This window comes from Aegilops tauschii, chromosome 4, assembly GCF_002575655.3.
Source record: "Aegilops tauschii subsp. strangulata cultivar AL8/78 chromosome 4, Aet v6.0, whole genome shotgun sequence".
Classification (NCBI taxonomy): domain Eukaryota; kingdom Viridiplantae; phylum Streptophyta; class Magnoliopsida; order Poales; family Poaceae; genus Aegilops; species Aegilops tauschii.
Genome location: NC_053038.3, coordinates 401,997,545 through 402,069,633, shown reverse-complemented (window position 1 = coordinate 402,069,633; position 72,089 = coordinate 401,997,545). Strand labels below are relative to the sequence as shown.

The following is a 72,089-nucleotide window of genomic DNA, read 5'->3' as shown; positions in this document are numbered from 1 at the left end:
TTCTTACTAGAAACCTATAGCAACCACGTAAAAATTTGCAACAACAATTAGAGGACGTCTAACTTGTTCTTGCAGCATGTGTCGTGTGATGTGATATGGCCAAAGGATGTGATGAATGAAATATATGTGATGTATGAGATTGATCATGTTCTTGTAATAGGAATCACGACTTGCATGTCGATGAGTATGACAACCGGCAGGAGCCATAGGAGTTGTCTTAATTTATTGTATGACCTGCGTGTCATTGAATAACGCCATGTAATTACTTTACTTTATTGCTAAACCGTTAGCCATAGTAGTAGAAGTAATAGTTGGCGAGACAACTTCATGAAGACATGATGATGGAGATCATGATGATGGAGATCATGGTGTCATGCCGGTGACGATGATGATCATGGCGCCCCGAAGATGGAGATCAAAAGGAGCAAAATGATATTGGCCATATCATGTCACTATTTGATTGCATGTGATGTTTATCATGTTTTTACATCTTATTTGCTTAGAACGACGGTAGCATAAATAAGATGATCCCTCGCTAAAATTTCAAGAAAGTGTTCCCCCTAACTGTGCACCGTTGCGAAGGTTCGTTGTTCCGAAGCACCATGTGATGATCGGGTGTGATAGGTTCTAACGTTCGCATACAACGGGTGTAAGCCAGATTTACACACGCAATACACTTAGGTTGACTTGACGAGCCTAGCATGTACAAACATGGCCTCGGAACACGGGAGACCGAAAGGTCGAACATGAGTCGTATAGAAGATACGATCAACATGAAGATGTTCACCGATGATGACTAGTCCGTCTCACGTGATGATCGGACACGGCCTAGTTGACTCGGATCATGTATCACTTAGATGACTAGAGGGATGTCTATCTGAGTGGGAGTTCATTAAATAATTAGATGAACTTAATTATCATGAACATAGTCAAAAGGTCTTTGCAAATTATGTCGTAGCTTACGCTTTAGTTCTACTGTTTAAGATATGTTCCTAGAGAAAATTTAGTTGAAAGTTGATAGTAGCAATTATGCGGACTGGGTCCGTAAACTGAGGATTGTCCTCATTGCTGCACAGAAGGCTTATGTCCTTAATGCACCGCTCCGTGTGCTGAACCTCGAGCGTCGTTTGTGGATGTTGCGAACATCTAACATACACGTTTTGATGACTACGTGATAGTTCAGTGCGTAATGTTAAAACGGTATAGAATTGAGGCACCGAAGACGTTTTGAAACATCGCGGAACATATGAGATGTTTCAAGGGCTGAAATTGGGATTTCAGGCTCGTGCCCACGTCTAGGGGTGTGACACCTCCGGCAAGTTTCTTAAGCCTACAAACTAAGGGAGAAAAGCTCAATCGTTGAGCATGTGCTCAGATTGTCTGAGTAGTACAATCACTTGAATCAAGTGGGAGTTGTCTTCCAGATGAGATAGTGATGGTTCTCCAAAGTCGCTGCCACCAAGCTACTAGAGCTTCGTGATGAACTATAACATATCAGGGATAGATATGATGATCCTTGAGCTATTCGCGATGTTTGACACCGCGAAAGTAGAAATCAAGTAGGAGCATCAATTGTTGATGGTTAGTAAAACCACTAGTTTCAAGAAGGGCAAGGGCAAGGAGGGATACTTCATGAAACGACAAATCAGTTGCTGCTCTAGTGAAGAAACCCAAGGTTGAACCCAAACCCGAGACTAAGTGCTTCTGAAATAAGGGGAACGGTCACTGAAGCAGAACTACCCTAGATACTTCATAGATGAGAAGGCTGGCAAGGTCGACAGAAGTATATTGGATATACATTATATTAATGTGTACTTTACTAGTACTCCTAGTAGCACCAGGGTATTAGATACCGGTTCGGTTGCTAAGTGTTAGTAACTCGAAATAAAAGTTGCGGAATAAACGGAGACTAGCTAAAGGTGAGATGACGATATGTGTTGGAAGTGTTTCCAAGGTTGATGTGATATAAGGTAGTAATGATAGTACCACATACTTGTGGCACTGCCATTTGAGTCATATTGGTATAAAACGCATGAAGAAGCTCCATGTTGATGGATCTTTGGACTCACTCGTTTTTGAAAAGATTGAGACATGCGAACCATGTCTATTGGTAGATATGCATGAAGAAACTCCATACAGATGGATCGTTTGGACTCACTTGATTTTGAATCACTTGAGACATGCAAATCATACCACATGGGCAAGATGACTAAAAGGCCTCGTTTTCAATGAGATGGAACAAGAGAGCAACTCGTTGGAAGTAATACATTTTGATGTGTGCAATCCAATGAGTGCTGAGGCACGCAGTGGATATCGTTGTGTTCTTACTTCACAGATGATTTGAGTAGATGCTAAGTATATTTACTTGATTAAACACAAGTCTGAATTATTGAAAGGTTCAAGTAATTTCAGAGTGAAGTTGAAGATCGTCGTGACAAGAGGTAAAATGTCTATAGAGATGAATATCTGAGTTACGAGTTTGGCGCACAATTAAGACATTGTGGAAATTGTTTCACAACTAATACCGCCTGGAACACCATAGTGTGATGGTGTGTCCAAACATCATAACTGCACCCTATTGGATATGGTGCATACCATGATGTCTCTTATCGAATTGCCACTACCGTTTATGGGTTAGGCATTAGAGACAACTGCATTCACTTTAAATAGGGCACCACGCAATTCCGTTGAGACGACACCGTATGAACTATGGTTTAGAGAAACCTAAGTTGTCGTTTCTTAAAAGTTTGGGGCTGCGACGCTTATGCGAAAAAGTTTCAGGCTGATAAGCTCGTACCCAAAGAGGATAAATGCATCTTCATAGAATACCCAAAACAGTTGGGTATACCTCCTATTTCAGATCCGGAAGCAAAAGTGATTGTTTCTAGAAACGGGTCCTTTCTCGAGGAAAAGTTTCTCTCGAAAGAATTGAGTGGGAGGATGGTGGAGACTTGATGAGGTTATTGAACCGTCACTTCAACTAGTGTGCAGCAGGGCACAGGAAGTTGTTCCTGTGGAGCCTGCACCAATTGAAGTGGAACTTGATCATGAAACTTCAGATCAAGTCACTACCAAACCTCGTAGGTTGACAAGGATGCGTACTACGTCATAGTGGTACGGTAATCATGTCTTGGAAATCATGTTGCTAGACAACAATGAACCTACGAACTATGGAGAAGCGATGGTGGGCCCGGATTCCGACGAATGGCTCGAGGCTATAAAATCCGAGAGAGGATCCATGTATAAAAACAAAGTATAGACTTTGGAAGAACTACTTGATGGTCGTAAGGCTGTTGGGTGCAGATGGATTTTAAAAGGAAGACGGACAATGATGGTAAGTGTCACCATTAAGAAAGCTCGACTTGTCGTTAAGATGTTTTCCGACAAGTTCAAGGAGTTGACTACAATGAGACTTTCTCACTCGTAGCGATGCTAAGAGTCTGTTGGAATTATATTAGCAGTTACTGCATTATTTATGAAATCTTGCAGATAGGATGTCAAAACATTGTTTCCTCGAAGATTTTCTTGAGGAAAGGTTGTATGTGATACAACCAGAAGGTTTTGTCAATCCTGAAAGATGCTAACAAGTACGCAAAGCTCCAGCAATCCTTCTAAGGACTGGAGTAAGCATCTCGGAGTTGAAATGTACGCTTTGATGAGATGATCAAAGATTTTGGGTTTATACAAAGTTTATGAGAAACTTGTATTTCCAAAGAAGTGAGTGGGAGCACTATAGAATTTTTTGATGAGTATATGTTGTTAACATATTGTTGATCAGAAATGATGTAGAATTTCTGGAAAGCATACAGGGTTATTTGAAAAGTGTTTTCAATGGAAAACCTAGATTAAGCTACTTGAACATTGAGCATCAAGATCTATAAGGATAGATAAAAACGCTTAATATTACTTTCAAATGAATACATACCGTGACAAGTTCTTGAAGGAGTTCAAAATAGATCGGCAAAGAAGGAGTTCTTGGCTGTGTTATAAGGTGTGAGTATTGAGTAAGACTCAATACCTGACCACGGCAGAAGAGAGAGAAAGGACGAAGGTCGTCTCCTATGCTTTAGACGTAGGATCTACAGTATGCTATGATGTGTACCACACCTGAAGTGTGCCTTGCCATGAGTCAGTCAAGGGGTACAAGAGTGATCCAGGAATGGATCACAAGAGAGCGGTCAAAGTTGCCCTTAGTAACTAGTGGACTAAGGAATTTTCTCGATTATGGAGGTGGTAAAAGAGTTCGTCGTAAAAGGTTACGTCGATGCAAACTTTGACACTAATCTGGATGACTCTGAGTAGTAAACCGGATTCATATAGTAGAGCAGTTATTTGGAATAGTTCCAAATAGCGCGTGGTAGCTGCATCTAGGAGATGACATAGAGATTTGTAAAGCACACACGGATCTGAAAAGATTCAGACCCGTTGACTAATAACCTCTCTCACAAGCGAGATATGATCAAACCCAATGGGTGTTGGATTCATTACAATCACATAGTGATGTGAACTAGATTATTGACTCTAGTGCAAGTGGGAGATTGTTGGAAATATGCCCTAGAGGCAATAATAAAATGGTTATTATTATATTTCCTTGTTCATGATAATTGTCTATTGTTCATGCTATAATTCTATTGACCGGAAACCGTAATACATGTGTGAATGCATAGACCACAACATGTCCCTAGTGAGCCTCTAGTTGACTAGCTCGTTGATCAATAGATGGTTATGGTTTCCTGACCATGGACATTGGATGTCATTGATAACGGGATCACATCATTAGGAGAATGATGTGATGAACAAGACCCAATCCTAAGCATAGCACAAGATCGTGTAGTTCGTTTGCTAAAGCTTTTCTAATGTCAAGTATCATTTCCTTAGACCATGAGATTGTGCAATTCCCGGATGCCGTAGGAATGCTTTGGGTGTGCCAAATGTCACAACGTAGCTGGGTGGCTATAAAGGCACACTACAGGTATCTCCGAAAGTGTCTGTTGGGTTGGCATGAATCGAGACTGGGATTTGTCACTCCGTATGACGGAGAGGTATCTTTGGGCCCACTCGGTAATGCATCATCATAATGAGCTCAATGTGACTAAGTAGTTATTCACGGGATCATGCATTACGGAACGAGTAAAGTGACTTGCCGGTAACGAGATTGAACGAGGTATTGGGATACCGACGATCGAATCTCGGGCAAGTAACATACCGATTGACAAAGGGAATTGTATACGGGATTGATTGAATCCCCGATATCGTGGTTCATCCGATGAGATCATCGTGGAACATGTGGGAGCCAACATGGGTATCCAGATCCCACTGTTGGTTATTGGCCGGAGAGATGTCTCGGTCATGTCTGCATGATTCCCGAACCCATAGGGTCTACACACTTAAGGTTCGATGACGCTAGGGTTATAGGGAATAGATGTACGTGGTTACCGAATGTTGTTCGGAGTCCCGGATGAGATCCAGGACATCACGAGGAGTTCCGGAATGGTCCGGAGGTAAAGATTCATATATGGGAAGTCCCGTTTTGGACACCAGAAGTGTTCTGGGCATTATCGGTAACGTACCGGGACCACCTGAAGGGTTCGGGGTCCACCGGGAGGGGCCACCAACCCCGGAGGCCTGTGTGGGCCAAGTGTGGGAAGGGACCAGCCCCTAGGTGGGCTGGTGCGCCTCCCACAAGAGGCCCAAGGCGCAGGGAAGGGGGAAGGGGGAAAACCCTAGGCTCAGATGGGCCTAAGGCCCACCTAGGGTGCGCCCCCCTTCTCTCCCCCTCTGGCCGCCCCCCAGATGCATCTAGGGCTGGACGCCACCCCTAAGGTGGGAACCCTAGATGGGGGCGCAGCCCCTCCCCTTCCCCTATAAATAGTGGGAGTTTTGGGGCTGCAGAAGACACGAGTCTCCCTCTCTTTTGGCGCAGCCCTACCCCTCTCCCTCCTCGTCTATCGCAGTGCTTGGCGAAGCCCTGCTGGAGTGACATGCTCCTCCATCACCACCATGCCGTTGTGCTGCTGCTGGACGGAGTCTTCCCCAACCTCTCCCTCTCTCCTTGCTGGATCAAGGCACGGGAGACGTCACCAGGCTGCATGTTTGTTGAACGCGGAGGCACCGTTGTTCGGTGCTTAGATCGGATTCGGCCGCGATCTGAATCGCTTTATGTACGACTCCACCGACCGCGTTCTTGCAACGCTTCCGCATCACGATCTTCAAGGGTATGAAGATGCACTCCCCTCTCTCTCGTTGCTAGTTATTCCATAGATTGATCTTGGTGATGCGTAGAAAATTTTGAATTTCTGCTACGTTCCCCAACAATACAATAGGTCTGGTACATAGCATAGCATAATTTATAGAACCTATGACTGCTGCATAGGGAATGACTTTTCATTCTCTTTCTATTTTCTGTCGTGGTCGGGTTTTGAGTCTTTACTCAACTTCACACCTTGCAACACAGGCAAGAACTCCTTCTTTGACTGTTCCATTTCGAACTACTTCAAAAACTTGTCAAGGTATGTACTCATTGAAAAATTTGTCAAGCGACTTGATCTATCTCTATAGATCTTGATGCCCAATATGTAAGCATCTTTACTGAGGTCTTTTATTGAAAAATGCTTATTCAAGTATCTTTTTATGCTATCTAGAAATTCAGTATCATTTCCGATCAACAATATTTCATCCAATATAATATCAGAAATGCTATAGAGCTCCCACTCACTTTCTTGTAAATATAGGCTTCTCCAAAAGTCTGTATAAAACAATATGCTTTGATCAACTCATCAAAGCGTATATTCCAACTCCAAGATGCTTGCACCAGTCCATAGATGGATCGCTGGAGCTTGCACACTCTGTTAGCACCTTTAGGATTGACAAAACCTTATGGTTGCATCATATACAACTCTTTTTTAATAAATCCATTAAGGAATGTAGTTTTGAAATCCATTTGCCAGATTTCATAAAATGCGACAACTGTTAACATGATTCGAACAGACTTTTAAGCATCGATACGAGTGAGAAAATCTCATCGTAGTCAACATCTTGAACTTGTCGAAAACCTTTTGCGACAATTCGAGCTTTGTAGATAGTAACACTACTATCAGCGTCCATCTACCTCTTGAAGATCCATTTATTCTGAATGGCTCACCGATCATCAGGCAAGTGAATCAAAGTCCATACTTTGTTCTCACACATGGATCCCATCTCAGATTTCATGGCCTTAAGCCATTTCGCGGAATCTGGGCTCATCATCGCTTCCTCATAGTTCATAGGTTCATCATGGTCTAGTAACATGACTTCCAGAACAGGATTATCGTACCACTTCGGTGCGGATCGTACTCTGGTTGACCTACGAGGTTCGATAGTAACTTGATCTGAAGTTTCATGATCATCAGCATTAGCTTCCTCACTAATTGGTGTAGGCATCACCTGAACTGATTTCTGTGATGAACTACTTTCCAACTAGAGAGAAGGTACAATTACCTCATCAAGTTCTAGTTTCCTCCCACTCACTTCTTTCGAGAGAAACTCCTTCTCTAGAAAGGATCCGTTCTTAGCAACGACTATCTTGCCTTTGGATCTGTGATAGAAGGTGTACCCAACAGTCTCCTTTGGGTATCCTATGAAGACGCATTTCTCCGATTCGGGTTTGAGCTTATCAGGTTGAAACTTTTTAACATAAGTGCTACCTCTTGAGCACTGCGTTGGTTTTCCCTTGAAGAGGAAAGGGTGATGCAGCAAAGTAGCGTAAGTATTTCCCTCCGTTTTTGAGAACCAAGGTATCAATCCAGTAGGAGGCTACGCGCGAGTCCCTCGCACCTACACAAACAAATAAATCCTCGCAACCAACGCGATAAGGGGTTGTCAATCCCTACACGGTCACTTACGAGAGTGAGATCTGATAGATATGATAAGATAATATTTTTGGTATTTTTATGATAAAGACGCAAAGTAAAATAAAAGCAAAATAAAAAGCAACAGAAATAACCAAGTGTTGGAAGATTAATATGATGGAAGATAGACCCGGGGGCCATAGGTTTCACTAGTGGCTTCTCTCGAGAGCATAAGTATTTTATGGTGGGTGAACAAATTACTATTGAGCAATTGACAGAATTGAGCATAGTTATGAGAATATCTAGGTATGATCATGTATATAGGCATCACGCCCGAGACAAGTAGACCGACTCCTGCCTGCATCTACTACTATTACTCCACACATCAACCACTATCCAGCATGCATCTAGAGTATTAAGTTCATAAGAACAGAGTAACGCTTTAAGCAAGATGACATGATGTAGAGGGATAAATTCATGCAATATGATAAAAACCCCATCTTGTTATCCTCGATGGCAACAATACAATACGTGCCTTGCTTCCCCTACTGTCACTGGGAAAGGACACCGCAAGATTGAACCCAAAGCTAAGCACTTCTCCCATTGCAAGAAAGATCAATCTAGTAGGCCAAACCAAACTGATAATTCGGAGAGACTTGCAAAGATAACCAATCATACATAAAAGAATTCAGAAGATTCAAATATTATTCATAGATAAACTTGATCATAAACCCACAATTCATCAGTCTCAACAAACACACCGCAAAAGAAGATTACATCGAATAGATCTCCACGAGAGAGGGGAGAACATTGTATTGAGATCCAAAAAGAGAGAAGAAGCCATCTAGCTAATAACTATGGACCCGATGGTCTGAGGTAAACTACTCACACTTCATCGGGAGGCTATGGTGTTGATGTAGAAGCCCTCCATGATCAATGCCCCTTCCGGCGGAGCTCCAGAACAGGCCCCAAGATGGGATCTCATGGGTACAAAAGGTTGCGGCGGTGGAATTAGGTTTTTTGCTCCGTATCTGATAGTTTGGGGGTACGTAGGTATATATAGGAGGAAGGAGTACGTCAGTGGAGCAACGTGGGGCCCACGAGGGTGGAGGGCGCGTCCAGGGGGTAGGCGCGCCCACTACCTCGTGGCTTCCTGGTAGCTTTCTTGATGTAGGGTCCAAGTCCTCTGGATCATGTTCGTTCCGAAAATCACGTTCCCGAAGGTTTCATTCCGTTTGGACTCCGTTTGATATTCTTTTTCTGCGAAACTCTGAAATAGGCAAAAAACAGCAATTCTGGGCTGGGCCTCCGGTTAATAGGTTAGTCCCAAAAATAATATAGAAGTGAATAATAAAGCCCAATAATGTCCAAAACAGAAGATAAGATAGCATGGAGCAATCAAAAATTATAGATACGTTGGAGACGTATCAAGCATCCCCAAGCTTAATTCCTGCTCGTCCTCGAGTAGGTAAATGAGAAAAACAGAATTTTTGATATGGAATGCTACTTGGCATAATTTCAATGTAATTCTTCTTATTGTGGCATGAATGTTCAGATTTGATATGATTCAAGATAAAAGTTTAATGTTGACATAAAAACAATAATATTTCAAGCATACTAGCTAAGCAATTATGTCTTATCAAAATAACATAGCCAAAGCAAGTTATCCCTACAAAATCATATAATCTGGTTATGCTCCATCTTCCCCACACAAAATATTCATATCATGTACGACCCCGGTTTTAGCCAAGCAATTGGTTCATACTTTTAATGCGCTTCAGCCTTTTCAACTCTTACGCAATACATGAGCGCAAGCCATGGATATAGCACTATGGTGGAATAAGGTATAATGGTAGGGGTTATGTGGGAAGACAAAAAAAGGAGAAAGTCTCACATCAACGAGGCTAATCAACGGGCTATGGAGATGCCCATCAATTGATGTTAATGCGAGGAGTAGGGATTGCCATGCAACGGATGCACTAGAGCTATAAGTGTATGAAAGCTCAAAAATAAACTAAGTGGGTGTGCATCCAACTTGCTTGCTCACGAAGACCTCGGGCATTTGAGGAAGCCCATCATTGGAATATACAAGCCAAGTTCTATAAAGAAATTTCCCACTAGTTGTAACATCCCAAATTTTCAATTTGGAATGTTATACATAGATCATTCTTGCATGACATATTTTATTGCATTTTGTTTTGCGATCCTAGAAATTCTATGCAACTCAAGGACCCACGGAGAGAGTTGGGGATTTCATTATTTTCATATTTGGGTTTTCTCAAATTTTGAAAAAAATAGGATCAATTGTTTTAATTATTTTTCTCTCCGAAAATATTTCATATCAAAATATATGAGAGGGGATAAAATGACTTCTCCACAAACAATGAAATATTGGAGGAAAAATATTAAAAACAAATATTTGATTTTATTTGGATTTTTATTTGATTTTATTTGAATTAGGAAAAATACGTGTTTTTCAAAATTGCATGTTAGGCCCAAATAAATGTTCATCTTGTCCGGCTTATTTTTACAGGACAGGGAAAATTTATTTTGGGATTTTTGGAGTCTGTTTAGTATTTCTTTTCTTACTTTTTCTGCACGTCCGAATTATTAAAAAAAATCAACCGACTCCAGGCCGTATCCGAGCGGGACTCCTCGGGCCGGCCTTTATAAGCCGCGACCCCGGCGCCCCAGCCCACCCGAGCCGCCCCGCAAAACCCTAGCCCCGCCCCAATCCGCGCCGCCGCCGCCGCCCCTCGCCGGACCTCGCCGCCGCCCGTAGCCGCCGTCGCCGGAGTCCCGCCGCCCCTCGCCGCCGCCGGAGGTAGCCGCCCGCGCCGCCGCCGGTTTTCTTCGGTAAAACCGTGTTTTTTTAGGAAACCGCGATTTTTTTATAGATCGGTTTAGTTTTTTTCTGGTTTATTTATTTTGCGGACGTTCGTCCGTATGTTTGTTTTAACGAACGGTTTTCGCCCGATAGTTACAGACAACGAACGTTCGTTCGTTAGCCTGTTCGTCAGTTTTTCTTTTTCTCAAATTTTCCACGATTATTTTCGATCGTGATTTCCGATCTGTTTTTCGTTTCAGTATAACTTTTCGCTCGTTTATCGGAATCAGGCGATTCAAGCGCCTAGAATTTCATCTCGAAACCCTCTTTCTGTTTAACCAACTTGAACAAGATTTTGGTACTGTAAAATTTGACTTAGGTCTAGATTAGTAAATGAAGCTTGTTTCGTTCGCCGTTTGAGTTTCGTTGCTTCGTTCGATTTGATTCGTTTTGCAAACCGGAGTTCTTAAGTTGAACTTTCTTGTTAGATCTCTTATTTTGAGTTTCATCCATGCACCCTTGATTGATTGCTTATGTATGTATTGTTTGTTTGCGATAGAGTACCCGGAGTGCGAAGCGTGCTAGTACGAGTCTCTAGGTTTCACGGATCATCAGCAAGGCAAGTAACACTTTGATCATACCTCTTTACCACCCAGTTTTATTGCATTAGATCAATCCTCAAACTATTGCATGATTAGGATATGATTAAAATGTGGGTTTTGGGAAGTAGATGAGGTAGTACCTATTGCCCTGTTTACTATCAAACCTTTGGGAGTTACATCTACGTTTGCTTATATTGCTATGCTATGCTCGTAGACGTGGATTGGGTTTGAGAGTTTTCCATGCCAGATGTGAGACTATTAATTAATGGTTCAACTTAAGGTGGCTACTTTAATTTACATCTGGGTGGATTGAGGCACCTGGAGAATCCAGTGTTGCCTGTATTTTTGGATATCCCGGAGTACCCGTGTGACCATCCTATGGACCGCCACCCAGACTCAAAGGGGTCTTGAGATTATTCAAGCTAGAAACTTCCGTGTGCAGCCACAAGCTATTATGGGCTCTAGCATAGTTGAGTAGGTTACATGACCTCTTGAAGAGGTGGGCTAGCAGATGTAGGGGAAAGTAGGTGTAACTGTCCACCCGGAGTAAAGAGTATTGTTTCTGAAAGATTGTGTCTCGGTCATCCGTTTCTCAAACACAGTGTAGTGCGAGAAATCAAGCGAAGGCGATCGAGTCTTGTGGGGAAAAGTGCGCAAACCTCTGCAGAGTGTACAATCTAATCATGGTTAGCCGTGTCCCCGGTTATGGACATCTTGAGTATCTAGTTCTTGGATTATCATGTGAATCTCATCATCATGTTACTTAATTTAATTTGATTGGGTTAATCACGTTCTTAATTGGGATTGAGTTGGAGGTACCTTCTCAATGTTTAACAACCACCATGATAGTTAAATGAAATTTATTCCTTTGTGGTAGGGAAAAATTGGCTTTTCGCAAAACTGTAACCATAGAGCTTTCCACCAGCCAAATATGCATGTAGTGATAGCATTATTCTATTCATTACTCTCTATGTGTTACATTGCCAGCATATTCCATGTGCTAACCCGTTTTTGGGCTGCAACATATCATGTTGCAGACTTTTCAGACAACGAGTAGGGAGCCTTAGGTCGTGGTCTTGTACTCAGTGATGCCGTTGGAGTTGATGGACTCACTTTATCTTCCAAGCCTTCCGCTGTTATCGTATTTAGATGGCCTTAAGCCATATTTATTGTAGTGAGTTCTCTCTTGAACTATTTGATGTAATAAGTGTGTGATTGCTACTCTGTTATAAATCCTTCAAGTACTGTGCGTGTCAGCATTACCGATCCAGGGATGACACTGATGCACAGAGACTAGACTGTTTGAGGTCTGGTCGCTACAAAGATGGTATCAGAGCACACGCTGACTGTATGACATGACCACTAAGCTAAAGCCCTAGATCACTACTCTCTTCTCATTTCTGACTCCTCTCCTTCTCTTCCACTCTTTTAGGATGGCGGATGCAAGGAACAAGTTCACGCAACCGGATGAGGATACACCTTTTGGACGACACTTCAAGGAAGTCACTAGGTACCTGAACATCGGAATACCAAGCTTCACCGGAACCTACAACACCACACTACCAGAAGAGGAGCGCTGGATGATTCAAGTTCAAGTTCCAGGAAGGACGTTCATGCCAGTCACTGAGCCCATAGAGTTTTCCTTTGATGCACCAACCTGGAGTCTAGGAAAGAGCATGGCAGCCCACATCACCATGGGACGCATTGGAGAAGTGTACCACAATGATCTCAAGGATACTATCTATCAGATTTGTGGGCGCCGAGACGAGCAATGGGAGATGATCAGCACCAGGAAGGATAGATCTATTGCAACTTTCATTCAGGAGTTAAACCAGCACATTCGTCGCCAGGAGAACCAGATGTGCGCAGACATGATAGAACTGAAGAAGGCAAAGACAAGGATCATGGAACTGGAGGAAGAACTCAAGGCTACACGCGATGGATATGAGGAGGAAATCGCAACATTGTTGGAGAAGAATGACGACCTGACAAAGAAGCTAGGAGTTTTCATGGGAGACCCAGCACCAGGAGGAGATGATGACGATTCTACTTGCCCGGAGAACTACATCATCATCAACGACACTGACTCGGACCCCAGTGATGATAATTGGGAGGATGAAGCTGGAGCAGATATTATGGAGTCTTCGACTGAGCAATTTTTCTAGTAGACCACCAAAATTAGTAGTAGTATTCCACCATGTATATAGTATAGTCCAAGCACTTTGTAACGATAGTTAGATCGATCGTATGCCTTGTTTGAATTGATTGGAGTGATATGATTGTGATTGTCTCATGTGCATATGGGTAGTGTTTTCCCTCTAGACCTCATTCTATCCTATTTTCTCATCTTTTCTAAACCCATCAGATGCCTCCGAGACGCGACACCGGATTTGTTTTCCCACCGGAGATCACTCAGTTGATGCAAGCGCTAGTTCAGAACCAAGGCAACAACAACAACCCACCACCACCACCACCTGTTGATCACTTAGCCCGTTTTCTTAGACTGAATCCGGCGGTGTTCTCCAGTAGCACCGAGCCGATTGTGGCAGATGATTGGCTCCGCAAGGTTGGAAGGGAGCTGACCACTGCAGGATGCATAGATGTGGAGAGAGTGTGTTTTGCCGCACATCAACTTGATGGACCCGCAGCATCATGGTGGGAGAATTACACAGCCACTCACCCCATTGACACTGTCACATGGGACCAGTTTCAGCAAGCTTTCCGTACTGCCCACGTTTCAGCAGGAGCTATGGCCATGAAGAAGTGTGAGTTTTGCAACTTACGCCAAGGAGGACGTATCGTTGGCCAGTACGTGGAGGATTTCAGTAAGTTAGCACGTTATGCCCCAGATGACGTTGCTACGGATGCAGCTAAGCAGGAGAAGTTTCTGGAAGGACTGAATGATGAGCTGAGCATGCAGTTGATGGTGGCAACTTTTAACAACTACCAGGAGTTGGTAGATAGAGCTCTCATGATTGAAGGGAAGCAGCAGTAGATTGAGAGCCGTAAGAGGAAGTATGGACAAGGAAAATACAGTACAGGAGCTCACCAGAAGCCTCGTTTTACCCCGAACTTGGGAGGACACCTTCAGCATAACCATGGAGGTCACAATCACAATGGAGGGAGCTCGCACAATCATAGCGGCCCCAAGAATGGCAATGGGAACGGAGGAAGCAACGGACAGAATCGTACCAACCCATCAACCCCAGCCAAGAGGGATCTAAGCCACGTTACTTGTTTCAAGTGCCAGAAGACTGGACATTATGCAACTGAATGTCCGGAAGCTAAGAATGGAAATGGCAATGGAAGCTCGGGGAAGAAGCCGAACCCTTTCAACAGGGGACAGGTGAACCACGTTAATGTGGAGGAGGTTGAAGCACAGCCTGATGCAGTAATAGGTAAGTTTTTGGTTAAGTCATTTACTGCAATCGTTCTTTTTGATACTGGTGCATCACATTCATACATATCAAGGGGATTTGTGGATAAGTTTAAGTTTCCCACCAAAGTTCTTAGAACACCTATGTTAGTAACCTCGCCAGGAGCAGAGTATATGGCAAGCCAAGGATGTTTTCAGATGCCATTGGCCATAGGTAGGCATGTTTTCCCCTTAGACCTAATAGTTTTGGAGTCGCAAGGTTTGGATGTGATTTTGGGAATGGATTGGCTATCGATGTATGGAGGAAACATCGATTGCGCCAGTAAGACGATTTTGCTTACTACCCCAGAAGGAAGAAGGATTAAGTATGTATCCCGACATGTGCCGAAGAGGACTCAAGTGAATTCCTTATCAGGAGTTGTACAGGAGGAAGTGCCAGTGGTGAAGGATTTCCCTGACGTATTTCGAGAGGAGTTGCCAGGCATGCCACCGGATAGAGACATCGAGTTTTTGATTGAGCTTTTGCCAGGCACTGGGCCAATATCTAAGAGACCGTACAGGATGCCCGCTAAGGATTTGGAAGAAATTAAGAAGCAGATTAAGGAGTTACTGTATGAAGGATATATTCGCCAAAGTTCGTCACCTTGGGGATCACCCGTACTTCTAGTGGAGAAGAAAGATGGGTCGTTGAGGATGGTTGTTGATTATCGTGGATTGAATGAAGTAACAATCAAGAACAAGTACCCACTGCCGATGATAAATGATCTGTTTGACCGACTACAAGGAGCTAAAGTATTTTCCAAGATTGATTTGCGATCAGGATACCACCAGTTGAAGATTCGAGAGCAGGATATACCCAAGACAGCTTTTACCACAAGGTATGGGCTATATGAGTACACCGTTATGTCATTTGGCCTGACTAACGCACCCGCCTATTTCATGAACATGATGAACAAAGTTTTTATGGAGTTTTTGGATAAGTTCGTCGTAGTGTTCATTGATGATATTCTGGTCTATTCAAAGAATGAAGAAGAGCATAAGGAGCATTTGCGTTTGGTACTTGGAAAGCTCAGAGAACATCAGTTATATGCCAAGTTCAGCAAGTGCGAGTTTTGGTTGAAGGAAGTTGGATTCCTTGGACATGTTATATCCGGAGAAGGAATAGCAGTAGATCCCACCAAGGTTAACACTGTGACAAATTGGGAGTCACCCACGACAGTTGGAGAAATCCGGAGTTTTCTGGGACTCGCAGGATATTACCGGAGATTCATCGAGAATTTCTCGAAGATTGCAAAGCCCACGACGGAGTTGTTGAAGAAGGACACCAAATTCAATTGGACTGAGGAATGTGAGGCTAGTTTCCAGGAGTTGAAGAAACGTTTGGTTACAGCGCCAGTGTTGATTTTGCCAGATCAACGCAAGGATTATGAAGTATATTGTGACGCTTCTCGTCGAGGACTTGGAGCAGTGCTAATGCAGGAGGGAAGAGTTGTTTCATATGCCTCACGACAACTTAAACCCCATGAGTTGAATTATGCTACACATGATTTGGAGTTAGCAGCTGTAGTACATGCGTTGAAGACGTGGAGACATTTTCTCATCGGAAACCATTGTGAGGTGTACACGGATCACAAGAGTTTGAAGTACATTTTCAGGCAGAAGGAGTTGAATCTTAGGCAAAGGATATGGTTGGAGCTCATTAAGGATTATGATATGAGATTGCATTATCACCCAGGGAAGGCTAACGTAGTAGCCGATGCGTTGAGCCGCAAGAGCCATGTCAACACACTCATGACCGGAGAGTTACCCAAGGAGTTAGCAGAAGATCTTCGTGAACTATGTTTGGAAATAGTTCCGAGAGGCTATGTAGCAGCATTGGAGATCCAGTCTACTTTGATGAATAAGATCAGTGAAGCTCAGAAGACAGACAAGGAAATTGCCGAGATAAAGGAAAGGATGAGTAAAGGAAAAGCCAAGGGATTTCATGAGGATGAGCACGATACCTTATGGTTTGAGGACCGCATTTATGTGCCCAATGATCCGGAGATCAGGAAGTTGATCTTGCAAGAGGCCCATGATTCACCATATTCGATTCACCCAGGAAATACCAAGATGTACCTGGATTTAAGGGACAGTTTCTGGTGGACCGGAATGAAGAAGGATATTGCGGAGTATGTAGCAGTTTGTGATGTATGTCAGAGAGTAAAGGCAGAGCATCAGAAGCCAGCAGGATTGCTACAACCATTGCCGATACCCGAATGGAAGTGGGATAAGCTAGGCATGGATTTTATCACAGGATTGCCCAGGACTCGTTCAGGCTATGACTTGATATGGGTTGTAGTCGATCATTTGACGAAGGTAGCTCATTTCATCCCAGTAAAGACCACTTATACAAGTGCTAAGTTGGCAAAGATATACATGACCAGGATCGCATGTCTGCATGGAGTTCCGAGGACCATTGTATCAGATAGAGGAACCCAGTTTACTTCAAAGTTTTGGAATCAATTGCACGAAACTTTGGGTACCAGGCTAGAGTTCAGTACAGCCTTTCATCCACAGACAGACGGACAAACCGAGAAAGTCAATCAGATTCTGGAGGACATGCTGAGAGCTTGTGCGCTAGATTATGGATCTAGTTGGGACGACAATTTGCCGTATGCAGAGTTCTCTTACAACAACAGTTATCAATCCAGTTTGAAGATGGCCCCTTTTGAAGCTCTGTACGGAAGGAGGTGCAGGACACCGTTCTTGTGGGACGAAGTTGGAGACCGCCAGTTGTTTGGACCAGATTTGATTAAAGAGTCTGAACAGAAAGTGAAGTTGATTCGCGATAGGCTCAAGGTAGCCCAGTCCAGGCAGAAGAGTTATGCGGATTCTAAACGCAAGGAGACAGTTTACGAAGTCGGAGACAGAGTTTATCTTCGAGTATCACCACTTCGAGGAGTGAAGCACTTTGGAGTTAAGGGGAAGTTAGCGCCACGTTTTGTCGGACCATACAAAGTTTTGGAGCGTATGGGTGAAGTTGCTTACAAGTTGGAATTGCCCGGAGGATTGTCGGGAGTTCACGATGTGTTCCATGTTTCTCAGCTGAAGAAGTGCCCCGCAGAGATGGTTGAGATACCACTGAGAGATACAGTGCCATTGGAAGCGATTCAGCTGGATAGCGATTTGACCTATGAGGAGAAACCAGTCAAGATTCTCGAATATGCCAGCCGAGTCACCCGCAGCAAGGTTATCAAGTTTTGCAAAGTTCAGTGGAGTCACCGTACCGAGGATGAAGCCGCCTGGGAGCGAGAGGAAGATCTACGGAAGGACCACTCTCACCTATTTTCTAGCCAACCCGAATCTCGAGGGCGAGATTCATCTTAAGGGGGGTAGGTTTGTAACATCCCAAATTTTCAATTTGGAATTTTATACATAGATCATTCTTGCATGACATATTTTATTGCATTTTGTTTTGCGATCCTAGAAATTCTATGCAACTCAAGGACCGACAGAGAGAGTTGGGGATTTCATTATTTTCATATTTGGGTTTTCTCAAATTTTGAAAAAAAATAGGATCAATTGTTTTAATTATTTTTCTCTCCGAAAATATTTCATGTCAAAATATATGAGAGGGGATAAAATGAATTCTCCACAAATAATTAAATATTGGAGGAAAAATATTAAAAACAAATATTTGATTTTATTTGGATTTTTATTTGATTTTATTTGAATTAGGAAAAATACGCGTTTTTCAAAATTGCATTTTAGGCCCAAATAAATGTTCATCTTGTCTGTCTTATTTTCAGAGGACGGAGAAAATTTATTTCAGGATTTTTGGAGTCCGTTTAGTATTTCTTTTCTTACTTTTTCTGCACGTCCGAATTATTAAAAAAAAGTCAACCGACTCCACGCCGTACCCGAGCGAGACTCCTCGGGCCGGCCTTTATAAGCCGCGACCCCGGCGCCCCAGCCCACCCGAGCCGCCCCGCGAAACCCTAGCCCCGCCCCGATCCGCGCCGCCGCCGCTGACGCCGCCGCCCCGCGCCGACGCCGCCGGACCTCGCCGCCGCCCGTAGCCACCGTCGCCGGAGTCCCGCCGCCCCTCGCCGGACCTCGCCGCCGCCGGAGGTAGCCGCCCGCGCCGCCGCCGGTTTTCTTCGGAAAACCGTGTTTTTTTAGGAAACCACGATTTTTTTATAGATCGGTTTAATTTTTTTCCGGTTTATTTATTTTGCGGACGTTCGTCCGTATGTTCGTTTTAACGAATGGTTTTCGCCTGATAGTTACAGACAACGAACGTTCGTTCGTTAGCCTGTTCGTCAGTTTTTCTTTTTTCGGATTTTCCGCGATTATTTTCGATCGCGATTTCCGATCTGTTTTTTGTTTTAGTATAACTTTTCGCTCGTTTATCGGAATCAGGCGATTCAAGCACCTAGAGTTTCATATCGAAACCCTCTTTCTGTTTAACCAACTTGAACAAGATTTTGGTACTGTAAAATTTGACTTAGGTCCAGATTAGTAAACGAAGCTTGTTTCGTTCGCCGTTTGAGTTTCGTTGCTTCGTTCGATTTGATTCTTTTTGCAAACCGGAGTTCTTAAGTTGAACTTTCTTGTTAGATCTCTTATTTTGAGTTTTATCCATGCACCCTTGCTTGATTTCTTATGTATGTATTGTTTGTTTGCGATAGAGTACCCGGAGTGCGAAGCGTGCTACTACGAGTCTCTAGGTTTCACGGATCATCAGCAAGGCAAGTAACACTTTGAACATACCTCTTTACCACCCAGTTTTATTGCATTAGATCAATCCTCAAACTATTGCATGATTAGGATCTGATTAAAATGTGGGTTTTGGGAAGTAGATGAGGTAGTACCTATTGCCCTGTTTACTAACAAACCTTTGGGAGTTACTTCTACGTTTGCTTATATTGCTATGCTATGCTCATAGACGTGGATTGGGTTTGAGAGTTTTCCATGACAGATGTGAGACTGTTAATTAATGGTTCAACTTAAGGTGGCTACTTTAATTTACATCTGGGTGGATTGAGGCACCTGGAGAATCCAGTGTTGCCTGTATTTTTGGATATCCCGGAGTACCCGTGTGATCATCCTATGGACCGCCACCCAGACTCAAAGGGATCATGAGATTATTCAAGCTAGAAACTTCCGTGTGCAGCCACAAGCTATTATGGGCTCTAGCATAGTTGAGTAGGTTACATGACCTCTTGAAGAGGTGGGCTAGCAGATGTAGGGGAAAGTAGGTGTAACTGTCCACCCGGAGTAAAGAGTATTGTTTCTGAAAGACTGTGTATCGGTCATCCGTTTCTCAAACACCATGTAGTGCGAGAAATTAAGCGGAGGCGATCGAGTCTTGTGGGGAAAAGTGCGCAAACCTCTGCAGAGTGTACAATCTAATCATGGTTAGCCGTGTCCCCGGTTATGGACATCTTGAGTATCTAGTTCTTAGATTATCACGTGAATCTCATCATCATGTTACTTAATTTAATTTGATTGGGTTAATCATGTTCTTAATTGGGATTGAGTTGGAGGTACCTTCTCAATGTTTAACAACCACCATGATAGTTAAATAAAATTTATTCCTTTGTGGTTGGGAAAATTTGGCTTTTCGCAAAACTGTAACCATAGAGCTTTCGACCAGCCAAATATGCATGTAGTGATAGCATTATTCTGTTCATTACTCTCTATGTGTTACATTGCCAGCATATTCCATGTGCTGACCCGTTTTCGGGCTGCAACGTATCATGTTGCAGACTTTTCAGACGACGAGTAAGGAGCCTTAGGTCGTGGTCTTATACTCAGTGATGCCGTTGGAGTTGATGGACTCACTTTATCTTCCAAGCCTTCCGTTGTTATCGTATTTAGATGGCCTTAAGCCATATTTATTGTAATGAGTTCTCTCTTGAACTATTCGATGTAATAAGTGTGTGATTGCTACTCTGTTATAAATCCTTCAAGTACTGTGCGTGTCAGCATTACCGATCCAGGGATGACACTGATGCACAGAGACTAGACTGTTTGAGGTCTGGTCGCTACACTAGTATATGAAAGTGACAAAATGAGAGACTCTCTATTATGAAGATCATGGTGCTACTTTGAAGCACAAGTGTGGTAAAAGGATAGTAACATTGTCCCTTCTCTCTTTTTCTCTCATTTTTTTATTTGGGCCTTTTTATGGCCTCTTTTTTTTAGTCCGGAGTCTCATCCCGACTTGTGGGGGAATCATAGTCTCCATCATCCTTTCCTCACTTGGGACAATGCTCTAATAATGATGATCATCACACTTTTATTTACTTACAACTCATGGATTACAACTCAATACTTAGAACAAAGTATGACTCTATATGAATGCCTCCGGCGGTGTACCGGGATATGCAATGAATTAAGAGCGACATGTATGAAAGAATTATGAACGGTGGCTTTGCCACAAATACAATGTCAACTACATGATCATGCAAAGCAATATGACAATGATGGAGTATGTCATGATAAATGAAGCGGTGGAAAGTTGCATGGCAATATATCTCGGAATGGCTATGGAAATGCCATGATAGGTAGGTATGGTGGCTGTTTTGAGGAAGATATAAGGAGGTTTATGTGTGATAGAGCGTATCATATCACGGGGTTTGGATGCACCGGCGAAGTTTGCACCAACTCTCAAGGTGAGAAAGGGCAATGCGCGGTACCGAAGAGGCTAGAAAATTGCGGAAAGGTAAGTGTGCGTATAATCCATGGACTCACATTAGTCATAAATAACTCATATACTTATTGCAAAAATTTATTAGCCCTTGAAGCAAAGTACTACTACGCATGCTCCTAGGGGAAGGGTTGGTAGGAGTTGACCATCACGCGATCCCGACCGCCACACAAAGGAAGACAATCAACAAATACTTCATGCTCCGACTTTGTTACATAACGGTTCACCATACGTGCATGCTACGGGAATCACAAACTCCAACACATGTATTTTTCAATTCCACAATTACTCAACTAGCACAACTATGATATTACCACCTTTATATCTCAAAACAATTATCAAGCATCAAATTTCTCATGATATTAATTAAAGCAAATTGCCATGCTATTTTAAGACTCTCAAAATAATATAAGTGAAGCATGAGAGATCAATAGTTTCTATAAAACAAATCCACCACCGTGCTCTAAAAGATATAAGTGAAGCACTAGAGCAAAACTATATAGCTCAAAAGATATAAGTGAAGCACATAGAGTATTCTAATAATTTCCGAATCATGTGTGTCTCTCTCAAAAGGTGTGTACAGCAAGGATGATTGTGGTAAACTAACAAACAAAGACTCAAATCATACAAGACGCTCCAAGCAAAACACATATCATGTGGTGAATAAAAATATAGCTCCAAGTAAAGTTACCGATGGAAGTAGACGAAAGAGGGGATGCCTTCCGGGGCATCCCCAAGCTTTGGCTTTATGGTGTCCTTAGATTATATTGGGGGTGCCATGGGTATCCCCAAGCTTAGGCTCTTGCCACTCCTTGTTTCATAATCCATCAAATCTTTTACCCAAAACTTGAAAACTTCACAACACAAAACTTAGCAGAAAATCTCGTGAGCTCCGTTAGCGAAAGAAAACAAAAGACCACTTCAAGGTACTGTAATGAACTCATTATTTATTTATATTGGTGTTAAACCTACTGTATTCCAACTTCTCTATGGTTTATAAACTCTTTTACTAGCCATAGATTCATCAAAATAATCAAACAACACACTAAAAACAGAATCTGTCAAAAACAGAACAGTCTGTAGTAATCTGTAACTAACGCAAACTTCTGGAACACCAAAAAATCAGCCAAAATAGGACGACCTAGGAAATTTGTTTATTGATCAGAAGCAATTGGAATCAATATTTTATCACGTTCTGGTGATTTTTAACAATTATTTTCGTGAACAGAAAGTTTCTGGAATTTTCAGCAAGATCAAATAACTATCATCCAAGAAGATCCTATAGGTTTAACTTGGCACAAACACTAATTAAAACATAAAAACACATCTAACCAGAGGCTAGATAAAATACTTATTCCTAAACAGAAGCAAAGAGCAAAAAACTAAAAATGAAATTGGGTTGCCTCCCAACAAGCGCTATCGTTTAACGCCCCTAGCTAGGCATAAAAGCAAGGATAGATCTAGGTATTGTCATCTTTGGTAGGCAATCCATAAGTGGCTCTCATAATAGATTCATATGGTAATTTTATTTTCTTCCTAGGGAAGTGTCACATTCCTTTCTTTAATGGAAATTGGAATCTAATATTCCCTTCCTTCATATCAATAATTGCACCAATCGTTCTAAGGAAAGGTCTACCAAGAATAATAGGACATGAAGGATTGCAATCTATATCAAGAACAATAAAATCTACGGGCACATAGTTCCTATTTGCAACAATAAGAACATCATTAATTATTCCCATAGGTTTCTTAATGGTGGAATCCGCAAGGTGCAAGTTTAAAGAGCAATCATAAATCACGGAAACCTAGCAAATCGCACAAAGTTTTTGGAATCATGGAAACACTAGCACCCAAATCACACAAAGCATAGCATTCATCATCTTTAATCTTAATTTTAATAGTAGGTTCCCACTCATCATAAAGTTTTCTAGGGATAGAAACTTCCAACTCAAACTTTTCTTCATAAGATTGCATCAAAGCATCAACGATATGTTTGGTAAAAGCTTTATTTTGACTATAAGCATGAGGAGAATTTAGCACGGATTGCAACAAGGAAATACAATCTATCAACAAGATAAATTATCATAATTAAATTCCTTCAAATACAAAATAGTGGGTTTATTAACATCTAATGTTTTGATTTCTTCAATCCCACTTTTATCAATTTTAGCATCAAGATCTAAAAACTCCGAGTTTTTTGAACGCCTTCTAGGTAAGGGTGGATCATATTCAGTCCCATCATTATCAAGATTCATATTGCAAAACAAAGATTTAATAGGGGACACATCAATAACTTTTAGATCTTCATCTTTGTTTTCATAGAAATTTGAAGAACACGCTTTCATAAAACAATCTTTCTTAGCATGCATCCTAGCGGTTCTTTCTTTGCACTCATCAATGGAAATTCTCATGGCTTTGAGAGAATCATTGATATCATGCTTAGGAGGAATAGATCTAAGTTTTAAAGAATCAACATCAAGAGAAATTCTATCAACGTTCCTAGCGAATTCATCAACTTTAAGCAATTTCTGTTCAAGCAAAGCATTGAAATTCTTTTGTGAATTCATAAACTCTTTAACACTAGTCTCAAATTCAGAGGGCATCTTATTAAAATTTCCATAAGAATTGTTGTAGGAATTACCATAATTATTAGAGGAATTGCTAGGATAAGGCCTAGGATTAAAGTTTCCTCTATACGCGTTGTTACCAAAATTATTCCTACCAACGAAATTCACATCCAAAGATTCATTATTATTCTCAATCAAAGTAGACAAGGGCATATCATTAGGATCAGAAGAAACACTCTTACTAGCAAATAATTTCATAAGTTCATCCATCTTTCCACTCAAAACATCAATTTCTTCTATCGCATGCACTTTTTTATTAGTAGATCTTTCAGTGTGCCATTGAGAATAATTAACCATAATATTATCTAGGAGTTTAGTAGCTTCTCCTAAAGTGATTTCCATAAAAGTGCCTCCCGCGGCCGAATCTAAAAGGTTCCTAGAAGAAAAATTCAATCCGGCATAAAAGTTTTGTATAATCATCCACAAATTCAAACCATGTGTAGGGCAATTACGTATCATTAATTTCATTCTCTCCCAAGCTTGTGCAACATGTTCATGATCAAGTTGCTTAAAATTCATAATGTCGTTTCTAAGAGAGATAATCTTGGCCGGAGGAAAATACTTAGAGATAAAAGCATCTTTGCACTTATTCCAAGAATCAATACTATTTTTAGGCAAAGACGAAAACCAAGCTTTAGCACGATCTCTAAGCGAAAAGGGAAATAGATTCAATTTAACAATACCATTGTCAACATCTTTCTTCTTTTGGATATCACACAAATCAACGAAGCTATTTAGATGAGTAGCGGCATCTTCACTAGGAAGGCCGGCGAATTGATCTTTTATGACAAGATTCAACAAAGCAGCATTGATTTCACAAGATTCAGTATCGGTAAGAGGAGCAATCGGAGTGCTAAGGAAATCATTATTGTTGGTATTGGTAAAGTCACATAATTTGGTATTATCTTGAGCCATCGTGACAAACAAGCAATCCAACACACAAACAAACAAAAGCAAGCGAAAAAGAGGCGAACGAAAAAGAGAGGGCGAATAAAACGGCAAGGGTGAAGTGGGGGAGAGGAAAACGAGAGGGAAATGGCAAATAATGTAATGCGGGAGATAAGGGTTTGTGATGGGTACTTGGTATGTTGAATTTTGTGTAGACTTCCCCGGCAACGGCGCCAGAAATCCTTCTTGCTACCTCTTGAGCACTGCGTTGGTTTTCCCTTGAAGAGGAAAGGGTGATGAAGCAAAGTAGCGTAAGTATTTCCCTCAGTTTTTGAGAACCAAGGTATCAATCCAGTAGGAGGCTACGCGCGAGTCCCTCGCACCTACACAAACAAATAAATCCTCGCAACCAACGCGATAAGGGGTTGTCAATCCCTACACGGTCACTTACGAGAGTGAGATCTGATAGATATGATAAGATAATATTTTTGGTATTTTTATGAGAAAGATGCAAAGCAAAATAAAAAGCAATGGAAATAACTAAGTGTTGGAAGATTAATATGATGAAAGATAGACCCGGGGGCCATAGGTTTCACTAGTGGCTTCTCTCGAGAGCATAAGTATTTTACGGTGGGTGAACAAATTACTGTTGAGCAATTGACAGAATTGAGCATAGTTATGAGAATATCTAGGTATGATCATGTATATAGGCATCACGTCCGAGACAAGTAGACCGACTCCTGCCTGCATCTACTACTATTACTCCACACATCGACCGCTATCCAGCATGCATCTAGAGTATTAAGTTCGTAAGAACAGAGTAACGCTTTAAGCAAGATGACATGATGTAGAGGGATAAATTCATGCAATATGATAAAAAAACCATCTTGTTATCCTTGATGGCAACAATACAATACGTGCCTTGCTGCCCCTACTGTCACTGGGAAAGGACACGCAAGATTGAACCCAAAGCTAAGCACTTCTCCCATTGCAAGAAAGATCAATCTAGTAGGCCAAACCAAACTGATAATTCGAAGAGACTTGCAAAGATAACCAATCATACATAAAAGAATTCAGAAGATTCAAATATTGTTCATTGATAAACTTGATCATAAACCCACAATTCATCGGTCTCAACAAACACACCGCAAAAGAAGATTACATCGAATAGATCTCCACGAGAGGGGGGGAGAACATTGTATTGAGATCCAAAAAGAGAGAAGAAGCCATCTAGCTAATAACTATGGACCCGAAGGTCTGAGGTAAACTACTCACACTTCATCGGAGAGGCTATGGTGTTGATGTAGAAGCCCTCCGTGATCGATGCCCCTTCCGGCGGAGCTCCGGAACAGGCCCCAAGATGGGATCTCGTGGGTACAGAAGGTTGCGGCGGTGGAATTAGGTTTTTGGCTCCCTATCTGATCGTTTGGGGGTACGTAGGTATATATAGGAGGAAGGAGTACGTCGGTGGAGCAACGTGGGGCCCACGAGGGTGGAGGGCGCGCCCAGGGGGGTAGGCGCGCCCCCTACCTCGTGGCTTCCTGGTAGCTTTCTTGACGTAGGGTCCAAGTCCTCTGGATCATGTTCGTTCCGAAAATCACGTTCCCGAAGGTTTCATTCCGTTTGGACTCCGTTTGATATTCTTTTTCTGTGAAACTCTGAAATAGGCAAAAAAACAGTAATTTTGGGCTGGGCCTCCGGTTAATAGGTTAGTCCCAAAAATAATATAAAAGTGAATAATAAAGCTCAATAATGTCCAAAGCAGAAGATAATATAGCATGGAGCAATCAAAAATTATAGATACGTTGGAGACGTATCAATAAGCATTGCAACCCCAAACTTTAAGGAATGATAGCTTAGGTTTCTTGTTAAACCACAGTTCATATGGTGTCGTCTCAACGGATTTTTAGACGGTGCCCTATTTAACGTGAATGCAGCTGTCTCTAATGCATAACCCCAAAACGATAGTGGTAATTCGGTAAGAGACATCATAGATTGCACCATATCTAATAAAGTACGGTTATGACGTTCGGACACACCATTACGCTATGGTGTTCCAGGTGGCGTGAGTTGCAAAACTATTCCACATTGTTTCAAATGAAGACCAAACTCGTAACTCAAATATTTGTCTCCACGATCAAATCATAGAAACTTTATTTTCTTGTTATGATGATTTTCCACTTCACTCTGAAATGCTTTGAACTTTTCAAATGTTTCAGACTTATGTTTCATTAAGTAGATATACCCATATCTGCTCAAATCATCTGTGAAGGTCAGAAAATAACGATACCCGCCGCGAGCCTCAACACTCATCGGATCGCATACATCAGTATGTATTATTTCCAACAAGTCAATTGCTCGCTCCATTGTTCCGGAGAATGGAGTCTTAGTCATCTTGCCCATGAGGCATGGTTCGCAAGCATCAAGTGATTCATAATCAAGTGATTCCAAAAGCCCATCAGCATGGAGTTTCTTCATGCGCTTTACACCAATATGACCTAAACGGCAGTGCCACAAATATGTTGCACTATCATTATCAACTTTGCATCTTTTGGCATCAATATTATGAATATGTGTATCACTACGATCGAGATTCAATAAACCATTCATCTTGGGTGTATGACCTCAGAAGGTTTTATTCATGTAAATAGAATGACAATTATTCTTTGACTTAAATGAATAACCGTATTGCAATAAACATGATCCAATTATATTATGCTCAACGCAAACACCAAATAACATTTATTTAGGTTCAACACTAATCCCGAAGGTAAAGGGAGAGTGCGATGGTGATCTTATCAACCTTGGAATCACTTCCAACTCACATCATCGCCTCGCCCTTAACTAGTCTCTGCTTATTTTGCAACTCTCGTTTCAAGTTACTACTCTTAGCAATTGAACCAGTATCAAATACTGAGGGGTTGCTATAAACACTATTAAAGTACACATCAATAACATGTATATCAAATATACTTTTGTTCACTTTGCCATCCTTCTTATCCGCCAAGTATCTAGGGCAGTTCCACTTCTAGTGACCATTTCCTTTACAGTAGAAGCACTCAGTTCCATGCTTGGGTCTAGCTTTGGGCTTCTTCATGGGAGCAGCAACTTGCTTGCTATTCTTTTTTGAAGTTCCTCTTTCTTTCCCTTTGCCCTTTTCTTGAAACTAGTGGTCTTGTTAACCATCAACACTTGATGCTATTTCTTGATTTCTACCTTCGCTAATTTTAGCATCGCGAAGAGCTTGGGAATTACTTTCGTCATCCCTTGCATATTATAGTTCATCACTAAGTTCTAGTAACTTTGGTGATAGTGACTAGAGAACTTTGTCAATTACTATCTTATCTAGAAGATTAACTCCCACTTGATTCAAGCAATTGTAGTACCCAGACAATCTGAGCACATGCCCACTGGTTGAGCTATTCTCCTCCATCTTGTAGGCAAAGTACTGTCACAGGTCTCATACCTCTCGACACGGGCATGAGTATGAAATACCAATTTCAACTCTTAGAACATCTTATATGCTCTATAGTGTTCAAAACATTTTTGTAGTCTCGGTTCTAAGCCATAAAGCATGGTGCACTAAACTATTAAGTAGTCATCATATCGAGCTTTGTCAAACGTTCATAACGTGTGCATCTGCTCCTGCAATAGGTCTGTCACCTAGAGGTGCATCAAGGACATAATTCTTCTGTACAGCAATGAGGATAATCCTCAGATCACGGACCAAGTCCGCATCATTGCTACTATCATCTTTCAACTTATTTTTCTCTAGGAACATATCAAAAATAAACGGGGAGCTACATCGCGAGCTATTGATCTACAACATAGTTATGCAAATACTATCAGGTACTAAGTTCATGATAAATTAAAGTTCAATTAATCATATTACTTAAGAACTCACACTTAGATAGACATCCCTCTAATCATCTAAGTGATCACGTGATCCATATCAACTAAACCATGTCCGATCATCATGTGAGATGGAGTAGTTTTCAATGGTGAACACCACTATGTTGATCATATCTTCTATATGATTCACGCTCGACCTTTCGGTCTCAGTGTTCCGAGGCCATATCTGCATATGCTAGGCTCGTCAGGTTTAACCCGAGTATTCTGCGTGTGCAGAACTGGCTTGCACCCGTTGTATGTGAACGTAGAGCTTATCACACCCGATCATCACGTGGTGTCTCGGCACGACGAACTGCAATGGTGCATACTCAGGGAGAACACTTGTACCTTGAAATTTAGTGAGAGGTCATCTTATAATGCTACCGCCGTACTAAGCAAAATACGATGCATAAAGGATAAACATCACATGCAATCAATATAAGTGATATGATATGGCCATCACCATCTTGTGCCTTTGATCTCCATCTCGAAAGCACTGTCATGATCACCATCTTCACCGGCTTGACACCTTGATCTCCATCGAAGCATCTTTGTCGTATCGCCAACTATTGCTTCTAAGACTATCGCTACCGCTTAGTGATAAAGTAAAGCAATTACATGGCAATTGCATTTCATACAATAAAGTGACAACCATATTGTCGGGGGGATGGACCCCGAGCAGGCAACGGAACCCGGATCCTCTTCAAAAAACAACGGGGCTGGCACCGCCCCTCAATACCGGCACGCGCTTGGCCGGGTCGCTCGACCCGGCCAAGCCCCGCAAGCCGGCTAGACTAGCCGACCTGGCAAGACACGTCGACTCGGCCTCAACAACCAGCGCAAGACAGCCGAAACCGGCACGGCCAAAGCCTCCTCAGCAAGCCAGCGCCACCCATGGCGTGCTACGCAATCCAGTCGCGGGTCAACTCCCGTCCCATCCAGGCCGTATGATGGGGACGAGACTTCAATCAACGATGACTGAGGCAACAGTGCCCCGCCCATGCCTCTGGTCAGCAGGAACGTGGTAACAGTGCCCCTCACCTACCTGCTGACCAGGGCCGGCGTGGCTACAGTGCCCCCGCCCTCACCGCTGACGACAGCAAGCGGCAACCTGACGGAGAGCACTGTATGCGACTCAACTCGGCCACGCCCTGACGATTGACAAGACGGCGCACAGTCCCCCTAGGCTTGCAGGGCCCGCACCTAAGGGAACCCGGCGAACCACATGCCCTCAGCGGGACCCAGCCCGGGTCCCCGGACACCGACAATACGGACCCACCGACTTGTAACATTACCATTGTACCCCCGGGGGGTTGGACTATAAAACCCCCGGGAGCCCACGATCATTCGAGGGGCGAGCGGGAGGTCTAGCCACAAAACAGCAACACCGGAGAGAAGGAGCAGCTCAAGCCTTGGCCAGCTTCCTTCCTCCTCCATATAGCTCCAGGAGCAACATTGTACTATCGATCATCCAACTACACTCGGCAGGACTAGGGGTATTATCTCTCTGGAGAGCCCCGAACCTGGGTATGTCCGGCGTCCCGCGCCCGCTCATGCCAACCTCGCCTCTGGAGTCCACCAGCGCCCTCGAGCCTCCTCCTCTTTTTAGCCATCCCTTGGCATCTGTCGTGCGCCCACCACGACAGTTGGCGCCCACCGTGGGGCAGCTCGAGGAGCTAGCCGGGAGCATGCTTCAGACGGGGCCCTTCTCCTACACTGATGAGTCCGTCGCGCTGGCGGACGACGTCGTCGGCGCACTTGCCGCCTCCTTCGCCGCGATGCGCATCTCTGATGCATTCGCGGCCGACGAGTACCCCAGCGAGGTGCTCAGCTACTCCGAGTCTCCCCTCTCCCTCGGCGGTGGCGTTTCCGCCGGGGCAATGGACGTCCTTGTGGAGGTCTTCGTCACTGGCGACGGCGCCTCCTCCTCGTCGAGCAAGACGAGGAAGGCTGCCGAAGCCAGGGCCGCAGCGGATTGGATCGAGCCGTCCGATCCGTTGCGCGCCGTGATGCGGAGCCTCTGCACCCCCATCGGCACCGACGTCGACGCCACCAACGTCGCTGAGGCTTGAACCCAGCTCGAGGAAAAGCGCCAGCAGATGCTGGACCTATCTGAGACGCTCGCCGCCACTCAGCGTCGCCTGGACGCCGCTCAGCTGGAGCGCGACGCCGCCTACAGATTCACGCCCGCCGCGGCCGAGCCAAGCCGATTCGCCGATGTGCGTGCCTGGGGAGGAGCGATCGGCCGGGCCCTCAGCGCCGTCCCAACCGTCTACGAGACCCCAGCGAAGAACATGCGCGCTGCCCAGGCGGCCGCAGCCGGCCTGGACCAGCTCGCTGGTGAGGAGCTGAAAGAGCGCATCGGGCGGATGCGTGAACTCCTCCACGCCGCCAACACCCAGTAGGACCGCCTCAACCAGCTCGCCAAGCCGGCGGGATCCGGCTCCGCCCGCCTTGGCGGGCCCGGTGAACTTCTGCACACCGCTTCCTCGCCACCCGGCGAGGCGCACTCCGGCTGAGCCCGGACTCGCCGCGACCCGGCCGCTACAGCCGCCGGCGGATTGGGCGACAAGCCCGTCCTGGAGATCGAGCGCGGACCCGGCCAGTATGGCCGGTGTCCGGCTCCAACCGACCCGGCCCCCCGTGGCCTGGTCGCAAGTCGACTCGGCCCGCGCGCCATCGACGACGCCGACGCTCGCCACCGCCTCGATCAGCTCGCTCGCTCCCTGGAGGTGGAGGAGAGCGGCGCTATCGGGCCGGCGTGCTTCGGCCCGCGCATCCGGGAGGAGCCCTTCCCCAAAGGATTCATGCTCCCCCGCGACACCCCCAAGTACAACGGGACGGTGAAGCCAGAAGACTGGCTCACCGACTACACCACGGCCATTGGCATCACCGGTGCCAATCGTCGTCTCGTCGTGCGCTACGCACCGCTCATGCTCCAAGGGTCAGCCCGCACGTGGTTGAACAGCCTGCCGATGGGCAGCATCAACACATGGGTGGACTTCGAGAAAGCGTTCGTCCGCAACTTCACGGGGACCTACAAGCGACCCGGCCGCCCTAGCCAGCTTGCCATGTGCGTGCAAGGGCCTACGGAGACCAGTCACGAGTACCTCGCACGCTGGACCGAGCTCCGGAACAGCTGCGAGGGCGTCCATGAAGTCCAGGCGATCCAGTACTTCGTCAGCGGGTGCCGAGACGGCACCCTCCTCAAGCAAAAGCTCTTACGCTCCGAGCCGGCCACCATGGCCGCGCTCATGGTGACGGCGGACAAGTACGCCAACACCGACTCCGCCATGAAGATCCAGGTGGCGCTGGATGAAGCCGGCAAGGCGAAGCCAGTTCCCCCTCCGAAGCCGACCCGCGAAAGCAGCCAGCAGCAGCATCACCAGAACAACAAGCGCAAGGCCGACCAGCCGGCGTCGCGTCACGACAACCGGCTCGTCGTGGCCACCGAGCCTGCAGCGGACCCGGTGGCGAAATGCCGGCAAACCAGCAAGACGGCATGGCAACCCGCCATGAGCTTCGAGCAGATGCTCGATGCCCCCTGCAAGCACCACAGCGGCGCAAGACCCTCCACGCACACGCTTCGGCAGTGCACCATCACCAAGCGCATCATGAGGGGCGACGTCCCGCCCCCTCCGGCTCCGGCTCCAGGCGCGGGACAGCTGCCTCCGCCTCCACCGCCGCCTCCAGCTGGCGGCGCGATGCGCGACGACGCCTACCCGGACTAGAGCGCGGCCTACGTCGTCTTCACCAGCCTTGGCGACGACAAGCGCAGCGAGCGCCTCCTTCGGCAGGAGGTGAACACCGTCGTCCCGGCCAAGCCGGAGTTCATGCATTGGTCGGATCGCCCGATCACCTGGACCCGGGAGGATCACCCGGCTGTCATGCCGAGCCCAGGTGGTTACGCCCTCGTCCTCAACCCCACCATCGTCGCGCGGCGCACATGCAAGTTCTCCCGAGTCCTCATCGACGGCGGCAGCAGCATCAACATCCTCTATCACGACACGATGACCAAGCTCAGCCTCAAGGCCGAGGACCTGGAGCCAACCCGAACGATCTTCCACGGCATCGTGCCCGGCCTCTCCTGCTCCCCTATTGGCCGGGTCCGGCTAGATGTCCTGTTCGGTGACAGCAGCCACTTCCGGCGCGAACCGATCTGGTTCGAGGTGGTGGACCTGTCCAGCGCGTATCACGCGTTGCTGGGCCGGCCCGCGCTCGCCAAGTTCATGGCGGTTCCCCACTACGCATACCTGAAGATGAAGATGCCAGGTCCCAGGGGCCTCATCACCATCACCGGCGATTACCGCAAGTCCCTGGAGTGCGCCCGAGACGGCGCCAAGTTGGCCGAGTCGCTGGTCATTGCCAAGGAGCGGCGCCAGCTCGACCGGATCATCGCCCTGGCAGGCGAGGCCTCCGCCGCGTCGATCCCGACCCCGGACTCGGCCGACGAGGCCGCCTTCAAGCCCTCCAAAGAGACCAAGAAAGTGAAGCTCAACCCAGAAGACCCCAGCTGCAGCAAGTACGTTGTCATAGGCGCCCGCCTCGACTGCAAATAGGAAGGCGAGCTCGTCGACTTCCTCCGTGAGAATCGGGATATCTTCGCATGGACCCCCAAGGACATGCCGGGTATCCCGAGGAAGTACGTCGAGCACAAACTTCACGTCCGCAAGGACGCCAAGCCTGTCCGTCAACCCCTACGACGATTTTTCGAAGAGAAGAGAAGAACCATTGGTGAAGAGGTCGCCAAGCTTTTGGCGGTCGGCTTCATAATGGAAGTGTTTCACCCCGAGTGGCTGGCCAATCCAGTCCTCGTCCTGAAGAAGAACAAGACCTGGCGCATGTGTATCGACTACACCAGCCTCAACAAGGCATGTCCCAAGGATCCGTTCGCCCTCCCGCGGATCGACCAAGTCATCGACTCGACCGCCGGGTGTGAGCTCCTGTCCTTCCTGGATGCTTACTCCGGCTACCACCAGATCAAGCTGGAGCCGGCCGACGCCCTGAAGACGTCCTTCATCACGCCCTTTGGGGCGTATTGCTACATCACCATGTCGTTCGGCTTGAAGAACGCCGGCGCCACCTTCCAGCGCTGCATGCAGAAATGCCTGCTACCGCAACTCGGCCGCAATATCCACGGATACGTGGATGACATCGTGGTGAGGACCAAGCAGCACCTCACGCTCCTCGACAATTTGAAGTAAACCTTCACCAACCTCCGTGAATACAAGGTCAAGCTTAACCCGGAAAAATGCGCGTTCGGCGTCCCGGCCGGAAAGCTACTCGGCTTCCTCGTCTCGGAACACGGCATTGAGGCGAACCCGGAGAAGATGAAGGCCATCGAGCGCATGCGCAAGCCGGCTCGGCTGCGCGATGTCCAGAAGTTCACCGGATGCTTGGCCTCGGTCAGCCGGTTTCTAAGCCGGCTGGGCGAGAGAGCGCTACCCCTGTATCAGCTGATGAAGAAGACGAGCCCGTTCGAATGGAACGGCAAGGCAGACGAGGCCTTCCAAGACCTCAAGCGCATGCTCTCCACCGCACCAGTCCTGGCCGCGCCGACCGACAAGGAGCCCCTGTTGCTCTACATAGCCGCGACCTCGCGGGCGGTTAGCACGGTGCTGGTGGTCGAGCGATCAGAGAAGGGCAAGATCCAAGCCGTCCAGCGCCCAGTCTACTACCTGAGCGAGGTGCTCTCCATCTCCAAGCAGAACTACACGCACTACCAGAAGATGTGTTATGGCGTGTACTTCACCGCCAAGAAGCTGAAGCAGTATTTCCAAGAGCACGTTGTCACCATGGTCAGCACGGCACCTATCAGAGAAATCATCAGGGTGCCGGGATGCCTCTGGCCGGGTTGCCAAGTGGGCGATCCAGCTAGCCGGCCACACCATCCTCTACGAGCCCCGCACCGCGATCAAGTCTCAAGCCCTGGCCGACTTCCTCGTCGACTGGACCGAAACCCAGTACTTGCCGCCGCCTCTTGACTCGACGCATTGGCGCATGCACTTCGACGGGTCCAAGATGCGACTCGGCTTGGGGGCCGGCATCGTACTGTCGTCCCCGAAGGGCGACCGGCTCCGTTACGCGCTCCAGATCCACTTCGCCGCCTCCAACAACGTCGCCGAGTACGAAGCCCTTGTGCACGGCCTCCGACTTGCCAAGGAACTCGGCATCCGGCGCATCCTGTGCTACGGCGACTCGGACCTGGTGGTGCAGCAGTGCTCCGGCGAATGGGACGCCCGCGACTCCAACATGGCAAGCTACCGCTTCCTCGTCCAGAAGCTGTCTGGATCCTTCGAGGGCTGCGAGTTCCTCCACGTCCCGCGCGCGGAGAATGAAGCAGCCGACACGCTCGCCAAGATCGCCTCATCACGACAAGCCATCCCGTTCGACGTCTCCCTCGAGCACCTGCGCAAGCCATCCGTCAAGCCATCGCTGGACTCCGAGTCCATCCACGTTCCAGACGACCCGGCCGCACCTCAGCCCGGCCCGGGGACTGCTGAACCCGGCCCAGGGGCTGCTCAGCTCGACCCGGCCACCATAATCCCGGACCCGGCCGTTGCCATCCCCGACCCGGGGGCTGCTCAACCCGGCTCGGGGGCTGTCGACTCGGAACCCACCCTGGTGGCCGTCTTCGCCGTGGTCACGGCTCCATCTTGGGCCCTCCGAATATCAGAATTTTTGGAGAACGGGGTTCTCCCCATGGACGAGACCGAAGCTCGGCAAGTGCAGCGCCGGGCGTCCGCCTACAGCATCATCAACAACGAGCTCGTCAAGCGCAGCTCCACCAGCGTGTTCCAGCGCTGCGTCGAGCAGGAACGGGGCATCGACATCCTCCTCGACATACATCAGGGCGAGTGTGGGCACCACGCCGCATCACGATCCCTGGTGGCCAAGGCGTTCCGCCACGGTTTCTACTGGCCCACGGCCCTCCAAGATGCCGAGTCGCTCGTCCTCAAGTGTGAGGGATGCCAGCGCTTCAGCAAACGCAGCCACCAGCGGGCGTCAGCACTCCGCACCATACCGATCGCCTGGCCCTTCGCGGTCTGGGGACTCGACATGGTGGGACCCTTCAAAACCGCTCGAGGCGGCATGACGCACTTGCTGGTGGCAGTGGACAAATTCACCAAGTGGATCGAGGCAAGACCAATCAAGAAACTGGACGGGCCAACAGCCGTCCGGTTCATCAAGGACATAGCGGTGCCCTACGGCATGCCGAACAGCATCATCACCGACAACGGCACCAACTTCGCCAAGGGCGTGCTCGAGCAATACTGCTCCGTGTCTGGCATCCGCCTCGACCTGGCCTCCGTTGCGCATCCGCAGTCCAACGGGCAGCTCGAGCGGGCCAATGGACTCATCCTGTCCAACGTCAAGCCGCGACTCGTCGAGCCACTCATCCGCTCACCCGGCAGCTGGCTTGACGAGTTGCCAGCCGTTCTCTGGAGTCTACGCACCATGCCGAATCGGTCGACCGGGTTCACCCCATTCTTCCTCGTCTACGGAGCCGAAGCCGTCATCCCGACCGACGTTGAGTTCGACTCGCCGCGCGTCGCGATGTACACCTAAGCCGAAGCTAGAGAAGCCCGCGAAGATGGCGTCGGCCTGCTCGAAGAAGCACGCCTCCTGGCGCTCAGTCGCTCGGCCATCTACCAGCAAGGCCTGAGGCACTACCACAGCAAGAAGATCAAGCCCCTCGCGTTCCGCGAGGGCGACCTCGTCCTCCGACTCGTCCAAGAGCAGGCAGGCCAGCACAAGCTGTCCCCTCCATGGGAGGGCCCATTCATCGTGAGCAGGGCCTTGCGCGACCGCAACGCCTACTACCTCATCGACGCACGCAAGTCAAGGAAGCGCAAGAAGGACACCGCCGGTGAAGAAACGACCCGGCCGTGGAACGCGGAACTCCTCCGCCCATTTTACAGTTAGCCGCACGAGCGTATGTATCATCGCCTTTTGTAAACGCATGAGACTATGGGGTCCCCAAACGAGACTCGGGGGCTGCCTTTTGCCGACCAATTTATTGTGTCCCTATTTTCTTGCATCACTATACCACTGAACCCGGCCACCGGTCCGACTCACTCGACCCGGGGGCTCGGGGGCTGGCCGGCTCGGTCGCCACCCCGCCGCCTTACTTGGTGATTCCTGATAAAGTTAGGATGCCGCGGTCCCCCACTTCGCCCTAAAGCCACAGATCCAGCTTTGGATGTCGGCTGGCAAGCACAATGGGCCAACGCTCCTTTACGCTTCATACACTAAGTCAAAGGCTGCCGGGTCGATCAACCCAGCCCACCATTCATCAAATGAATAGCCGCACGACCGGCTGCTCGCCAACCGGCTTCGCCGGATTGCCGCCAGCTGGCCCAGTGGGTGTTTCGCTCGCGCTCAATGTTTCGAGGGACCCAAGTCCTGCACACTCCTCTCAAAGAACCGAACTCCTTGTCACGGACCGGAGCCTCGGCCGTCTGACTCGCGGGGGGAGGTTTGAGAAAGGAAAAGCGCATGAAATCGGTCCAAAAAACGGAAGGCAAAAAGCAAAAGCACCCACGACATCTACACAAATATTTAAGAAAAGGCCCACGGCCCGAGTTCATTACACCCTAAAACCCCCAGTGAGTGGGTGGACATGCTATTTAACAGATTTTACACAAAGTGTCTCAGGCATCTCCAGCGTCGCGTCGCGACATCGACGGCTCTTCCCTGGCGGCCTCTGGGTCCAGCGAGGTGCCGGTGTCCTCCTCAGCACCCGCGTCGCGGTAGACGCCCGTCTCCTCCGAGCTCCCCTCTGGATCGTGGAGGAGCAAGCCGTAGTCGTCGCCGTCCACGGCCCTGCCGTCTTCCGTCCGCTCCGGATGGAACTCGTCGTGGAAGGCGAACTCGGCGATGTAGCTGGCCCGGGAGGCGATCCGGCCGGCTTGCTCCTGCAAGAGCTGCTCCGAACCGGCCTGCTGGCCCATCAACGCGTCCAGCTGCAGGTCTGGATGCCAGGACAGCGCGAACCGGAGTGCCATCTCAGCACCGGCACGAGCGGCGGAGACGCGCCACTCGCCAAGCCGGTCCGGCCCCATCTCCAACCAACGCGCCAGGTGCGAGAAGCTGCTCGGTTGGACGGAGTCCGGCCATAGGGCCGCCGTCATTGCGGTGCCGGCCTGGGACAGCCGCCCCAACTGCGTTCCCAGGACCTGCAGCCGGGCCTCAGCAGCGGCGATGATCTCCGAGAAGGTCCAGGCCACCCGCGGATCCGTCCCGGACCCAACGACGCCGGTCAGGTCGCGCTGATAGCAGACGGCTTCCTCCGCCAGCCGCTGCGTCTCTGGGAAGGCCCCTGCCGCAAAGGAAGAAGCGAGTTAGAAGAAGAACAACAAGGAAGAAAGGTCGGATCCCGACCCGGCAAACGACAAGAAAAAGCACTTACTGGAGAAGGACTCTTCCAGGTGCTACGCCTCAAGCAACGTACCACGCCGCTCCCGCTCGATGCCGCGGTCGCGCTCCTCGAGCGCCTTCTCCAGATCGGCCGCCTTGGCAAGGGCCGCCTTCAGCTCGGCGTCCTTGTCTTCGGCCGCCTTCTCAACCGCCTCGCGGCGACGGACCTCGTCCTGGCGGGCCCCCTCAGCCGTGGTGACCTGCCCCCGCAGGCGATCCACCTCGGCCTAGAGCCGGCCCTTGTCGTCGGCCAGCTGGTCCGCCTCCACCACGGCCTGCTGCGCCTCTGCCACCTTGGCGGCTTCCGCCTTAAGGAGCTCCACCTCGGCCTCGAGGCGGCTCTTGTGACCCGCCAGCTGCTCATGCAGCTGGTTGGCCTCGTCGAGAGACCGTCGAGCCGCGGCCGCCTCCGCCCTCGCCTGCGCCGCCTCGACGCCAAGACGGCCGGTGTCAGCAACGAGCCAGTCATAGTGATGACCGGCCCGGAGCAGACGAGTCCGCCAGGACAGCACCTCGGCTGCGAAAAAGAAGGACTCAGCAGAAGAAAAAAGCAAGACTTAAGATTTGGCCCAACTGTTACATAGTTGGCCCGAATCTCGGGGCTACACCCAGTGGGTGCGCTAGCGCGCCCCCACTAGAAAAGAGCCTAAGAATACCTGCGGCGACGCGGAGCTCCTCCTCCTTGGCGGCAAGCTGCTCCATGAGCTCCCGGTGCTTGCCCAGGAGACGATTGTAGGCGGCGACCCGGAAGGCGTCGAGATGCTGAAGAAAGCAGAAATCAGAACAAGGCCAACACTCTAAAGATTCGACCCAACTACTACGTAGTTGGCCCGAACCTCGGGGGCTACACCCAGTGGGTGCGCTGGCGCGCCCCCACAAAGAAGAAATTACAAGAAGACTTACCAGAACGGCGCGCTCCAGGTCGCGCGTCCGCTCCACCCCGGCCAGAGCGAAGGCCTCGAGCCGTTCCGTCCGGCCTCGCAGGCGGCGACTGACGGCGTCCAGCGCCGCCTCCTCCTGGGTCTGAGGCCCGAAGACAACAGCGCCCCCGCTCCGCGCCCGCTGCGGCACGGCAGCTCGGCGCCCTCCCTGCCGGGGCACCAAGGCATACTCCCCGTTGGCCGCTCGCGACGCGGCCAGCACCTCCTCCAACGCCCCTCCCAGCGCCGACGACGACCCGGACGCCGGGACACCTTGCGTCGCCGTCTCCGGCCCAGCTGCCGGAGTGGCCTCCGGCACCGCCGCCCGCGGTGCCTCCTCCAAAACCGGCGGCTCCTCCGACACCGCCGCCCGCAGCGTCTCTTCCAAAACGACGCCGCCTCCACCAGCATCAGTCCCCGCTCGCTCGACCACGTCGGCCCGCGGCGGGGTGTCATCCGCCACCTCCACGACCTCCCGGCCGGGGATCACCACCTCAGCCCGGCCTCCATGGTCGCGCTCCCTCACCGATGACGGCTCAAAGACCGTCGCCGCCACCACTGTGCCCTCCGGCATCTCGCGCCAGGCCGGCTCCACGCCGGGTCGCGCCCATGCCGCCGCCGCGTCGGTCCAAGCACGGACGGACGCCGCCTCCAGCTCCGCCTCGGCCCGGTTCCTGTCCCGCCAGGCCAAGGCTTCGGCGTCGTTCGGATCCAGGCCAAGGTCCGAGTCGGCCCGTCCCTCCACCTCGGCCTGGTGGGCGAGGTCGGACCGGCTCCTGCGGAACACGGCCCCTTCGGCGGTCGCGGCTTCCGCCGCCGCCCTCGCCAGCGCGATTGGCGACCTGGAGAAGAAGACAGAATGAGCAGAAAAGAAACAAGACTAGCTCAAGAAAAAAATCTAAGCGCAAACGAGAGACGAAGCTTACCCCGCCAAGACCGGGACCGGGGTTGGCCTCCCGTGCCCGCCGCCGCGCTTCCTCTTGGCCGGCCTCCCGGCCCTGACCAGGCCCGCCATGCGCTTCGGGGCCCAGGGTCGCGGCGCGACGCTGTCTTTCCCATGCGGGCGGCTCGGCGCCGCCCCATGCGGGGACCCGGCTCCGCCCGCGTCGCCGCCTCCCCCGCCCAATGCCACTACACCGACAACTGGCGTCAGCACCGACCGTTCCGTGCCGCGGTCAGCAATTCAAGACACATGAAGAAAAACACGAGACTTACCCGCGCGACGCCCAGCGCTGGCGTCGGACTCGGCCTCCTCCTCCCCGCCATGAGCCGCGGGCTCCTCTGGCGCCACCGGCTCCACCTGCGACGGGGCCCGGGCGTAAGGATGCCGAATCGCGTTCAGAAGTACCCCTTGCGTCACGTCAGGACGGATGAGAAGGTGCGCGGCAGCAAAGTAAGAAGACCAAACACTCACCTGTGGCGCCGGGTTCGACTGGTTGTACGGCGCCTTGCCGAACCGCCAGTCCTGCCCAAGGTTGGCCTTGGAGATGTCATTCACGCCGCGCGCGACCTGCTCCACGGACAGCCGCGTCGACCCCATGCGGTGGGGGTCTTTAAGGCCGACCATTTCGCCGATGAGGCAGGAGCGCCCATGAAGCGGAAGGACCCGGCGCATGATGAACGCGGCGAGGAGGTCGGTGCCGGTGAGCCCCTCCTGCGTCCTCATCACCGTCACCCGCTCGCAGAGATTGACGATCTCCTGCGATGGGCGCCTGGGCGAGTAGCCCCAGTTCGTCTTCGCCCGCGGCGGTGCGATGGCGAAGGCCGGAAGGTTGATGCGATCCGCACCAAGGTTGCAGACGTAGAAGAAGGAGTTCTGCCACTTCTTGGCAGAATCCTCCAGCGGGATCTTGGGGAAATCCGCCCCCGACTGCTTCGAGATGATGGCGGCACCGCAATCGGCGAACTCCCCGGCCGACGGGCCCTGCTGCTTCAAGGAGAAGAAGCGCGCCCAGAGGTCGATCGTAGGATCGACCCCCAGGTACCCCTCGCAGAGGGTGACGAAGCCCGAGAGCTGGACGATGGCGCCGGCGCCAAGATGATGCGGCTGGAGCCCGAAGAACTCCAGGAACGCACAGAAGATGGTGCTCGCCGGCAGCCCGAACCCGCGCTCAAAGTGCGTGAGGAAGACCACGCGCTCCTGCCCCTCGGGCCGAGGCCTCTGCTCGCCGCGCGGTAGGCGGACGCCGACGTCCGTCTCCCGCGGCAGGCGCCGCGTCGCCCGGAGTTGGGTGATGTCCTCGGAGGTGACATTCGAACCCATCCAGGAGCCCGATGGCAGCGACATGATCAAAGGAAGAAGAAGGAAGATAGACGGCGAAGGAGTTCTGCTCGGAGCAGCGGGCGCCGCAGTGCGTCAGTTGCAAAGAGCGGAGCGAGAGCAAAGGGACAGGAGGGCGCAAGCGAGAATAATGTCCGCCGCCCCCCTGCCCCCCGATTTATAACCCTCGGTTTGAACGTGGGGAAGTGGGGAAGTGGGATCGTCTGCATGCGCCCGTTCCAGTACCCCGCAATAAGTGCGCACGTACACGCGCAGTAACTGCCCGGGGAAGAGCAACCGGCCCCCGGACGCCGCAATAAATCCGCGCGCTTGGGCCGAGGGCGCGCGGCGGTGGGCCCCAGCCCGTCGCCCGGTCCCGTCACGCGCGTGGCCTGTCAGGCCCCTCCGACTTCCGAGCACCACATGGCGCCCGCGCAAAGCCCGAGGGATTGCCCCAAGATTCGGCGGACTTCTCGGTCCCCGCCACGGCCGAGATGCCGCGATCCAGTTTCCGAGAAAACTGGCACACAGTGGGTGTTGCCGGACCCGGCGCTCGCAGAATCCACCTTGCTTAAGGGGGAAACTGCGAAGGCCCACTCATCCGAAGACGGCGGACCTTCACAGCTTCGGGGACTACTGTCGGGGGGATGGACCCCGGGCAGGCAACGGAACCCCGATCCTGTTCAAAAAACAACGGGGCTGGCACCGCCCCTCAACACCGGCACGCGCTTGGCCGGGTCGCTCGACCCGGCCAAGCCCCGCAAGCCGGCCAGACTAGCCGACCCGGTAAGACACGTCGACTCGGCCTCAACAACCAGCGCAAGACAGCCGAACCCGGCACGGCCAAAGCCTCCTCAGCAAGCCAGCGCCACCCATGGCGTGCTACGCAATCCAGTCGCGGGTCAACTCCCGTCCCATCCAGGCCGTATGATGGGGACGAGACTTCAATCAACGATGATCGAGGCAACAGTGCCCCGCCCATGCCTCTGGTCAGCAAGAACGTGGCAACAGTGCCCCTCACCTACCCGCTGACCAGGGCCGGCGTGGCTACAGTGCCCCCGCCCTCACCACTGACGACAGCAAGCGGCAACCTGACGGAGAGCACTGTATGCGACTCAACTCGGCCACGCCCTGACGATCGACAAGACGGCGCACAGTCCCCCTAGGATTGCGGGGCCCGCACCTAGGGGAACCCGGCGAACCACAAGCCCTCAGCGGGACCCAGCCCGGGTCCCCGGACACCGACAATACGGACCCACCGACTTGTAACATTACCATTGTACCCCCGGGGGGTTGGACTATAAAACCCCCGGGAGCCCACGATCATTCGAGGGGCGAGCGGGAGGACTAGCCACAAAACAGCAACACCGGAGAGAAGGAGCAGCCCAAGCCTTGGCCAGCTTCCTTCCTCCTCCATACAGCTCCAGGAGCAACATTGTACTATCGATCATCCAACTACACTCGGCAGGACTAGGGGTATTATCTCTCCGAAGAGCCCCGAACCTGGGTATGTCCGGCGTCCCGCGCCCGCTCATGCCAACCTCGCCTCTGGAGTCCACCAGCGCCCTCGAGCCTCCTCCTCTCTTTAGCCATCCCTTGGCATCTGCCGTGCGCCCACCACGACACATATGGCTCCTGCCAGTTGCCGATAACTGTTACAAAACATGATCATCTCATACAACAATTTATATATCATCACGTCTTGACCATATCACATCACAGCAAGCCCTGCAAAAACAAGTTAGACATCCACTACTTTGTTGTTGCAAGTTTTACATGGTTGCTACGGGATTAGCAAGAACCGTTCTTACCTATGCATCAAAACCACAACAATTTTTCGTCAAGTTTGCTGTTTTAACCTTCAACAAGGACCGGGCGTAGTCACACTCGATTCAACTAAAGTTGGAGAAACAGACACCCACTAGCCACCTGTGTGCAAAGCACGGCGGTAGAACCAGTCTCATGAACGCGGTCATGTAATGTCGGTCTGGGCTGCTTCATCCAACAATACCGCCGAATCAAAGTATGACATGCTGGTAAGCAGTATGACTATTATCGCCCACAACTCTTTGTGTTCTACTCGTGCATATAACATCTACGCATAGACCTGGCTCGAATGCCACTGTTGGGGAACGTAGTATTTCAAAAAAATTGCCTATGATCACGCAAGATCTATCTAGGAGAAGCATAGCAACGAGCGGGGAGAGTGTGTCCACGTACCCTCATAGACCGAAAGCGGAAGTGTTTAGTAACGCGGTTGATGTAGTCGAACGTCTTCACGATCCAACCGATCCAAGTACCGAATGTACGGCACCTCCGTGTTCAGCACACGTTCAGCACGATGACGTCCCTCGAGCTCTTGATCCAGTTGAGGACGAGGGAGAGTTCCGTCAGCACGACGGCGTGGCGACGGTGACGATGAAGTTACCGGTGCAGGGCTTCGCCTAAGCACTACGACGATATGACCGAGGTGTTAACTGTGGAGGGGGGCGCCGCACACGGCTAGGAACAATTGATGTGTGTTCTAGGGGTGCCCTCCCCACGTATATAAAGGAGCAAGGGGCAGGCCGGCCGGCCCTATAGGGCATGCCCAAGGGGGGCAATCCTACTCCTAGTAGGAGTTGGATTCCCCCTTTCCTAGTCGTACTAGGAGAAGAAGGAAGGAGAGGGGAAGGAGAAGGAAGGAGGGGGCGCCGCCCCTCCCCATAGTCCAATTCGGACTAGGCCCATGGGGGGGCGCGACCAGCCCTTGGCTGCTCCCTCTCTCTCCCTTAAGGCCCAATAAGGCCCATAACTTCCCCGGTGGTTCCGATAACCCTTCCAGCACTTCTTTATTTAACCGGTGACCCTTCGAACTATTCCGGTGTCCGAATATAGTCATCCAATATATCAGCCTTTATGTCTCGACCATTTCGAGACTCCTCGTCATGTCCATGATCTCATATGGGGCTCCGAACTACCTTCGGTACATCAAAACACATAAACTCATAATACCGATCGTCATCGAACATTAAGCGTGCGGACCCTACGGGTTCGGGAACTATGTATACATGACCGAGACTCATCTCCGGTCAATAACCAATAGCGGAACCTGGATGCTCATATTGGTTCCTACATATTCTACGAAGATCTTTATCGGTCAAACCGCATAACAACATACGTTGTTCCCTTTGTCATCGGTATGTTACTTGCCCGAGATTCGATCATCGGTATCATCATACCTAGTTCAATCTCATTACCGGCAAGTCTCTTTACTCCTTCCGTAATGCATCATCCCGCAACTAACCCATTAGTCACATTGCTTGCAAGGGCTTATAGTGATGAGCATTACCGAGAGGGCCCAGAGATACCTCTCCGATACACGGAGTGACAAATCCAAATCTCGATCTATGCCAACTCAACAAACACCATCGGAGACACCTGTAGAGAATCTTTATAATCACCCAGTTACGTTGTGACGTTTGATAGCACACAATGTGTTCCTCCGGTATTCGGGAGTTGAATAATCTCATAGTCAGAGGAACATGTATAGTCATGAAGAAAGCAATAGCAATAAAACTAAATGATCATCATGCTAAGCTAACGGATGGGTCTTGTCCATCACATCATTCTCTAATGATGTGATCCCGTGCATCAAATGACAATACATGTCTATGGCTAGGAAACTTAACCATCTTTGATTAACGAGCTAGTCAAGTAGAGGCATACTAGGGACACTTTGTTTGTCTATGTATTCACACATGTACTAAGTTTCCGGTTAATACAATTATAGCATGAATAATAAACATTTATCATGATATAAGGAAATATAAATAACAACTTTATTATTGCCTCTAGGGCATATTTCCTTCAGATGCATTACGGACTGAGTAAAGAGACTTGCCGGTAACGAGATTGAACTAGGTATGGTGATACCGACGATCGAATCTCGGGCAAGTAACATACCGATGACAAAGGGAACAACGTATGTTGTTATGCGGTTTGACCGATAAAGATCTTCGTAGAATATGTAGGAGCCTATTTGAGCATACAGGTTCTGCTATTGGTTATTAACCGGAGAGGTGTCTCAGTCATGTCTACATAGTTCTCGAACCCGCAGGGTCCGCACGCTTAACGTTCGATAACGATTGGTATTATGAGTTTATGTGATTTGATGATCGAAGTTTGTTCGGAGTCCTGGATGAGATCACGAACATGACGAAGAGTCTCGAAATGGTCGAGACATAAAGATCGATATATTGGAAGGCTATATTCGGACATCAGAAAGGTTCTGAGTGGTTCGGGTATTTTTCGGAGTACCGGAGAGTTACGGGAATTCGCCGGGGGAAGTATTGGGCCTTCATGGGCCTTAGTGGAAAGGAGAGAAGGGCCACAAGGGGAGGCCGCACGCCCCCCCATGGGCTGGTCCTAATTGGACAAGGGAGGGGGCGGCGCCCCCTTCTTTCCTTCTCCCTCTCCTACTCCTTCCCTCTCTCCCCTCTTGGAAAAGGAAGGGGACTCCAACTAGGATTGGGAATCCTAGTTGGCCTCCCCATATAGGCGCGCCCCTCCTAGGCCGTCCTCCTCTTCCCCCCTCCTTTATATACATGGGAGGAGGGCACCCCAAAGACACACAAGTTGATTTCTTAGCCGTGTGCGGTGCCCCCCTCCACATTTTTCCACATCGGTCATATTTGTCGTAGTGCTTAGGCGAAGCCCTGTGTCGGTAACTTCATCCTCACCGTCACCACGCCGTCGTGCTGACGAAACTCTCCCTCGGCCTCAGCAGGATCTAGAGTTCGAGGGACGTCACCGAGCTGAACGTGTGCAGATCGCGGAGGTGTCGTGTGTTCGGTACTTGATCGGTTGGATCGCGAAGACGTTCGACTACATCAACCGCGTTACTTAACGCTTCCGCTTTCGGTCTACGAGGGTACGTGGACACACTCTCACCGCTCGTTGTTATGCTTCTCCTAGATAGATCTTGCGTGATTGTAGGAAATTTTTGAAATACTACGTTCTCCAACATGTTATACCCTGTATTCATTTTCTATTAGCCTTTGTTTGGCAAGATGTTGTAAGTTTCCAAAGCAGTCTTTCGTACTATGTCTGTCGAGATGAATGATGTATTCATTGCAAATTCCAAAAAATGGGTACTTGACATATTTGTGCTGGAAAAAAAATCTAATAACAGCTTTCTTTTGAGCTTCGTTTCATCCATACACTTTGTATGTGTGTGTTAGTGTGTAGTGGTTTTTATGCTACCATATGGGCAGCTGGTGGTTTTTTTGTTGACTCATCCATGTGAATCGGTGCTACTTAACATGCAAATGCCAAATGGTGTACCTCTCTTGGGTCATTCATTTTGGTAAACTAAGTCATGCTAAACAATGCTTAAAGCAAAAGGCATATCTGAGCCTTAGGTGATGCACTAGCCTAGAAAATGCATGCCAATGGTGGTTTTTTGTCTCTCTTTGAAATGGTGTATTTACTTGTAACGATTTCAATGATTTCGATTGGGCACATGTATAATGGCATGCATACAGATGTCTTGAACTTCCCTTTTTCAGTAAAATTTAATGGTTCAAGTTACATTACAAGGACTTTTTTTAAGTAGCAGTTTTATTCAGGTGCTACAGTGATGAGTAATGCACCCGAATTTCTTGATTATTTAAGCATACAACAAGGATAAGGTGTATAATGTTGAAATAGAAGATATAGATACAGATACATCCAAAGCATAAAATTAGGTTATTTTTTCCATCACGTGGAACGTAGGTATATATCTATATCTAGATAGTTCATTGCCGATGACTAAGTTTGAGTGAACATTTTCGCATTATGACTAGCCACGAGTGGTATGTTTAAGTGCATTGTTTCTCTTTTCTTGTTAGCCTTACAAAAATTGAAAGCCCGGATGTGCCCTAACACCCCAACCAACACGTGTCATTGAATATGCACATGTCATTACATTAAACTGTGGATTTTGTGTCAAAAGTTTACTAGAGCAGCATATACTCGAAAAAACAAACACTTCACATGTGTCTTTGCTTGAATACTTGGTTTAGATTTACATATTAAGACGTTGTTTCGACACTTGTGAATGGTAACGGGATAGGATTGGAAGTGCTTCCTACACAACATTTTCCTAGAGGAATTTGACGGCCATCTCACACAGAACCAAAATAAATTATGCCTTTTTATTCTACGTCTCTCCTTTATTTTTGGTTGTGTGAATATTAGGCCTATGGAAGAAGTTGGGGAGAGTGCGGCTTATAGGAGAAGCCGCCAAAATAACTTGGCCATCATGTTTGAATGGACTCGTTATTTTCTACACAATAAAATTTTGTAGTGCCATTCCGTTGAATGAACTAGAGTTGTACTCGTCACGTGACATGTGGTCATCATGAAGCCAGAGTTGTCATGTAGTGCTATTTATTGAGAAATATTAATGATGATGTATTTGATGTTTGTCTTTTTTTTAAATGAGAGAAGACGATTGGCCTTTGATGTTGCATCCTATGAGATGCTTTGGTAGTTTTTTTTTCTTTGACCACTAAACACGAAATGACCGAAAATTTAACTAATTAGAAGAGACATAAAAAATCTTAAACTATGTAGAGCTTGACCTTCTCATGTGAAGTTCTTGTCCAATGGCCAACATTACACCACTCTTCATGTGGAAAAAGGTGCATCTACCATTAACAATGAGCTAGGAGTAATTGATGGAAAAAAATATTTAGGAATCAAAGGTAGCTCAAGTCTATGGTCAAATGCATGAACTAGTCGGAGCTCGTATGAGAAGAATTGGTTTAACCGCCTTAAATATGACAAAATATCTCCGAGATGTTAATAACCAATGCATGCTTTTATTTGTCAATAATATCTTTCGTTTTATTAAAGGGGGATCAAAGCTTTCCTCTTTTTATTCGGGAGAATGCCCTCCAGAGTGGGTAATCAAGCTACTCTTAATGGGCTCTTGCAAGAAAGAACTATTTATAATAAAAAACGGATCTATAACTTTGATTCAAGTTGTTTATGTACCTACAAATGATTTGACCGACCCTGGCCCTCCCATGACATTTACATATTTGGATAACTTCCATTTAACAGTGAGCTTCTGCGAGATGGGTTGCGCCACTTTGGTGAATTGTCCCTCGTGTGAAATATGGTCTAAGGTGGCTTCTGGACTAAATTGGGTTGCTTCCATTCGGGGAATTGGCCGTTGAGCTCATGGATGTGAGACATGTCGCTGCATCTCCAACTTCAGGGCGGAAATATGACAGACCCGCAAAAGAAGAAGCGGGTTGCCTCGATGTTCTTCCTTCTCCTTCTAGGAAGGTGAATTTTCCAACATTGGTGACAATCTACCATTGATATCCTCTCAACCATCTCCCAACACAAGATATCCTCCCAACCATTGAGAACGAAGTTGATCTTTGGGTAAAGGTAGGCCTCGACACCGTTGTATCCGGAATTGACAACACACATAGTTCATGGGGCGTGCTACGCAGCCGGGTCGTGAGCCGTCAGATTTGCCGCATCAAGCGATCGAGCGTGCCCCACCATTGCAACACAAGTCTTGTCGCAGAATTATTTCCGCGACACAAGTCTTGTTGCAGAATTTTTTTTGTAACAGTTGTTTTGTTGCATTTTTTTTGCAACCGAGTTCTTGTTGCAAATTTTCTTTTTTACAACCGAGGTCTTGTTGCAGAAAAATTTCGCAAGAGAAGTTTTGTTGCAGAGTGTAGAACCATCATAGACCACAACACCACATATATTTCAGAAATATACCTCATATTGCAGAAGGGCGTTCAACAAAGGATGTTATGCGGGCTCTCACTTGGACACGTGTAATGCAGGGGAGGTGGCGGACGCTGCCGCTGTGATCCGCCGGGTGATGACAAGAGTTTCCCATAGTTCATTGTTTTTGTTAGTTAGCTGTAACCCAAATGTCTTGCTCGTGTTTTTGTTCTTCTTAATGTGTAATATTCGGGTTGAATTTTCCACGATCACCCGCTGGCAATAGATGGCTTGCCAAGGCCTTCTTTGACCAAAACAATGGACTGTACTTCCTCAGTTTGGGTTTATAAGTCTCCTTTGTATTTTGGTCAAACTTTGAACATAAATTTGATTAGCCAAATATAAGTTAGAAACCACAAAATCTATATATTTGGACTCGTATATTTGAAATAAGTTTCAAATGATATTATTGTTAATAAATAGGACATATATTTTATTAATTAAATTTACATTCAAAGTTTCACACAAAATACAAAGGGACTAATAAACATGGACGAGGAGAGTAGCAAAACAAGCTAATTGAACTTCTGGCAACCGCAAACTTCATAATGGCACCTCGCAGAATGAACAATATAGATATTTTTCTTCTTCTTCATTCTTCAATTGTTTGGCCGGGTTTATGTTGCTAGGAGAAAATACTCCTCAAGTGGATGAGCTACAATAATTTGGTTCATTTAATGATTGTACTCGAGTTTATCTCAAGCTGGTCCAGCAATTTGTTGTTTGCATATGCCCACAGGTGGTAGGTATAGTACTCCGGAAGAAAAGATTCGGCGATGGCAACGCACGTCCTTCCGTCTGCTGCACGCCTTGTCCGAAATCAGAGCTTCTTCTATATTTCCTTGTCACTGTCGATTTGCAGGCGCATTTTCTTAATAGGTTCAGGCATTGCATTTCTTTCTCTGAATTTGCTACCCTGGTTTATTTTTTGTACCTAAACGGACACAGGAGGCACAAATGCTCCGGTAACCAAATGGAGACAGGAGGCACAAATGCTCCGGTAAGCCTTCACGTGCAACCTTATTATAATCGGCAGAAATGAATTAAAAACTGGTGGAAACTAACAAGAAAATAGAAAAAAAAAAGGATTTATTCAGGTCGATCTAGCCATGTTCATTTGGTACAGTCTTCAACTCCTCATTGTACGGCGGCGTCACCAAGATCGGAACATCACGTGCAGTTGGTGTCAGCCGGGGTGGTCTGGGGCTGGCGTGGCCGGGCGCTTCGCTGCCAGCTCCGGTCGTCCCGTGGTGATCGTGGCGGCAGCCCATCCTCCTGGTGGTGCGGCGCTTCGCTGCCAGCTCCGGTCGTCCCGTGGTGATCGTGGCGGCGGCCCATCCTCCGGTCGTCCTTTCGCGGTTTCTTCGGTTGTTTTTTTTCTAGAAAATACATGCGTCCAACTTTATAAATAAAGCCATAAGGCAGGTAGCAAACACACATAGGTTCGAACCACACAACCAGCCAGACCCCAACCATGGGTCATACAAGAGAAAGTTAAAACAAGGGTACATAGCTCCCTAGCCAGTACACGGCACGCATGCCGGAAAGTTTACTGCCCAAAAGAAACTAGCCAGCGACGCGCAAACCAACTAAGCATCCTGCTCTTGTCTGCATAGATTAGACGCCGAGGCCCGAACTTTGGAGATCAACACAGATAGTGCATCCTGGTCGTCCACCTTAGTCAATGATTTCCACTGCTGCAAGAGAGCACACGATTTAAATAAGCAATCAGCAGGTTTAGCCGGAAACACATGATCAATAGTAAATTTGTTCCTAGTCGTCCAGAGGGACCAACATAAAGCTCCCAGGCCCACCCAAAAGATACGTCTGGTAACGCCGGACAAATTATTATCCAGAGCCCGAAGCTCAGAGAACGAAGCAGGGTCGCAGGCTACATGAAGCCACTCTCTAACGCAACTCCAGATGAGCTTAGCCAAGACACAGTGGAAGAAGATATGAGCCGTATCCTCCAAATCACCACACAAAGCACAGAACTGTGAGTCCGGACCATTCCTCTTACGAATTTGGTCAGCCGAAGGCAACCGGCCCCTGAAAGCTTGCCGTAAAAAAATCTTAACCTTAGGAGGGATCCGGGCTTTCCAGATCTGAGAGAAACGGTTAGTAGGAGTGCCACCAATAAGCTTAGAATAAAGCGATTTTAACCGAAAAGCGCCCAGAAGCAATGTGCGGCCAAATCACCGAGTCCAAATTCGCCGAGAGCGTGGGGAAGAAGGCAGTAAGACGTTGCCAATCTTCAAACTCTTTAGGCGACAAGGACCGGCGAAAGGCCAGGTTCCACCCATGGGCAGCCGGCTCCGCAATAGAGATATCCAGGTCAGGGGAGTAAGAGAATAAGGTAGGGAAGGTCACGAGAGCGGTGAATCTCCACACCACCAATCCAGCAAAAATCTAATGGAGGAGCCACCCCCACTACAAACTTAACGTGCGCCTGGAAAAGAGGCCTAACTTTCACCAAGGCCTTCCAAAACTGAGAACCACCACGTGAGTTAGCAAACATCGGGCTAGAGAGAGGAAAATATTTGGCCTTAAGTATGGAGAACCATAAGGGTTGATCCCCACCACTCATAATTTTCCACCACCATTTAATCATAAGACATTGGTTCATGATGGTAGTGTTAATAATACCCAACCCTCCAAGGTTTTTGGGCCTGCACATCAGCTTCCATTTAACGAAACGATATTTGCGACGATTATCAGCAGCGTTCCAATAAAAAGCCCCACGGTGCATATCAAAGCCAGCATGGGTACCTCCCGAGAGTAGATAAAAGCCCATCAAGAACATGGGAAGGGAGGTCAGACATGCATTGATCAATGCCACTTTACCCGCGTTGGTATTGTATCTCCCACGCCAGGGCAGGACCCTGTTGCCTACCTTGGTTACCACCGGGGCAAAATCCTTCGCATGAAGCACGTCCGGTGATATGGGGAGGCCCAAATACTTGAAAGGAAAGGACCCTAGCTTACAGTTAAGAAGATGAGCCACCCGCAGGGCTTCATTGTCATCCACACGAGTGACAATAACCTCACTCTTCGCAAAATTGATCTTAAGGCCCGACATAGCTTCGAAGCAGAGGAGGATGAATTTGAGATTAGCGAGGCAGGAATCATTCAAATCGACCATAATAATTGTGTCTTCCGCATACTGAAGGTGGGTAATCCCTTCAGGGATAAGATGAGAAATGACCGGAGAGATATGCCCATGGTTAGCTGCTCTGGAGAGGATACGAGATGGGGCATCCGCCACAAAATTAAACAAGATGGGAGATGCAGGATCGCATTGCCGTAGGCCCCTACCATTGGCAAAATACTTACTAACCTCACCGTTCACAGAAATGGCAGTGTGGCCTCCCGAGACCATCTGCATGATTCTATGGACAAAGGGCCCCTCAAACCCTTTAGCCAGAAGAACCCTTCTCAAAAAAGGCCAGCTCACCGAGTCGTACGCCTTCTCAAAATCAAGCTTTAGAATCACGGCTTTCGACTTATGAATTTTGAGGTCGTACACTATTTCATGCAAGCAAAGGATCCCATCCAAGATGAATCGGCCTTTAATAAAGGCGGATTGAAAGGGGCTGATGGTACGATGAGAAATGGGGGAAAGGCGCGTAGCGAACCCTTTTGCAGGGAACTTAGCGAAATTGTTAATGGGAGCAATAGGTCAAAACTGCGTGATCAAGTCAGCTCCTTTGACTTTAGGAATGAGAGTAATGACAACATACTTAATACGAGAGATGTCCACCGTCCCCAGGCAGAAACCTTGGATGGTCTTACAGACGAGCTCCCGCAACTGCGGCCAGAATTTTTTTAAAAGGGAATAGAGAAACCATCTGGCCCCGAGACAGCGTTCGTGTTGGCCGAGCTAATCACCTTCCAAATTTCCTCATCAGATAAGGGAACCATTAATTCCGCATTTTCACCAGAGGATATCCTACTATTAGCATCCCAAAAATCAGAAGAAAAGGTAAGGCCAGAGTCTTGTTTGGGCCCTAGAAGAGAAGAAAAAAACCCAACAATGTGGTTCATAATGAGAGATTGGTCTGTAGTCCTGACACCATCAATGATAAGGCTATCAATGAAACACCTCCGTCTCCTACCATTAGCAATCGCAAAGAAATAGGCCGTCATAGCGTCGCCTTTCAAGGTCCAGTTAAGGGAGCCGCGCTGGCGCCAGTAGATTTCCGCCTGTTGATGCAACTGCATCAAGGCTTCTTCCAAGGAATAACAAGTGGACCATTGAGAAGCACTAAGCCCAGAAAGATCCGTAGAGTGGTCCAAAGCCCGGAGCGATTCAAGAGCATCTTTTTCCTTGCGCTGATCAGCTGCCCTATTACGGGACCAGCCTCTTAAAAATTTGCGCAGCTCATATGAGCATTTGTGCCAATCATCCATGGGGCCAAAGGTCCGGCAGGGATTATTTAGAAAGTTAGAAATCTTGGTGGCCAGCAAATCAATAAACCCATCCACAAGAAGCCAGGAAGCATCAAATTGAAAGCGGGATGAAGTCAGAGATGAATTAAAGCCCGCATCTACAACCAGGGGAACATGATCAGACCCAACCGCGAGTCTAGCTTTCAATGAGGCACGAGGGAAGAGGGAATCCCATCTATCACAGACAAAGACCCGATGCAGCACCGACCGGACAGGATTAATCTGATGATTTGACCAAGTGAAACGAGCCCCCACCCTAGGAAGCTCACGAATCGCACAATTACTAATGAACGCATTAAAGGCATTGGCAAGAGGCCAGGAGAAATTGAGATTATTTTTATCGGCCGGAGAACGCAAGAGATTGAAATCACCACCAATCAATAAAGGAATATTACAAGACTCGATCTTATTAGAAAGCTCATCAAGAAAAATAGGCGCAAGTGAATGATCAGTGGGGCCATAGACCACTAGACATTCCCATAAAGTATTTAACTGACGATGGTGAACCACCACACTAGCCCAAAATATGCCATGGTCAAAAGTAATGAAGTCAAACACATCCCGTTTAGACCCAATCAAAATACCCCCAGAGTGGCCCGAGGCAGGAAGAAAATGCCAGACAAATCTGTCCATGCCTGCAACCGCAGACAACTTAGAGGGAGAGAAGGATTCCTTAAAAGTCTCAACTAGCCCTAAAATGTCAATGTTATCCCCGCAAACCAAATCATGAATCTGGTCTCGACGCCCCCTAGCGGTGAAACCCCTAACATTCCAGAAAAGTGCTTTCATTTACAGGAAAGATTTTTAATGTGGAGACTAGACCTGCACGGGGCCAAACAGGTTTTAGATCGCTTGGTCGGACCCTTCTTCACTTGGGTGGGTGGGGGGGGGGGACTGGCCACAACCTTGTGCTGCTCCATCATCCCCCACTGGCCCCTGGGCCGCAACGGCGCTAGCAGAGGCCGCGGCCTCCTTCGCCTTGGCAATAGCCGCTTGGGCAACTTCATTCGCCCTAATGACAAAGAGAAAACGAGACGGAGAGCCAAACCCCGGGTCGACGGACACACCAACGTCCGACAAGATGTGTAACAAGTGGTCATCCAAAAGAGCAGGTAAAACGAGACGAATGGGGGAAGAAGGAGGTGGGGAATGGGCAGGCATACCTGAAGCAGGAAGATCCCTGGCCGCAGCCCGCCTTTCAGCCCGCGCCGCCACCGACTCGCCAGATTCACGCACGCGACGCCCCTTGTGCGCCGTGGACGCGGGCGACCGCAGCATCGGAGAGCGCAGAACTGGCGAGGCCGGACCCTGGCCGGAACCCGAAGCAGCCCCCAGATCCTTGTCCAGACAAGGAACCAGGCCCGTCATGGATTGCTTGGAACCAGAAGAGGCCCTGCTCTTAGCTGAGAACTTTCTGACGGAGGTTTTCTTCTTCTTCTTAGATGCAGGTCCAGTGGAGCGAGGAGGAGACACAGGTAGATCTTCAATCCCAGAAAATGAAGGTGATTGCGGTCGAGCAGGAAGGTTGGAGCAAACACCAGAGATCGGTGTGCCTTTGCTAGCAGGATTCCCAAGGGGGGCCTTGTCCATCGCCTGATTGGCACCTGCATCCTTCTGAGCTTCATCAACCGGGGCATTGGCCTTAAACAATTCCTGCTCTTCAGGCTCCAGTCCATCCCATTCAGACTGGGTGAAACAAGGGTCGGTACCTCCACTTGGGTTCTGCCCACCAGCCAAACCATCTCCCTGCTTATCATCAGGATCAGCCGAGTTGGAAGGAGGAGGCGGAGATGGAGCCTGGAAAGCATCAACACCTTTGACCCGAACCCGCAGTCGAACACCCTCAGAAGACGGGAACACATCCACAGCACCATGCACACAGACAGGATCAACGCACCAAATACTGAGGTGCACCGGGCCAACCTTACCCAAAGATTCAGAATCAACTTCCACAGGCTTGCCAATGAGAGTCCCAAACGCCATCATGAACTCAGCCGTTCGCAAACCCACTGGCACATCATCTACTAGCACCCACGTCTTGGACAGAGGACCAACCACCTTCGCACCACATGTGGCCGCCTTAACTGAGACAACCAGCTGGTTGAGAGGTAAAGTGAAGCTCATACACGAAGAAATCATCCATAAACACTCCTTTGAGGGAAACACCACCACAAATTCAAACTCCGAAAGCTGGCGCACCTGCCAGTCCCATCCCTCCTCATCCCAAATCCTCAAACCTTCCAAAAGAGTCTACGGAGAGATCTTTTGGTCGCGGACGGAGATGATAGCCGCATTAGAGAGCGAGGGCGCAGCCACAACCACAGGCACATCAGAATCAAGGGCAAAGAAAGAACATCCTGGAAGACTGGTCCCGAAATGCACAAAGGAGGGATTCTTGGTGCGGTTGCGACAATCAACAATCAGGTGTCCATCTGAGCGGCAAATGAGACAGAAGGGCGGATTGAACCATCTGGGCTGGAAATGGCCCGGTCTATGGCATGCAAAGCATGTAAGAGAAGGAGATGGGTTTGGAACAGCTGAGTGTTGGAGGGGAGGAGGAGGCGGGGGAGGGGGGAGAAGACCATCTCCAAGGCCGGCGGAAGAGGAGCCCGGACCAAAGGGCAGACCACGACGATCTCTGACCTGCGCGGAGGAGGAGCCAGAGCCGAAGCGCTGAGCAGGGCGGGAGGTAGCGCCAGCAGCAAAGGAGCGAGGAGGCGCCCGCGGCGGAGCCACTGGGCCCCGGAGCGGAGCCTGACGCAGCGCCGACGAGGAGGAACCACCAGCAGCCGAAGCAGCAGCAGCCTCCCACGGATCCGGAACCGCCGCAGCCGCGCCACCAGATCCGGGCAGAGCCACCCCAGATCCAGCGGCCGACCGCGCCTGCTCGTCGCGCTGGAGCCACTCCGGCCCAGCCGCCCACGCCTCACGCTCGCGCTCCACCTCGCGCGCCACGCGACCAGCCTCCAGCTTGGAGCGAAGCTCGGCCTCGTACGCCAGATCCACCCTAGATCCCGGCGAATCATCACGACGACGCTTGCTGCCCGAGAGGGCCTCCTTGGAGGATCCCCCGGACTTGTCCATGGAGAGGGCCTCCGCGAAGGACAGGAGGAGGGGAGGGGGAGGAGAGGTGGATCTGAGGGAAGTTGCGGATGGGACGACGCGCTCTACGAATGTCAGCGGCGGAAGCCGGAAACCCTAGGAGGGGGGAAGGGAGCCACGCCGCACCCATAAATACCCAGAGCAAGCCAGCCCAACTGGGTCGGATCAGGTAATTGGGCCGGGGGGAAGGGAGCGGGTGGGGCAGTGGCCATGACCAACTGCCCCGGGGCCATGGAACAGAGGGGAAAAGCTGCTAACGAAGAAAGGACCGGCGGCCCAGCCCGTTCCAACCCAGGAGCAGCAAGGCCCACCAAGCCCCGCGCCCCCACGTCAGCCACAGACCGGGCCAGATCTAGGGTTTTCCCGACGCACACCACCGCACCCATCGCCGAAGCCGCCGCAACCGGAGAGGTGGAGACGGGGCGGCGACCTCGGGCGGAGACCCCGGGCCATCACCAACCACCGCAGCGATGGAGTGGAAGGAGCCAAGGATGCCACGAGCAGGAGACGGGGACGAGTACCTACCAGCTTTGCGCCAGCGATGACCGACACGCAGCCACCCCGAAGACCCAACAGGCGAAGCCATCGGCCTACCCCGGCCCCCCGGAGCAAACTTCCCAACACGGCCCGGCGCCCGGACAGCCGGCACCACCGACGCCACAACGGACTCAACGACCCCCTCCGAATCAGAGTCCAGATCCTCTGCATCCCCCAAAGCCCAGAACCGAGACCCAGAGAACTCCGATGACACAACCGGGCGGCCCGCCGCGGTCGAAGATCCAGGGAGATCCACCAGCAAGCCAAGCGACGAGGGGGTCGACGGAAGAGACAAGGAGGAAACAAGCAGCGAAGGGGATCCATGGGGGGAGGCGGGATCTAGGGAAGAAGAGAGCGGGGAGCGGGGAGGAGAGGGGGGGAGGGAGAGAACCCATCAGAGGTTTTCGTATGCTTCTTCCGTTGTTTTGCCGCCGGCTGCGCGTCGACGGTCGACGGCGTCGCTGTGCCGTGCGCTGCTAGCATCTGCTGGTTGGTTCGTGAGCGGCACCGCCTAGGTGCCCTGGCTCGTGCGTCGTTCGTCGAGTGGTGGTCGTGAGAGCATTTTGAGCTGGACCGACCTCTTCAAATTGCTCCATTTTTTTGGAGATGGAGAGTTCACACACTATCCAAACATTCTTTTAGTCGGACCCTATAAACCTAGTGCAATTGTCTGATATGTTCCGCGCCTCAAATCAAAGCTCATACGTGAAGCAGAAATGAAGCGTTTGGACGTGTTCGTCACGTCGGACCCGACACATTGAACCCATCCTCCCAAATAGATCCTCACCCCCTTTGCCCCAGGCCCGCCCTCTTGTTCTCTGCTCTGTCCTTGTCCGCGTCGCACCCTGCCCACCCTCTACCCCAACTCCGATGTTGTCCCCCGCTTGCCTTGAACACGATCGCCACCCTGGTATGTCCTACTCCGCCTGCCCTACACCTTGCCCACCATGTGTTCGAGGAAATGTCCAAGTTTTTTTAAGTCTTTTTGGTACTTTGTAGGGACAAGATGGATTCGCTGGAGGATGAGTTTGTTCACCCCGAATGTTGAGGAGTTCATTGAATTGTTGTCGGTGGGCATCGATGATGATGGCAGTGAAGAGTTGATGATGATGAGCATCCTCGAACAAATATGGTATAACTGGAGATGTCGTTGATGAGATCGTTCAGATGGGAGTGAGCACATGCATTGACGTGATGTTGAGATTTGTCTTTGTGGTGGTGAAGGTGTTTGGATCGAAGTACTTGAGAGAACCAAATATCAAGGATACAAAAAGACATTTAGCAATTGGAGCAACAGAAGGCTTTCCTAGTATGCTCGGTTTAGTTGATTGCATGAGGTGGCAATGGCAGAAGTGGCCGATAGGTTTGTGTGGGCAATACCAAGGTAATACCAAATATGTCATCATCAGACTTGAAGTTGTGGATTTGACATGGTTTCTTTGGCATGTCAGGATCTTAGACGACATCAATGTGCCTCAGCGATGTGCTGTTTAAGAGACTTTGTGATGGGATGCTCTGTCGTGCAATTACGCCATCAACGAGCATGGCTACACCATGTGGTACGACCTTACCGGTGGTATCTATCCTTGATGGGCCGAGTTTATGAAGACTACTCTCGAGGCCCAAGGTAACAAAATGTCTCTTTGCACAAACGCAAGAAGCTGCTAGGAAGGATATGGAGAGGGAGTTTGGTGTGCTCTAAGCTCGCGAGACATTGTTGGATGTGATGACTTTTTGTGTATTTTTTTTGAATAACTTTTTGTGTGATCTTGAACATGGTTGTGGAGGATGATGGTGACATTGCTCTCACCATACTTTTGATTTTGAGAGGCCTTGAGTACATGTCCTGCTCACTTGACAAGATGTAGAGCAAGTTGTCAACTTTCTAGAGATGAATCGACAACTTCGAGATCAATATGTGCATGTGCAACTACTCAATGATCTTGTGGAGCATATGTGGATTCATGTTGTAAATCACTAGTTTTATGTTTGAAGTTTATTTTTTTAAAATTTGAAATATTTATTTTTGAATTAGTTTGTGATATTTTCATTGTTTGAAGTATTCCTATCATTGAATGATCTATGTACATGGGAACACATGGAAATAAGATTTTGGATATGGGAGGCAATATTGCTCGGGCGGACAAACGAGGCTCGGTCGGCTTCTATCCGTGAACATGTCCGAATGCGTTCGTGAGCATAGAAGTAGTCAAATTAGCCCAGTCCAATTGAAGATGCTCTAAGTGGCGGACTTAAGATCTCACTTCCAGAGTGCCACAGTTTACATATATCATTTATAGACAACATAATTTCAACACATTGGTTCGGAATGTGTAAAAAATACAATACACGTAATATTCTTAAGAAACACAGTACAAACGCAAATGCTCACAATATGCAGGTACATTCATCTCTAGGAATGCACACACGCATGTTCTACCTCTATAAGTATCTCCTACAGAATGTGTCGACAAATCTTGAGATTGTAGAACTAAGCACCTCAGTTGTGGTGGTTGGGTGATGCTTTATGCGTATCGAAAAGCATCCGATTTTATGTAAAAATTATCTAAGTATAAATAAATATCGTCCAGTTTGTTTAAATATCCATAGAATTTGTTCACTTTCGTTAAATTTCTTTTGAAATGTAACTGAATATATGTGGCTACGCTTGGATGGCCGGCTCCCGCATCAGTATTGGTGAACTTATCCCTAGTCTGCGGACGGATGCAGTGTCTGGTTTAAAGATTAGTGTTGGAGATGACCTTATGTTGCGACCGGCAGGGGATGTAGCGGTGTACGGTGGTGCACCATTAAGGATGCGAGTGGCGCATGGTTCCGAAGCCGGCGGTCAGGACGTCATCAACTTGCTTCTCTCCCAAAGCAGAAGCATCAAACTCCTCCATTCTTTGCAGAGTTGGATTTCTCTTTTTTTTGGAGGAATTTGTGTCTTGTACGATTGTGTGGATGGCATCGGGCCGTTGGTTGTGGTCTTGTCTTGAGTGCAAAACCTTATAATCGGCAGAAATGAATAAATAAATACATGTGGAAATTAGTCTGAAAATAGAAATAGGAAAAGGATTTGTCCAGGTCGATCTAGCAATATGTTCATATCTAGGACAGTCTTCAACTCTTCATTGGACGGCAGGGTCACCAAAATATCAACATCACGTGCGGTTAGTGTCAGCAAAAACTCCTCCCGATTAAGTAAAACCGGGGGGTGGGTTTCATTTCACATCGATCCATCTGCTTGCCCAACATCTCCTGAGATGGCAGTTTACTTGGTTATGAAAGAAATTCATCGCTGTCAGCCATTGTTGACATGACAGGAACCCTGAAACTGTAGGAGACCGGGACGGACAGACAGTGACCTAGCTTAAACTAGAACTAGAGTTGGAACAAGAACGGGGAGTCGCTCTAAAAAGAACACTAAAAGAAGCTACAGTTTGCAGGTCAGAGGGATCATTTCTCAGCTCTTTCGTGCTAGACTATTGTATAAGTAAAACCGGAGAAGTTCTCCCTCCGGTTTCAAAAAGGAAAACCCCGGCCAAGTTCATCTAGGAGTTGGCCAGTATATATATAAGTAGTCTTCTATAAACAAAAGTCACGAAGACAAGTTTGGTGTCGTCAGTGAGAGTTGTATCTCGCGACAAACTACAACAAACATCCATGGTTTGGTGAATTGGATATCTTTTTTGAGGCTTAAAGAGGTGCTTACCATGCATAGGTATCTCACTGGGCAAGGATAGGTGGAGTATTTATGCAGGTTTATCTATATGCAGATCGGGATCTACGTGCTAGCTCGGCACCTCACATGCCTTCCACCGCGAACTTGCTGTGATCGACACGCGCGCAGCATGATTCCGCCGGTCTCGTCACCTAACACATGCCGCTGCGGGCATGAACCGCGACAAGGAGGAAAATAATGACGAAGAAGAGAAAAACCAGTGTGGTCTCCAAGCTGTTCGTTTTCCCTGTAGCTAGCTACAGGCCTGCTGTTTTTCAGCGCAGCATCAAAAGCATGAAATTTCTCAGGCTGCGAATGGCACCTATACAGTACTCCCTCCGTTCGAAATTACTTGTTGCAGAAATGGATGTATCTAGACGTATTTTAGTTCTAGATACATCCATTTTCGAGACAAGTAATTCCGAACGGAGGGAGTACTAGACAAGATACGCATCGCCTCCTCGATCAAACGGTGAAAGAAAAGTTTTGGCGCTTTTCTGCTGTGATCGAACAGTACGGGGCGATGGAATCAAACGGAGCGCCAGAATTACCCAACTTGGGCTAAGCGGCCATTTTCCCCTTGTCCATTTCTGCCTGTTCTCTTGCGCTTTTCTTCGCTGCCTGCAAGCCTGAAACGATGGGATCCACAGGAAAGAAAGGAGGGAAGATCGGTGAAAACCTCTAGCTAGTCGTAGTAGTATCCGTAGACACGTCACTGGGACAGATCCCAATCATACGAGCAAGAGGCACGGACGCCTCGTCGTTGCACCACGCGCGCATGAGTCCAACGCATGCAGTTGCAGGCCCGTCTGGTGGATGGTTTGCTTCATCATCCTTCCTCTTGTTCCGACGCTGGAGGGAAATTCCAATTCTGAAAGGGACGCGTGACGTTGCCGACTGCTTTTCCTGAGACGCAATTTCGAGATATACGATACGACCGTAGTGCGTAGCGTTGTGCGATGTTTTGGTATCCTGTGGCTCAAGGCTGCCTCATAAACGGAAGGCAGTCTGAAGAGAAGATGTGGATTACTGAGTAGTTGGGGTGCAAATCGACCGGCAGGGCAATCAAACTGAAAGCATTGTCTCCTTTCGCATATGTTAACGTTTTCTTCTGAAACAGATACCTTGACGTTTAGTCTCTGAATCGAATCTTTGATGATATGGTTTCTTACTGAATCCTTGTGCAGACTAGTACTAGCGGTTGTCGCCCACCGCTGTAACTTGCGTCGAGATAAGAAGGGCGCATGTAGCACGGTCCCTTTCGTCCCCACCAACGGAGACAAGGAAAATATCTGCTCCTAGTTTTATTTCCACTTTCTTGACAGGAAGAGGAAGGCCTCATGAGTCATCACTAGCTTAATTAAAATCAAATTACGCTTGCGTCGCCTGCTAGAGGTTTAAAAATATAATCAGGCGGTGCCTCCACCCATTGAGCAGGGGTGTTAGCACTACCCCATTGAAGTGAAGCCAATTTTGAAAATAGAATAACGAGACCTAAACAGTAGCGGCCTCACTCGGGCATCTATAACGTGGACCCTCAAATAATCCGCAAACATAGGTGTCCGGACGCTGCAAGTTGTTCGTACACGAACACGTTGACGTGTACCCTCAACGCCAGAGATGATGCACAACAACTCACGTCGAAAGAGACCTGACCAGAAGAGCGATACGCAGAATATCCAGGCGCTTTTGTATACCCGAAGCCTGCTTGCCCGGCAGGGACCCCGTCAAGGCTCGCAGCGGATATAGGATGCTCCAGGTTGATTCGCTCCCCCCTAGAGCGTCTTGAATCAGCAGCCCTCCGACGGGGAGGACTTACGAAGGAACGAGAATAATGATAAGGGTAGAAGGAAAAAATAAGTTAACAAAAATGTAAAAATAATAAGAAGAATAAAAGTGTAATCGATAGATTGAATCGATTGGTGTTGTTCAATCGACCGTCACCTCTTGTATATATATGAGGCGGGTGAATTTTCCGTACAAGCAAATGACTCATCTAGGCTTTCCTTACAGGAAAAATACATCAATTCACACCCTAAAGCCCTAGCTCTAGTCTAACTCTGAACTTAGTTCGGATCTGTTCCATACTTCTGTCCTGCTCCTTGTTTTGGCCGTCGAGATTGCATACGAACTCGGATCGAGATGGTCCGAACATCAAATTTGTGCACTCGACGAGACAAACAATTCTCGTGTTTATCGCTTTTCCATATAAGACAATCTTGAACAATTCTCGAAATTTGTCAAGCGGCAGGCTGGGATGTTTGGTTCTTGTCATGACTTTGTAGGTTGCATACTAACTCGAATCATGCTGACTTCAAAAGCAAAGTTGTACGTCTCAATGATATACATAACTTCCGTGTTGAGCACTTCTTCGTTTCACGCAATCTTCAGGGCGTTCTGGTACAGGTCTTCATATATTGTCTTTCGAGTCCTCGAGCCATCAGCACGACCAGCTGGTTAGCCCGATTGTGGTATGGCTCGGTGCTAAGCATGATGACTTGCCGAGTAGGTATAGCAACATTCTGTGAGGAACACGGCGGCCTTCATACCGACTGGGCATAGCAGTAGTCGGATGGAACCTGTTAGCTGAGACATGGTGACATGCCAACTGGAACATGGAACATGCCGAATCGATGAGCATGTCGATTTTTATTTATTTTTATTTTTTTAAAAAGGAGGATGACCCCGGCCTCTAGGAGATGCATACGGCCACTTTATTGATTATTCTCGAGGACCTTACAAAGTATTACAACAATATGCCTGAATCCACCATCTTGGTAATATATGCCGCTACTCCTATCCATACGATGAAGGGGTGCTAGCTGGGCCACTCAGACCACTCACCTAAGCCTAACATCAAAAGCCGGAAGCCCCAGCCGAGCCACATACCGGGTCTGGGGCACAATCCGGTCAGACGCACTCGTGTGTCGTCGCCGCCATCTTCCACAGGTCCGTCTTCAGATCATATTGAGGCATCTACCTTGTCTGGCCACTCAGCCATCGACGTCACCATGACGCCAGACAGCTACTTCCTCCTGCGCGAGTCCATCCCGCGCATCGGACGCTGAGCCTCCACAGCACCATGCCGCCGATAACCGCCGCCATCAATGTGTGAGATGAAGCACCGCTCCGCCGAGTCCGGCAGGGCTGCTGAAGACCAAGCACCGTGGAAGAAGGACTCCGAGGCAGAGCACATAGGCGGCAGAGCGCCAACGCACCGCCACCAGACGAACTCCGACCACGCCACCAACCGCCGCCAAGCAACCAAAGCATCACATCCACCCCAAGCTCACCACGAACGACACCCCCAAGAGGGTGACGACGCCCGGAGCGCCGCTGTCGCTCGATCCGGCAAGGATTTGGGCTTTCGCCCGGCATACGAGCTGGGTGGAAGGAGGAGGGGAAGGAGGCAACCTGGACGGCGCCTACAAGAAGGGTACGGCGCCCTCGGGCGTCGCCGCCGTCGTGGCCAGCACTGCTGGCCTCGGATTTCTCCAGAGCCACCTCCCACCTCCAGCCGCCAAACAGGTACAACTCCGGCGACAAAGGCTGCCCAAAGCAGGACCATCGGAGGCAGCCCTGGTTGAAGTAGACGGAGCCCTTCAGATCTGGATCGGGCGCCGCCGAGACGTCCGCACCACAGCCGCCGCCTCGCCGCCCCCGCGGCCGAGGAAGAACGGCCAGCACCAACGAGCACCGGTCAGCGCAGACCCGTCATCGATCCACCAGCCGAGGCCGCCGCCACGGATCCAAAGCCCCCCGAGGAAGAACGAGGCGGCCAGATCCTCGCCGCCACCTTCACCGGCGGCCACCTCCGGTGGCGACGAGGGAGAGGAGAGGTGGGGGAGAGGGCCAGCGGCGGGCTAGGGTTACGCCGCCCGAGTCGCCCCTGCGGGAGCGACCGAGCATGTCGATTGAGACATGGAATCTTGTAACACCTTGGGAAGGCTAGACTTGGTCACTCTACCCCGTGTGCGTCTTGCACCCAAGTGTTTCCTATGTGTCTTTTGCCTCTTCTTCACGTTTCGGGTACTTCCTCGAGTGCGCTCACCCGAGTCGCCTGTCATGGCAGGAATGTCTCGTTCGGCAGGTGGTTTGTCAAAAACAAGTGTGAACACAAGCCATCCAACATGGTGCCCATCGGTCGGATTCCGCAAACCGGAGTCAAATCAGGGCAGCTTTGCAGGCGTCTGGACCGTCGCCATGTATGCGTGTGACCGCCAAGTCTCACCCCAAAACCCTCTCCGTCCAAAACATTCTCTCCGCGCGAAGTGGTCGCCGCACGTTCATTCTGACCAGGCAGCTCCAGAATGGGCGTGACTACATGCGACATTGATGTCGGCCAAGGCGAAACAACCGGACGAGTGGGCGGGGCCGCTTGCCGACAGAACAACCGAGAAGCCTGCTCCGACGCCGCTTTGAAGCCGGCTTCTCGCCCGTTCGCATGGACTCGCCTATTTAAGCACGGCTTCGGCGCCCTCCACATCGCGCCACTCCTCATCTGTCTGCGGACAAGTAGAGGCCGCCATCTGACCATCACTATTGGAGGACGCCGCGGTGTGAACGCCGCTTCGGCTCGCCGCCCAAGACCAAATCCGGCTATTTAAGCCGGCCGGCGTCCCGCAACCCTAACCCATCCACCTTCCCCCTCCGTGCCGCCAGTCTGAGCCCATCCACCTCCTCCCTCTCCCGCTCCGACGCGCTGCCCACGGTCCGACGCCCCTCCAACGCTCCGGCACTCCGCCATGGTCCGAAGCAAGATCACCTACTACGCGATGCTGACGCCCGAGCGGCGCTACGAGATCCAGCAGGAGATCCGGGCAAGGCAAGCCGCGCGTGCCGCCCGCATCGATGCCGAGTTGCCTATGGACTCGCCGGAGCCGGAGGAGGAGGAGGAGCCGGGAGAAGAGGAGAAGGAGATGGCTCCGATGAAGGTGAAGGAGGCGGAGTAGCAGGAGCCGGTGCAGTAGCTGCCGGGCTCCAACATGGAGCAGACGGAGGTGGAGTTCGCCTTCGCCCAGTCAAAGGAGATGGCGGAGCAGCAGGAGCCGGTGCAGCAGCTGCCGGGCTCCAACATGGAGCAGGCGGAGGCGGAGTTCGCCTTCGCCCAGTCAAAGGAGATGGCGGAGAAGCAGGCCATCCTGGAGTCCATCCAGGATGAGGCCTATGTGGAGGCCAACCGGTCGTTCCTCTGGCGGGAGCAGGAGGAGTCTGACGCGCTCTTCGCTGAATTTGACGCGAAAATAGAGGCGGAGGAGGCCGGAGCGGAGGCGCCAAAGCTGTCGGAGCTGTAGCTGTCGCCCATGCATCTCCGACGACGAGTAGTCAGGTGATCGACGTAGTACGTAGGTTTATTTTAGTTTGCATATCTTTATATGGATTTAAAAATTTAGTATGAGATGTCCGGCTGCAACTGTGGAAATTTAAGGGGTGTCAGGTCAGTGCCCGCGGGCGCGTCCGTGGGCGTTTAAGATACCGGATTTGCCAAAGTCCGGTTTATGCTCTAAGACACGGGAACAAACAAAATGGCTGTAGGAGCCTTCTCCGACCAGGGCCTTCTGCTGAAGTTGCCAGTGATGCTGTTCAGCTCGCCCGTGGAGATGGCCAGGCCAGCACGTCGATGGACAGGACCTTGGGCAGCGCGTCGCTGCTCCTCAGCGCATTGCAGCGAGCATATCAGTTGTTCGCTCTTGCTGGATCACTGAACTTACTCGCTCTTGCTGAATTTTTGCAAAAACTACGTGATACAACAGATAGCAATCTGCACTCAAAACAGGAGGTGGAAACGGGGAATCTGACCAGGTTTGGACTGCGCGGTGGGTGCCGGGTGCTGGCAGGCGCCTCCTGTGGCACCCCGGCTCAGAGAAAACCAGAACGCCCCGTATTCCAGCCCAGAGATCGAGGTGAAGTCTTCTGGAATACGGCACTGCTTAGCATAGAACAAACCAGCTTTCTATTAATACACGAATATGAATACAAGGTCCCCGATATTACAATGAATAACATCGGCACGGCGACACTACGCCATCCTCAGTTGCTCTATGCAAGCAGCATAACAAGTTGAGGCAGCGGAACAACTACTGGCAGCGGAACAACGAACAGCGATGATGAACTCCACTCCGCAGGGACTCTGGCTGAACGCTTATCCTAGCTCGCGAACACAGGAACAACACCAAACAAGCAAGCAATCCAGGCACGACCTGCAAACTGGCATGACACGCCAGGTCAGTACATTGAATGTACTTGCAAGCTCACAATAACCAGAAGCATTCAAGACAAACAACAGCATGGCAATTACAGGTTAAGCAGGAATTATCATGAGGTCATCAGGATAACATGGCATCAACAATATGAACATGATACAACTAGAACAATATGAGCATGGCATGAGCATATAAATCTGACGATACTAGCATGCAACATGATGACACTATATGCACCACTTATGTCGTTCGGGTTACCTCGTAAACATCACATGTATCACTTACCAACCTCGGACATTACACGATCATCTCAGGATCAAATCAAGCTTGGTATAAGCAATACCGTAGTAATCATCAAATGACCACAAGGAGCTTGATCTTTACCCACGATTCTCGCACAACATCACGAATATCCAACAACTCGATATCCTCGATACCACGGTGATCATTCCGGTGATCACAACCATGACCAACACTTGGTCGCAAACGGTGATCATTCCGGCGATCACAACCAACTTATCTCCTCATCAAACCGGGGTGGTTATTAATCAAGTTATTATTAATACTGTTGACTCACGGTGTGACCGACACGAACTGGGCCCTTATCCGCGGGCGCGGCTATCGATAAATTTAATATACACTCTGCAGAGGTTAGTACACTGTGCCCACACTACGGAACCCATGGCCTCGCATTCCCATTCGGGTGGACCAACGGCGTTCCGTCAAAACCGATCTACTGCCATGACACTCTCCCGGCCACTCCGACCCACTCCCAACTAGGCTAGTCCTGGGTGGCCCCGTGTCTACCAAAGACACAACGACCACCGTCGTGGCCAAAACGTCCCTCACGGGGACCGGATCCATAACAACAACAACAACAGGCACACAAGGCTTATGTCCGCCTACCTGATCAGGGTAGGCCGCCCATAACCTTCCCTAGTTGGAGGCACCGGCGAGAGGCACGATAATAGACCCAGTTAGGACCTTCCCATAAAGGTAAGCGTGGTTGCACTGGTCAGTTTCGATATGGTGGCACCATGACTCAGCCAACAGTTGTTCAAGTTCAATTTAATCCGGTTAAACTTGAATGCAATATGCTCAGCCATGATAAAATAACATGATGCAAGGACAATGCATGAGCATGATATCAACATAAGCATGAGGATACAACATAACTATCCACCATATCAACAATGAATCATATCCAGCTGAACATGGCATGAGCATGAATATTGCAAGTACAACACTACTCATAGCATAACATGACCATTATCATCAACCATATGCAAGAACTAATCAGTAACATTACCGAGTAAACACTTAACCAACTAGTAGTAAAGGAACAATGCATATTAACAGTACTCGGTAACCGATGTTAGTCATGCACCGAAGAACATGACCAACCCAACACGTACTACCATCAAGCATGGCAATATGAAATTAATACCAGCAACTAGCAGGGCATGGTAACCAGGTGCATAACAACATAGCAAGCAAGTACGCACTAACCCAGAAGCATTACCGAAACAACGATAACCATATTTTAAACAAGCAATCATTTAATAAATATTCGAGTTGAAAACCATGGCTACTGCATGACTATCATGCAAGTGGGTATTGTGGCTTGCCTGGGGTGAAGAAGGCATCGGGGAGAAGTGCGGTGAAGCCGCGGAAAGACTTGTCGGAAACAGTTCTCTCTCGGAGGGGCTGTTTACGTGCAAGGGAAAAAAGGTCATTTTCACAGTGTCAAACCATATTGAAAATGAAACCAACAGAACGGGCTCGACGAAACGAAGACGTGGGCTTTGGAATCACCTCATTTGGAGTTGCGAGCAAAAAGTTATAGCCCGACGAAGTTCAGGGACCAATCTGTAAAAATAACTCTACAAACAGGCCCCTGACCTGAAAAACAAAAAATGTATTTTAGGAAATACGTCTTCAGAATGGAGAAAGCGCATTTTTAAATAAAGCAGAGGCGGAATACGCTTACTTCACGCGAAAACGTACTTTCTGAAGTACGCTTCCACTTAAACGCGTGCGGGTCCGGGGCTGGGGTCGCTAACGTGCGGGTCCCACGGGGTGGGGCCCGTCGCTTATCCACGCTGGCCGCCCGGGTCAACACATGCAGGGCGGGGCCGGGCCTGAGTGGCTGCCAGGTGGGGTCGGGGAAAGGAGGGGGCCCGCCTGGCCTGGCTCCTTCTTCCTCCTCGCGCGTGCCCGACAGAGCAAAGCAGGGGCGCAGCTCCGGCGACGAGCGCTAGCACTTCCGGCCACCGTAGGCGGCGCTCTACCTACCCACGTGCTCAGGGCGACGAGGCCGACCCGTTCCAGGACAGAACGGACCTCGAGGAGGGCGGTGTTGAGAGCAGCAAGCACTCCGGCGGAGGGGGCTTCGGGTGGAGATGGGACTCGAGGCCATAGTGGCTCCGGCGAGGGCGAAAGGACCTGGGGATGGTCGCCGGAGTGGGGGCGGTCTACTGGTGGTGGTAGGAGCGAGGGAGGGGCTCGGGTTTGCTCCAATTTAGGAGGCCAAGGCGGCGGCCATGGCGACAGAGGGAGGGCAGGAGAGCTTCTCGAGCTCGGGGAAGAGGTCAGAGAGGCTTGCTGGAGTGGGGTGAGGCTGGTGTTGTGCTCGAAGAGCACGGGGAAGGCCATTTATAGACGCGGGGCGAGGTGCCGAGCTGTCGTCGCCGCAGACGCATGTGCGCGCGCATGGGCTCGGGAGGCACAGAGGAGAGCTCACGGGGAGGAGGAGGCCAAAGGAGAAGCAGAGGAAGAAGCCGAGCACCATTAAAGCTCGGTCGGCCACAGTGCGCCCGTGGGCGCTCGGCGGCGAGCGTCGGTGGGCGTCGGTGAGGAAACAGACGGAGGGGGAGAGGGGTCCAGGGGAACGGCGACGACGCGGGCCAGCTGCTGGACACGCTCACGCGCGCGAAGGCGACGAGAGGAGGAGGGGGTCCAGCACAAACAGTCACTGGACGCGGCCACTGCACACAGAGCGCGTGCACAGGCACGCCATTGTCGCGGTCACCGCGTGCACTGGCATGTAGCGGGGGAGAGGGGCTGGAACTTGTTGTCTAGTGGTAAGTCCTTCCAGGGGAGGTTACAACTGAGGTGGTAGAACGATGAAAAGAGCTCTGGTTGAATGGTAATTAACCTCTGAAGTTTACTGCAGTAAACTTGGCCGTGCATTGGTGATCCACAGAAACTTGATTGGGAGAAATGGAGTTGTCTTGGAGGTTTAACTAAGGAAGAACTACAATCCTGGAGGTTTAGAGAAGAAATGGACCAATAAATAATAGGGTTGCTTTGCAACTGCATTTTTGATCCAGAAACTTGATTTGGATGATGCACTCACATGGAGTTATGGAACGTGAAGCAACTTGGCAAATCCTCATGACATGGACATATAAGGATGCTGTAAAAAGCTCATACCAAATGGACCATCCAAAATGGTACTTGCTTTACAAACATTATTTCTGTCCAGAAACTTGAAAAAAATTCTAGAGAAATATTGGCTCAATGGACCATGCCCAAAATGGGTGGAGGTAGGTTATAGGGACAATAGAAAGCCCAGAAAAATTGGCAGCCATAATGGAGCAAGATAAAATATACTTGCTTTGCAAACTGAAATTTTGGATAGAATCAAAGAATTGAAGACGAGCTCACATGGAGGCATGACATGAGCTCTACTTTGGTGGAGGGCTATTATATGATGATATGAGGGATCATGCAAAATGGCAACTCATTTGGATATGCCTAGCTTGCACCTCCTTCACAAAGCTTCTTTCTGGATAGAAACTTTGAAAAATCATAATTAAATAATTACTAGGCAAATGAGGTTGCATTGTGGCATGTGGCAATGATATGGACAGGAAAAGGCGTCCAAGGAGTTTGAGGTCAATTGGGAAGAGGAAACTAGCACTTGCTTCACAATGTGCCATTAAGGATAGAATATGAAATGAATTATTTGAGCATGATGATAAACATGACAAATGAAATATTTTGTCATATTTAAAAAAGATATGACCCAAACAATTTATGAGAATTATTTGGGAATTTTAGGAGTGATGGAAATAAAGGTTGCTTCACAACCTAGGGCAATTTGAGATATTCCTTTAATAGAAAAGGAATATTCCCAATAAAAAGAATATTGGGATTTGGGCTAGGATGAAAATGACAGGGTCTAGGGAAGGGTTTGAGAACGACAAGCCATTCTGAAAACAAAGAAGAGGGCAGCTTCTTCAGTTTCCAGACCACAAAGCCATGAAAAAAGAAAACCCAAGCAAAAACCTCAGAGAAAAAAAAAGCCAAAAATCAAACTGTCACACCTCCCTCGAATGCCTATCCAAGCACCCTGGCAACGCGCAGCCTGAATGTCCGGTCTGATCCGATCGGCCGGGGAGTGGACGACCGAAACTGCGATGACTGTATCACATTATGACGAGGACACCACCACAAACGGTGCATGGAATGGAATTATCAGAGGAAAGGAACCGGACCGGACGGGAGGCAGACCCGCAAGCTTTCGAGTTTCAAGCCAACCGCCTGCCGAGGAGGAGGTCAAGGCCGTTGCACGCAGATGCAGTGTGATAACGTGGCGAACTCTATGCACCCGTTACAAACACGTTCTATGTTTCGGTAGAGGGACATGCCAACCAAATTGGACAGCACAATGCGGCAATTGTATTTGCCAATGCAGACGTTAGGAGGTGCCTCTGGATCAAATTTGTTCCAGCGATTCTCCAAGATTGAACTCCCTCCGTTCCTAAATATGGGCGGACGTCACCCCCTCCCCAGCTTCTCCAGAATCGCCGATTCGGGAAGAAGGGGGGCGATTCTAGAAGAATGTAGTCCATATAGAAATCTCTAAAAGAACTTATATTTAGGAACGGAGAGAGTATACAACATGATTGCAACTCCCCTGGTTAAATATAAATTTCATTGTTCAAGATTCA

The 72,089-nt window shown here is 49.2% G+C and overlaps 2 protein-coding genes and 1 long non-coding RNA gene across 3 annotated transcripts; 2 read left to right on the top strand and 1 right to left on the bottom strand.

The window, feature by feature from the left end:
* Positions 1-32,621: 32,621 nt before the first annotated feature.
* On the top strand, positions 32,622-33,293 carry LOC141021916 (uncharacterized). Its single transcript, XM_073497770.1, has 2 exons — positions 32,622-32,903; positions 32,994-33,293. The coding sequence occupies exons 1-2, from the start codon at positions 32,622-32,624 to the stop codon at positions 33,291-33,293; spliced, it is 582 nt and encodes a 193-aa protein (XP_073353871.1).
* A 17,191-nt stretch (positions 33,294-50,484) lies between these two features.
* On the bottom strand, positions 50,485-56,464 carry LOC120962554 (uncharacterized). The gene is made up of 2 exons (XM_040386284.3): positions 54,729-56,464; positions 50,485-50,813 (listed from the first exon to the last, which is right to left on the bottom strand). The coding sequence occupies exons 1-2, from the start codon at positions 55,702-55,704 to the stop codon at positions 50,794-50,796; spliced, it is 996 nt and encodes a 331-aa protein (XP_040242218.1). The 5' UTR covers positions 55,705-56,464; the 3' UTR covers positions 50,485-50,793.
* A 588-nt stretch (positions 56,465-57,052) lies between these two features.
* Positions 57,053-59,217, top strand: LOC120962553 (uncharacterized). The gene is made up of 2 exons (XR_006662068.2): positions 57,053-58,114; positions 58,204-59,217. It is a non-coding gene; the product is annotated as an uncharacterized lncRNA (long non-coding RNA).
* The last annotated feature ends 12,872 nt before the right edge of the window (positions 59,218-72,089 follow it).

Excerpts from the sequence above, each read along its gene's own strand:
- LOC141021916 (XM_073497770.1), top strand. The coding sequence starts at position 32,622 with ATGCCGAGCCCAGGTGGTTACGCCCTCGTCCTCAACCCCACCATCGTC. Across the intron at positions 32,904-32,993 it reads GCGAACCGATCTGGTTCGAG|ATGAAGATGCCAGGTCCCAG; the intron begins GTGGTGGACCTG and ends GCATACCTGAAG.
- LOC120962554 (XM_040386284.3), bottom strand. The coding sequence starts at position 55,704 with ATGATTTCTTCGTGTATGAGCTTCACTTTACCTCTCAACCAGCTGGTT. Across the intron at positions 50,814-54,728 it reads CAGGGATCTTCCTGCTTCAG|CAGTGGAAATCATTGACTAA; the intron begins GTATGCCTGCCC and ends GCTCTCTTGCAG.